This window comes from Hippocampus bargibanti, linkage group LG10 (assembly GCF_051943395.1).
Source record: "Hippocampus bargibanti isolate YZ-2025 linkage group LG10, ASM5194339v1, whole genome shotgun sequence".
NCBI lineage: Eukaryota > Metazoa > Chordata > Actinopteri > Syngnathiformes > Syngnathidae > Hippocampus > Hippocampus bargibanti.
Window position 1 is genome coordinate 20654116 of NC_142743.1, and position 72089 is coordinate 20726204.

The following is a 72089-nucleotide window of genomic DNA, read 5'->3' on the forward strand; positions in this document are numbered from 1 at the left end:
TTACGTCATGAAAGGACCCCCCCGCGACCGACAAAAAGACACATTGTAGCAGTCCTTCCATCACGTCAATGCATTTGGCTGTACTTGGCTAGTTTGAAAACTTCGTGTAGCACCTAAAAAGAGGCAGAAGAGGGCGACAAAGCTCCATGTAAGGAATTAATCAGCCTGTGGAAACGGGCTGATTAATTCCTTACAGGAGCTTTGTCGCCATTTTCTGCCTCTTTTTGTGGTACATTTCCCGCCCCCAGATACCTCAAAATGGAATGGAATAAATTATTTAATCAATTGCAAACATGTATGCTTTCCTCTTCAGAACTATTTGAATCATATTCATAACTGGATGTGTAACTAGAAAGCATATTCTCCGAATCTGAAGCCATTGTTTTGATTCTCCAGCAAGGCAAGACGTCTTGGCGTGACGTCACGAACTGGAGGCGGGACCTTCTGAAACTGGCCACTTCCGGGTTCATTTTTTTTGCAGATTTTGGACACTTTACGTCATTTTTATTGGTGTTTTGCATTTGACTAAAAATATCATACGGCGTGTTTTGGGTATTTTAGATGCTACAAAATGTTTTTCTGATGTCAGTTAAGAAACAAAAAACTAACGTCGGTTGTCCTTTAAAGTAGAGTACATGAATATAACACAGATATATTCGACAACTGGATACGTCGACTATAGATTTGTAACTATATTTTTTTTAATTTGATTGTGCTGCACTTTCCACTATCGTGTGGGATGGTTTTCCCCATTGAAGGAAACTGTGAAGTTGTATGTGGTCATAAATTGAGCAGGTAGAAAAGCAATGGCCTGAATTGAGACAAGTGAAGACCCAGAAGGTGAAATCAGTTTGAAGAAGGAAAAACAAAATCATATGTTCATATGCAATATGATGTCTGTGCTCAGCAAAACTAGTGAATAAAAAGCAAAACAGGAAGTGTATAGTGCTGATACGGCTAACATCTGCAGTCACCAGCTGATATCAGAATACAGGAGTATTAGGGCCAAAATTTTGTGTGTGGGGGTGAGGGCAATATTAGCAGATAAAAATGTTGACTGGAAGAAAACCGTATCCTATTTACTGGAATTTCCATGTTAATATAAGTGCAGTGATTCTGTGGGAGTATTAAGTGATTTAACAAACATTTCAGGTTAGATTTCAATCTTTTTTTCCCAACACCTCAATTTTCACCGTATTTCATCATCTTAGGTTATTATTTCAAAATTAAATACATACATCTAATTGTACAACTGTATTCTTCCATCCATCCATTTTCCGTACCGCTTATTCCTCATTAAGGTCGCGGTGGGTGCTGGAGCCTATCTCAGCTGTCTTCGGGCACGAGGCGGGGGACACCCTGAATTGGTTGCCAACCAATCGCAGGGCACACAAAGACGTAAAACAGTCACTCTCACACTCACACCTAGGGACAATTTGGAGTGGTCAATCTGCCTGCCATGCATGTTTTTGGAGTGTCGGAGGAAACCGGAGGACCCGGTGAAAACCCACTGTATTCTTGTAACGTAAAAAAAAAAAAAATTGGGTCATATTGAAACTATTCACATAATATTACTACACGTAACATTTCAACTTCCATTTACTTGATGTTTTTTTTTTTTTTTACAAAATTAACTGTCCTCATACAGTCAAACCTAGGTTTTCGAACGTCTCGGTTCTTATCCCATTTGGTTTTCAACCAAAAATGTCATTTTTTTTTATGCCCCGGTATACAACCGAAATTTGGTTCTCAACCAAACTGAGTGCATCTGAATGCATCACTCGACTACCCTCCGCTTCCTTATACGTCACTTCCTTATATGTCACGTCTTCCTCATTGTGACCGACGCATTAATATTGCTGTTGTTTTATTTTTGCGAAAATGCAGACGTATTTGGTTAAGATCTCCTGAATAGTATGATTTTAAAGCAAGCAGAGGATGGTTTGAAAAGTTAGTGTGCCCTGTGTTTGCCCAAAGACAGCTGGGATAGGTGCCAACACGCCCCGTGGCAGAAAGAAAATTAGTGAAAATAAAAGTTTGTTTTTATAGAATTTTACACTAGTTTTTATCCAGTTTATGCGATGAAATAGTTAAAAAGTTGTTTTCTAGACTTTGAACGGATTAAGATTTTTTACATTGATTTTAATGGAAAGTGCTGTTTCGGTTTTTGAACAGATCGGTTTTCGAACAGATTTCTGAAACGGATTATGGTCGAAAACCGAAGTATCACTGTATATTGATTTTATTCTTGTATCATAAGAGTACAGTATTTTGAATATTTTTTTATCTAGATACGTAGTTCCTCCTCCACTTTTCAGTCTGGCCCTCATACTCCAGTGTAGCGAATGAAGTATGAAGCAGGGATGACTTTTGTACAGTATTGCTCTATGTGCGGAACCAGTGTGTGATTTTAAAGCCATAATGTATTGTTTTGAGACAAGGGGTTGTGATCCAAAGTGTGGCTTCACTGACCCTGACGGAACCTCTTGTTTAATCCCCTTTATGAATACATGGCCCCTATAGGCTCTGCTTCACTCCTTCATAACTTTTCACGTGCACATTCAATCCCTCTCTCAGCCCGTTTCACCTCGTGCAACGTTTTTTGGCAAATGTGATATCTGTCAGATGCGCTGTAGTTGATCCGTACTCCCTCGTTCCCCGTGGTGGGACGCACCATGTACCAAGATTAAAGCCAAGCAGCGCAAAACGGTAAATCTGGATGCTGGGCTGTATTTTTGGTTGTGTCCGTCACTTGATTTTGACCAGCAGCTGGCTGGAGTGCAGACAGTAGATGCACAACAAAATAGCACCATTCGTATGCCGATATTTATTCTTTGTTTGTTAGTTCAGTATTTTGCTCCCAGGTTAACGGGACATGCAGTGCTTCATTTTGACGTTTTTGTTTTATTTGCACCTTTCGCTACTAATGCTTCCTAATTCATGTTTTCTGTTTTAAAAAAAATAGATACATTAAAAAATAAATCAAAGTTTGCTATGGCATGCCAACAGTGAGCCAAGCGACTTTTTGACTTGTGAACACCCTTTTTTATCAATGCTAATCGACAGAGTTGCTTTTAGATTTATCACTAATCAGTGTACATTCACAAATAAACTGTATTTTACCAAAATGAAAGCTCATTTTCATCTCTTTCTGCATCCATGTCACTTAGTTTATTAGTTTTCCACTTAATCCATACTCAATCATGTTCTTTTGCATCACTGTTGTGAAGCAAGCAGTTGAGCGAGATCTCATCCATTGTTAAATCCATCGTGGTTATTCGTGTCCATTTAGCACTAAATACGAGAAATAATTGTTTTGTTTCAGATCAGAATAGACATGCAACCAGTGTGTCTGTTGAATGTTCAATCACATTTATAAACAATGGCGACTTATAACCAACAATAAGAAACTGACAGGCACAGGAAATGTGGACCTTCTTGACAGGAATACCAAAGCCATGAAAAGAGGCCTTGAGAATATTTTGAGAGGAATGCACAAACCTCTATTCAAAATAATGGCATACGTTTTATAATGAACCTAATTAAACCAAATGAAAACGCATTGCTGCTTTGTACCTTTCACGTTTCAGTTTCACAATGACATGCCATAAATATCCTGAGCAGACTCACCACAATTTTAAAGGACAACCGACGTCTCCGGACAAGTTGTGTCCATAATTTGTAAAATGGCTTCAAATGACTTCTACTGAGTGTATTTTACAAAGATTCCATCGCATATAGCTATATTTTACGTTTTAAGACTCGCGCTGAACATTCAGGAAGTCTTGTTTTTGAGTTGGTGACGAGTCCTCACGTTACGTCATGAAAGGACCCCCCCGACCGACAAAAAGACATATTGTAGCAGTCCTTCATCACGTCAATGTATTTTGCTGTACTGTTTATCTGAAAACCTTGATGTTACATCCAAAAGCCGCCAGCAGAGGGAGTGCAAGCTCCGTGAAACGAATCTATCAGCCTGTGGAAACGGGCTGGTTCATTCCTAAACTGGTCGCCATTTTTGGGTGTGACATTCCCCCCTGCCCGTTTGCCTCAAAATAACACGGAATAAATTATTTAATCGATGGCAAACATGTATGCTTTCCTCTTCCGAACTATCTGAATCATATTCATAACTGTATGTGTAACAAGAAAGCATATTCTCCGAAAGTAGTTTTGAACAGAAATCAAAGAAATATGGCAAGCTTTCGCAGACCACTTAAAGTAACCTTAAATTTGACACCTACGGCGACTGAGCTGTTCTTTAGCATAATGTTATACCAAACAATGTATTGAACTTTAAATGTTAAGACTGCAAAGGCTTATTTGCCTTGACTTTGCAGGTTGCGCATAAGAATGCAATGAATAATTAATCATTCTAAACAAGCGTGAGCCATAAAGCTATTCTAAGGATGGCAGTGTGTTGAAAGTTAACATAGGAGCTTAACTCCACTTGCGTCCCCATTAGAAAGGCATCAACTAGGGAATGAGACGACGAAATGGACCAGATCCAATTTCTCCTTGTCACGACTTTGTGGATAATCACGGCTGCAGGCCCGTGTGTATTATTTACAGCCCATTGTGAGCCTGCCAAGTGAATGTGATGGCTCTAGTACAGAACTTGATGTGGCAATGCTCCTGATATAAACAATAAAAAGAGATCCAATGACTCAGCAGTATTTTGTGTATGTCATGACTGCGGCTCGTTGCATCAGCTCGATGGCGACTGCTCATAGTGTCACACACACACACATCCATTACTCTCTCTTCCCATCTAGGTGATTCCAGTGTGTTCAAAGGGCTCTCACCTGATTTGTGATCATTATCTCATGACAGCATATGGAAACACAGCAATAAAAGAGATTAAAGTATGGATCCCCTTTGGAGAAAATTGGTTCCAGATCAATAATGCTTCATTACATTAGTGTGCTGTTGTGGCAGGAAAACATAATTGAAAAGATGGAAAATGGCCATTTATTGTTTTTGCTCCAAAAAAAAACTACAATTGGCCCAGCACAACTCCAATTTCAATCTTGTTCATTATGGTGTACTGTACGCCATTTATTTTGACAAGAGGGCTCATACCAGTCTTTTCAATTTTGAAAGTGTTTTCCTATTAAATCACACTTACACAAAGTACACGTAAGTATGGGTTCACAGTCTAATACAAGGACCCCATACAATATTTAACCTTTACAAAGTTAATAATGCTCACTTTGTCACTGTCTGCAAGGTAATTATCTGCAAGCATACAATATTTATTTGGTTTCCTCAAAATGCGGCTAAGCATTTGAAATAGATCAGAGGAGTGTTTTGTTTGTGTTTTGGGGACATAGGGTCTGCTATGTTTGGAATATCTTTTTGATTGGCATTAAAAATAGTTAAAGGACAACCGACGTCTCCGGACAAGTTGTGTCTATAAATTGTAAAATGGCTTCAAATGACTTCTACTGAGCGTATTTTATAAAGATTACACCGCATATAGCTATATTTTACGTTTTAAGACTCGTGCTGAATATTCCGGAAGTCTTGTTTTTGAGTTGGTGACGAGTCCTCACGTGACGTCACTGAAGGAACGCCCCTGACCGAAAAAAAGGACACATTGTAGCATTCCTTCCATCCCATCAATGCTTGTTTGGTCTGAAAACCTCGTGTTGCACCAGAAAGAGCCAGAAGAGGGCGACGAAGCTCCATGTAAGAAATTAATCAGTCTGTGGAAATGGGTTGATTAATTCCTTACACGGCTTTGTCGGCATTTTCTGCCTTTTTTGGGTGCGACATTTCCCACCCCTGATGCCTCAAAATGACATGGAATAAATTCTTTAATCGATTGCAAAAAAGTATGCTTTCCTCTTCAGAACTATTTGAATCATATTCATAACTGGATGAGTAACAAGAAAGCATATTCTCCGAATCTGAAGCCATTGTTTTGATTGTCCAGCAAGGCAAGATGTCTTGCCGTGACACCACAAACATGGGGGCGGGACCTTCTGAAACCGGCCACTTCCGGTTTCAAATTGAAGTACAGTAAAGTCTCGTTATTGGATTGGATTGGATTGGATATGCCTTTATTAGTCTCACAGTGGAGAAATTTACATTTCACAGCAGCAAAGTGATGAAAGGAATGAAAGTATATATCGATATCGCATATATCGATAGTCCCGGTTATATCGATACTATTTCTATGCACGCACGGAGAAAATTACATGCAAACAGGGTCGGATATATCGATAGTCCCGGTTATATCGATATTTTTTCGGACTCCCTTGAATATCGATATAACGAGACTTTACTGTACTTTTTAGACACTTTAACTCGTTTTTATTGGTGTTTTGTATTTGACTAAAATATCATACTTTTGGGTATTTTAGATGCTATAAAACGTTTTTCTGATGTCAGTTAGGAAAGAAAAAAGTGACGTCGGTTGTCCTTTAAGTTACCCATACTTGTCCCCATCAGTCTTCGCATTCAATCCACTTCGCCGTAATAAATACTGTTGTATAAATAATACAGTAAAAAATGCATTTTTTTTTACCCTTTACCTCCCAACACATACTTATATTTATCTAAAAAATTATGAACAAATGAACTTTAATTCAAGATCTATCCCCTGAATAATCACGGTTTTAAATAAGCATCATATTGAATGTGATTAAGATGGAGATTGTCGTAGTTAGAGGCGGAGGGTAATTTATTTCCCTGCGCTAGACAGCACCATGCTGTGAGTGTCACAACGATGAGCCCGCTCGTGTCCTGATGCATGTGCTGCTGTCGTTAGGTTGTGGAAAACATGTTTGAGCTTTTTTTAGGGCAAACCCCCACCCATGAGCACCCTTGCTTCACTCTAAACATCCCCACACGGACACCATGACATGGCTGCTAGGCTCACAGCTAGCAGACACTGTAGTCATGCCCTGATGCCTTCCCACCTCATTTCCCACCCGTCCGTCCCCCCCGTCCTCCCCAAAAAAACACCACAAGGTGGTCAGTTTGTGTCCACGCCTTGGATCACACACACAGAGGCTTACTTCCTTATGACTGCGTCTGAAATATGACTTCAAAATGTGTTTTTTTATGTATTGTAGTCAAAGTATGCAGAAATGTGCACTGCAGTACAACATGGTGGAAATTAACTATTTTTTTCTACGGATTTTTTTTTTGCGCTGATTAAAGCAGAATTATCATCATCACAGTCATATATATATAATATCATATGTAATATTGATGTTATTAGAAATAGATAGCTACTAGCCATCGTCTGGCTAGCTAGCTTTCTATCTGTTTGTCTTACTATTCTATTTGAGTTCCTTCCGGGTTGAGTGAACGTCGGCGCGCGTGGCTGCCGCTGTTCACCCACAGAAAAACTTATCCAGTGACTGTAAAGTGACCTTGAGAGTTTTGAAAGGCGCTTATAAATGAAAGGTGTTATTATTACAGTAAATGGAACAAACGACTTTATGTTCACACATGAGCTTTCAAATGGTTCAATTACCAAGATGTGTTAAATTAAAAGGAAATCAATTTAAATTGGACTTAAAATGTATCAGTTTTGAGCCGATACTCATGAACTTGGGATTGTTGGGTTCATCACCGATGGTGGCCTTGATGCTCCTGCTGACTTAAGCTGTGGAAGCAGATGGAGAGCAGCTTTATGCTCTCTTACAATCAAGACATCCCTGTGACAAATGCGGCTAGCGCACGGTGGGAATTAGTGACATAGATTGCCGATGGGCCACACAATCGTTTGTCATGACTATCGACTCTCCGCTATGGCTTATATATAGGCCACTCTGTCACACCCTCCTCCCATTGTACAACGAGATTGTAGCTTTTTTTCTATTGGAAATTTCATCGTCCAACCCAGATCAATTGCCTCCTATTTCCTCATCGCTTGTCGAGGACTCAATACAATACTGCCACGGACTCGACTGCTTGTCTACTGAATTCGTTTGACTCGTTCGGACACCAACTCTGCAAACTTTGTTCAAGTTGTGCAAGTTTTGTTTCCTTTGGTGAATGCACGGGGAGAACTAGAATGTCAAAAACGCAATGTTGAACGCACTGTCACACTTTGTTTCAGTCTATGTGATGGCTTGGAAAGGTTGGCAAGTGAAAATGGGGGAGGAGGCTGGACGAAGGTGGGACACAAAAAGTAGCGGCTACTTCATGCTCTCATTGTAACGTTGACCTTCCCTCTGCCCTCGCAGTCACGAATCACACTGACCCCCATTCACTGCATACTAACGAGGATTCTGTCACACCGTGATTACCCACACAGAGCCAGCTGTACCACTTCAACATGCACACACATTCACACGCACACATTCTGGTTCCATTTTCTCTCATTCCAATTACGGGCTCTGTTTCCATGTGGGTTCTATGTAAACAATATCTCTTTTATCATTTTATGACCACAACACACACATGGGGGACACAAACAGAACCACTTTAAGTTGAAAACTATCTTTATATCAACTGAAATATTTGAATGCGTTTGGATTTTAGTAATGTGATGCTTTTAAATGTGCTGTCAACTATGTGTCCATTAGTTTTCTGCCGCCTATCCTGTGGGGTCATGAGAGTGTTGGAGCTATTGGAGCTGTATAATGATACCAAAGTTTTGACACTTTTCTATTTCTAGTATTAAAGCTATGAAAAACAAATGTGGTGCAGTTTTGAAACTCTCAAAAATACATCAAGCATATGTTAAATATGCTTATTTTCAACCGACGTCTCCGGACAGGTTGTGTCCATAATTTGTAAAATGTCTTCAAATGACTTCTACTGAGCGTATTTTACAAAGATTCCACCGCATATAGCTATATTTTACGTTTTAAGATTTGTGCTGAATATTCCGGAAGTCTTGTTTTTGAGTTGGTGACGAGTCCTTACGCGACGTCACTGAAGGAACACCCCTGACTGAAAAAAAAGGACACATTGTAGCAGTCCTTCCATCACGTCAATGCTTGTTTGGTCTGAAAACCTCGTGTTGCACCAGAAAGAGCCAGAAGAGGGCCTCCAAGCTCCATGTACGGAATTTATCAGCCTATGGAAACGGGCTGATTCATTCCTCACAGGAGCTCGGTGGCCATTTTCTGCCTCTTTTTGAGTGAGACATTTCCCCCTAATGTTGCCTCAAAATGACCCGGAAGAACGTCTTTAATCGATTGCAAACATGTATGCTTTCGTCGTCAGAACTATTTGAATCATATTCATAACTGGATGTGTTACAAGTAAGCATATTCTCCGAATCTGAGGCCATTGTTTTGATTCTCCAGCAATGCAAGACATCTTGGCGTGATGTCACGAACTGGGGGCGGGACTTTCTGAAAATGCCCAATTCGCAGCTCAATTTTTTTCTGATTTTGTACACTTTAAGTCATTTTTATTGATGTTTTGCATTTGAATAAAAATATAATACGTGTTTTGGGTATTTTAGATGCTATAAAACTTTATTCTGATGTCAGTTAGTAAACAAAAAATTGATGTCAGTTGTCCTTTAAACAATGATTCACAATGATGGATTTATTTGGGTAGTCATCAATTTTTTTTCATCAATTGTTGCTTGTCAGTGAATTCACGGGTTAAATAATAGAAATTATGTCTTATAAAATGCATAAATGTAGGCTAGGGAAACTTCAAAGTGTGTTTCTGTCATAAGGATCTGGAGACGAGTACATTGAACAAACTAAAATAAAAATAAAAAACATTTAGATGCTATAAAACGTTTTTCTGACGTCAGTTAGGACGTCAGTCGGTTGTCGGTTAATTCACTCCTAATTTTTTTCAAGGTAAAGTTTGATCCATGAGGCACATGGAAATGAATGTTCAATGGGAATGTGCATGCTTTCTCTCACCTCAGTTTTATATATAATCTCTCATATAGGCCATGCATAGTGTGTCTACCTATGCACTATACAGGCACACCCAGCTTTTAGACTGCATTGAACATCCTTGTGCACACATACTGTATGGAGACATGCGCAAATGCCCAAAGGGAGGAAATATTTTCAGCATTACCCACTCCTTTTTGCTGTTGAAAAATAGATTCCACCCCCTTTACTGACTTGATCATAAGCACACTAAGAATCGCGAACAGCACTCCGTTATTTTCTTTCTCAACCAGCTCACACACACACACATGCGCGCTTTATACATTCTGTACAGTGTAAGGGACATCTGCCAGAGTGCCTACGTACGTCCCCACCGCCCATTATAATGCACACATTGTAGTGAAATCCCTGTGGACGTGAAGTGGGCTGACAAGCGCCTCTCTGTGCCCGAGGTCCCGCCTCATAAGCCATTGTAAGCCTTTCCATATCACAATCCACCCCTCACCCCCCGCCCCCATCTACATGGCAAGATATGGGTTAATGGGTCAAAGGGACAGAGCGCTGCTGTGCATTACATCGGAATTATGACTCGGCCTCCTCTCATCTTGCATATTTGCCGTAATCACCTGCAGATTATCCAACGTTGAACGCCGGCCTTAATCAAAGTAAGCTTAGGGAGAGTAGACAAGACATGTTGACATGTTATGGTGGAGCCTAAACATGGCTGGGATGAGCTCAACGCTAATCACACACATGCAAACACTGTGACCGTGCTATCTGAGCGTGCCTCTTCAAACAAGGGTGAGCCATCTGAAAACAAATCGAGCAGCTACTCTGGATTGTCATTTAAGACCAGCAGAACAGTCCAGCTGCGATTGATTCTATTCCCTTAGATTAAAATGACCTGGGTGAATGAGAATATTTACAGGCATCACCCCGTGGAGTTGCGCAAGGATGGTTATTTCACTGAAATCATCCAGACAAGCTTGTATGTGCGAGCAGGTGACAGAAACATATGAAATCCATCAGCCTTTTCCTAACCAATTATCAATTATGATGAATAATAACAACATCCAGTCTGCAGCTGGATGGATGCATGGCTTGAAGAGCCCGCAATGAGAAGAAAGTAGCGTCAGCGCAGAGCGCCGATGCATATGTGGAAATGTCGCGGCTTGGAATTAAAGCGGATTTATGTTGGAAATGAGATGTGAGCCAGTCTCTTTTTGGCAATGGATTCTACAGCTTTGTGTTTGCTTTCAACATTGAACTTATAACATACGTGCACTACAGCTTTGTGTTTGCTTTCAACATTGAACTTATAACATACGTGCACATTTCACCGTGATCCAATGGTGAAAATGATGCTTTGATCCTCTCCTCTTTGATCTACAACTGCTTCATACAACAAAGAGGGTGCAGAAAATGCTTAAGATTGAATGACTGTGTCTTTGGGTTGTCATATTATTTTGTTATTTTTTTTTTTTGTTCTTTTGATTTCAAGATGTCGCCGCAAGAGTGGCTGCCTTTACAGCAGCTCCTGTATTTTGCTTTTCGACTACTTCCTTCCATAACTTTGCTGCTGTGAAATGTAAATTTCTCCATTGCGAGAATAATAAAGCCAATTCAATCTAATCTATTCCAATAATAATGATAATGATAATGATAATAATAATGATGATAATGATGATAATGATGATAATGATATAACTGAAATGAAAATCTCATTATATCAACAAAAATGTTTGTTCTGTGTGTGTGTGTGCATGTGTGTGTGCGTGCGCGCAGTTAATTTCTGTAATGGCGTTTCTTGCAATTTCTGTGTTTGAAAAGCCTGTTTATTTCCCTTTTAAATTATACCCCTGTGATTTCATGGCAACCATGCTGCCTCTCCCTCAGTCATCCGGGACCGGCTCCAGCTCACCCCTGACGCTAATGAAGCTTAAGGCTTAAGCAGTATAGTAGAAAAGGAACATGTGCATTATACCTCATTTGTCAGGCCTATAGAAGGATTTGCATTGTAGTATTCCATATAAGATGTGCCAAAAATTGACTACCAATACCGAACAGATTATTCTGATGTTGCTATTCTTCTCTGTTGGTAGTTCTTTGGTGGTTTGGAGCACAGTAACCACAAGTTTATCAGTAACAAAGACAAAACAAACTAGACATTGCAATTATTTTCGACAAATTAAAATAAAAACGCAAAGCCATTTCGGCGTGCTTGTCACTAGCATGCACATACAATGTTGTGGGATGGCATTCAAATTATAACCAAGAGATGTCGCAAGTCACTTAAGCCTGACAAAAAACCCACAAGTTTTCAGTTTAATGTTTAGATGAAAGAAAGTGGATAATAGTGGTATTTCCTCCTTTTCATATATATATATATATATATATATATATATATATATATATATATATATTTTAGTTTAGCTAGTATTAAAAAGTGTTTTATAATGCACACCAATTGTCTTTGGATAAAGGCTCTAAAGGCTTACCAGATAAAACCATATTGGATATAAGAGCAATAGTTTTTTTGTCATTTGAGGTCAGCGTAATCATATCTACCGTATGGCTTGTTTGTTTTGTTTTGATTTTAATTTTGTCATGCCCTTGTCAAAATCAAAATCGTGTGGAGTGATGCTTTGTATCATGTCATGTAAATTACAATTTTATTCCTGTTTGATCAAGCGAACTAGATGTTTATGAGAATTACCTTAAAGGACAACCGATATCACTTTTTTGTTTCCTAATTGATATCAGAAAAACGTTTTATAGCATCTAAAATACACAAAACACGCAGTATGATATTTTTAATCAAATGCAAAACACCAACAAAAATGACTTAAAGCGTCCAAAATCTGTAAAAAAAATTGCGAATTGGGCATTTACAGAAAGTCCCGCCCCCAGTTCGTGACGTCACGCCAAGACGTCTTGCATTGCTGGAGAATCAAAACAATGGCTTCAGATTCGGAGAATATGCTTTCTTGTTCCACATCCAGTGATGAATATGATTCAAATAGTTCTGAAGAGGAAAGCATACATGTTTGCAATCGATTAAAGAATTTATTCTGTGCCATTTTGAGGCAACATTGGGGGGAAATGTATCACCAAAAAAGAGGCAGAAAATGGCGGCCAAGCTCCGTGTGAGGAATTAATCAGCCCGTTTCCACAGGCTGATAAATTCCTTACATGGAGCTTGGTCGCCCTCTTCTGGCTGTTTTTGGTGCAACATGACGTTTTCAGACCAAACAAGTACAGCAAAATATATTGACGTGATGGAAGGACTGCTACAATGTGTCCTTTTTTCGGTCAGGTGCGTTCCTTCAGTGACGTCACATACGGACTCGTCACCAACTCAAAAACAAGACTTCCGGAATATTCAGCTCGAGTCTTAAAACGTAAAATATAGCTATATGCGGTGGAATCTAAAATACGCTCAGTAGAAGTCATTTTACAAATTATGGACACAACTTATCCGAGGACGACGGTTGTCCTTTAAATACTTTTAAACAACAGTTTTAGTGATGCAACCCCCCTGCATTTTTTTCACCTTCGTAACTGTGCATGTGACCTGGTGAAGAGCTAAGGGTCATGGGCCAGTCTTGTGGGGGTGAATGTGGGATATAGGGTGCGGGGCATAAGCTTTAAGCCTTTCTTGATGTGTGCGGAGCCCCCCAGTCCACCATCTCTTTCTTTGGGCAGCTGAAATGAACTCCATGGGAGGGCACAATATAACATCGCCGGCGTCTGCTTCGCACCACCCCACCCAAAGACAAGGCGGGCCAGCCATCTGCACCCTTTGTCTAAGGAGGGGCAGAGCGCACCCTATTTGCTATCCCTGTACCCCAACACACATACACACAGAGTGATAGGATATTTCTCAAGGAAAAAAAGTCTGTTGAGCCAGGGCCCCTCCTCTCATTTATTCTCTCCCTCCCTCAGTATGGAATATCAACGTTGCGTCGTCGTCTTTTTTCTTTCCCGTCACACATTGGGGCACACAATGAGTGGCTGTGTTTGCTTGGGCGTTGCCGAGTGACTTGCCGAAATTGTTCACATAGCTCATTGTGTCTGTCCAGACGTTTATGTTTTCAAGACAGAGGGGGAGGACCAGACGGCCTCCCTGAAGGATCACACTTTGATAAATTAGCGGACTGATAACTTCTTACCAAAGTCACACTCACTATAATCGTGGAATCGTTATATACTAAACGTGATCAGGGGAAAATTATTAATGACTCATGTAAGTGTGACTTATATTTAAATGTATTTGAATTAGTGTTTTGTGAAAGAAATCACATTCTTGACATTTTACATGGAACCGGATTTGGAAATTGTCACAGAGCAGGGACCATATCCAGGAGGCATGAGTAAAAAAAAAAAAATCAACAAAAAATACATTGAGGGGCTATAAACGTTTGTGACTAGAAAATAGATCTTGGCATTGGATAGAACACAGACGAATTTGGAGGACATTCCCGAATGATCCTCATCTCCCTCTGGCTTTTTTTTGTACAGAAATGAGTTGAGAATATTGAGCATGTTATCATTTCAGCCCCATTGTCTGTGAAGGATGGCTTAGTGAATGGAAGACCTAGTTTAGAGCTGCGGAGGTCTAGAGGACCCTCTTTGCCACTCTCTCCCATTGGCCCCTATTGTTTGGCTGGGCCTCTACCTCGCTTGAGGCCCATCCCAGACCTACTTACCCACCAACAGCAAACTGCTGAGTTATCCACTCAAGGTCAATGGCAGGATGGAGACTCGGGTGGTTTTTGCCACGCATGTGAGTTTTCAATGTGAACCAACCTTGCTCATAGTTGGCTATTCACTGAAACAATGTCGCATGGTTAAGGACTCACTATTTAGTTCAGGTTTTGGAAGCTGAAAGCATTTGAATCAAAGTAATTAATATATTTTTATTTTATTCTCCCAGACAATAGTTTACAGCAGGGGTGTCAAAGTCATTTTTTGCCGCGGGCCACATTGTGATTATGGTTTCCTCTCGAGGGCCGTTATGAATGTTTAATCCCCTCCACATATTACATATAGAGCGCAAAACAAATTGATGAATAACTAGTTTTCAAATCTGAAGTCAAGAATAATGACTGTTATTGTGGTTTACATCCAAAAATATGAAATCTTGGTTAGGGCTGATGTGGAATATGTGGCGGATGTGGAATATCCGAATTTGATTATGACACAAGCAGACAGATTCTGCCCTGATGTATGATGCATTTCATTTAAAAAAATAGAACGGCACACAGATGGGTGAGTGATGAGTGTCACACAGAAATGTAATGGGTTTGAAGGTACCTAGCCTCCAATTGCCCACTGATCGACTGAACACATTCCCTAAGTGAAGATCTTCTAGCAGTTCCTTGTGAACATACCACTTTATGCATGCCAATTTCCTGCATGGAGACCAGCAAGCCTGGAATGCTTTTACCATGTAGATTGACTGTGTGCCTCAACTTCACTGAATTCAAAGGGAATGAGATTTGAATCACGTTAACTGCGTTCACTTCTAAAAAAAAGTACTAATGTATATTTCTAAATGTGTCCATATACGAAAATACTAAAACAATGACAAAAGAAACCTCCACCCATGTGCACAGATAAGACTGAACTTTGCGCTCGACTTGCGCTGAGCATGAAAACAAGGCCCTTGATGCTAATCAGGTCGTTACCAAGGGGATAACAAACAGCATGACGCTGTCTACTATCTTTACTCAGCACTTTCTGGCAGACGCCTCTTCTCCATCCTATTTGGATAGTCTTTCCGACTCATCGTTTTGGAACGCAAACACTATCGATACAATCCATTTCCTGCCATCATAACATGCTTGACCCAGACATGCTGCAAATCAGTGTGCCTGACAGGAATGTGCATTATTTTGCTGACAGAAATATGGAAGCATTAGACGTATAAGGATTTAGAAAATGCAGTCATTAGGGGCAGGGAACAGACAGTGCCCAAGACCATCAAAGTGTTTAATGGCTTTCTAGAATTTGACATAGACTGGTATGTTTGTTTGCCCATGTGCAAAAAGATCTCTATGAACACTGGTCCAAGATGTGGTGGCTACTAAAACTGAAATGCCATATGCCGCTAATTACGTCAGCAATATTGTACCAAACTCATTCAAGGACGAATTAGATGTAGCATTTGAATGAATATACACCGTGAGCAAGAGTCTTAGCATACCACAAAGTTGCCCATGGATTTCTATTCTTCATATAAACAATTTCACGCTTTCAACTATGAGTAGGATTCTTTGGAAAGATCTTGCGTTATGGAAAGAAATACTCCCAAATGCTTGTAAGATGTGTTTGGTGTTGAAGAGGCCAATCCCATAGAACACCTACAGCGATAATTCGAGCAAGGATTGTGAACTTCAAGCAGGTCCCGTAACTCTTGGCTCAGAAAATGTTGTTCTGGATGAATTAACCAGATAAAAAAACACTGTTTTAAGGAATAAATCAAATCTTGTGATTTTAAAATCTGTACACGCATTTGATAATACGGATCCACATGTGATGAGCCCGTCATTGTCCGCCATTATCAGTCTGTCATTATTTCTGCCCCGCCCAGTCCATCAGTAGGTCAATCCGTCATCATTATTTCGATCACACTTCCTTCATCAATAAATTAAATTATGTCATTGCTATTTTGGGACGAGGAATAAGCAGAACGGAAAATGGATGGATTGATGGATATTTTAGGACGATCCATTTAAAAAAAAAGTGTGACAGCACACAATTTTACTTCTCCTCCTACTGCTTTACATCCCCAGAGTGCCCTAAAGATTTGCTTTTCAAGGTCATTGTGATTTGAGGGACAGTTGAAAATCGCTATAGTCTGCTCTTCCTCCATCAATGTTTCAGAGTTACCATTTTTTTGTCAGTCTGATTAAGTACCAGTTAAAATGGTAGTTTATCAGACTTTTCATCAGTACAGACGGACAATAGTAAATTCCCATCTCAGAGATCCATCCAGTACCACTCTTGAAAAATGTACAGTACAGTTGTCTTATGTCAAACTCAATAAACCCGGAATTGTTTGCTGACACACTTTTTTGTCAACACGATCAACATTGTGCTGGAGTTATGCGCTGGACTAAATGGCATTCTCGTTAAATCTCTATGTTTACCTCACAAAGAGTCTTTGACTGAGATGAGCCGATTGGTTTGTTTTGAGATGGCTCCAGTCTGACTGCCGTCACTTCAGCCTCTTAAAGCATCAAGTGATGTTCCAACCACTGTACTGACTGCCAATACCTCACAGTTAAATGGAAAACAAGGTCTCCACAGCACTAGTGGGTCTAAATAACCTGCACTGCTGTTCGAACTCCACTGGTAAGACCCGTAGGAGGTTAATGGGAGGAGCTATGCTGGTAATTACATGATGTCAAAGAATTAATTGTAATGATAACACCATCTTGGGCAGTTTGCAGTATTTAAACACCCATGTGGGAGGTGCAGGTGTGTGGGAGCTCCTTTCAAACATGAGTCATTGCATTACTCAGAATACACATCATGAAAAAATATGTATGATCTGAATAGAACATGCTTCATCCTCTACACCACATGCACACTGCTAAGCAATTTGTATGTGTCGTTTTTCATCAAAACTGAACGAAACATTTAGATGGATAGTAGTCGTCAACATCTGATTTCGGTTTTTCAGTTATTTATTTTTTTCAGGCCAAAATCTCAAGTTGTGTATTGAAAATGACAGCACTTACGCCACTGGTAGAGCCAATTTGAAATGTTTTTAAAACAATAGTACATTAATTGTTTAAAATTACCCTTGCATTTGAATGGACTAACAATGCTTGCTTTGCTTACTCATGATCAGAAGGTGTAACGACACCAGTGGTCATTTTACAAGATTTTTTTAATATTATTTTCTGTCAGTGACATACCTTTAACCCGATAAGGTTGCAATGTGTTGTATTGAGGTAATGCACTCCTCAAATTGTGAAATTGTTTCTTTAATAAGCATTCATTACTTTATATGAGGATCCTCAACTAAAACATTTGCATTATAACATGATTTTCAGTGAAAATAGGAACACGGTTGAACAAGCCAAACTAAGACATTTGGAATTTGAACCCCTGACCATCTGGGTAAGTAGAGCCAAGACACACACACACACACACACACACACACACACACACACACACACACACACACACACACAAAACATCGATAGACATGGGAAGACGGCTCCTCCCGCTGTGCACCGTCTAATACTAATGGGATTTCCACGGTGGAAGTATCCCAATAATGCAAATAATTAAATCAGCAAGAATTCAAAGAAAGGTTTGTGGTTCTCTTGCAGGGAGTATCCCCGGCCAGACGGAACCCTCTGGCCCCCACTACTGCCTCCCACCTCAGAGCACTGATAGAAAAGCACGGGGTGGGTGACGCCGGTAGGTGGTGGTTAGGAGATTTGTGAACAGACCCCAAGGGGAGGAAGGTGCGAGAGTTGGAAAAGAAGAAGTAAGCGACAAAACAAAGAGCATGAGAGATGAGAGGCTCGATATGATCAATTGGTTATTCTTCATGATCACAGACGACCCAAACAGTTGTCTAGCAGAAAATCACAATAGATACAGTTAAAAACAACAACATACACTAGTGATACAAGACCGAGTGCTTTAACTCGTGGGTTTTTTTTCGGTAGGATTTTTTGGAGGAGCTTTAAGAACTTTTGCCAGGTCAGACACTGATTATAGATTTGTCCAAATGCCCTTTATAAATTGAAGGATTAAAACTTTACGACGCTTGACCAGACTTTGGTTGATTAAGAAATGTGCCAAATACAGAATGAGCTGTGACAACTCGGAGGTAGTAAAGACGCAGAAATTCTCATTACTCCTTCTATATTCTTTTGTCATTGTTTTTTTTTTTCCTCACCAACTTCCTCTTCATCCTCTCTATGCAAACTTTAGCCATTAATTTTTACCATTTCTTATACTCAGCAAGCCAAAAGTACCACACGTTTTCTAATTGCATGTATATTGCCAGGATGTTTAAATGAAGTGTGTCATGGCACTCTTTAGTTTGACCAAGCCAACCAGACAACCATGATCTCACGTCTCTTTTCTTATCCCGTTTCTTCATCTCGCCATTAAAGCCCCCCCCCCCCCCCCACCTCCTCCCGACATGACCCCCATTACTTTTCCCCTCCCACAGAGGTCCTTTGAACCTGCACTCTCTTTCTCTCACTGTTCATCCCACACACGCCCTCCATCCCCGCTCTTCATCTGCTCCATCTCCTCTGTAATTTGCAGAATAGGCATACAGGCCCAAGGCCCCTTAGCTAATGCGGCAGCGTCCTACATCAGACTCGGGTGGGTGGGGGAGTTGTTTTTACAGTTTTAGGGAAGTGAGATGAGTTTGTCTGAGACAGTTTGTCTGAAGCTCGTGAAAATAAATGACAGGCTAGTAAGACAAGAAGCAAATCATAGTCACATTACGATGTGTGTGACAGAAGAAGAACACTGTGAACTTTCTTGCTTAGTAACTCACCATTTACTGTTGTCTGTGGTTTTAATGGCAAGTCCACATTTACAAAGAGTGTTTAAAAAATGGCATACTGTACATTATTTCCACATAAAATCAGGAGGCTGGGATTTATTTACTCATCTCCAGAGAAGATCAGGCCTCTGTCACGGCTCGGGAGTTTATTAAGGAGAGGCTTTTGTTTATAGAATACATCTCTTTTTTTGTAAACATTATGTTCTTTTGTCTTTGAAAAATGAAATATTGTGGGGACCATTTCTTTGGCGGAATCCATGTTGCTGTTTTGGTGAGCAACAGAGTTAACATTATATTTCAAATGGCTTCAACATTAAATGCTTTCAATTGTGGCTATGAAATGGGGTACTGTCCATAGAGAGCACCTACTACTTTAAAACACATTGAGCAGCAACTTTCATAACTTTGCTGCTGGGAAATGTAAATTTCTTCACTGCGAGACTAATAAAGGCAAATCCAAATCCATACAAGCAGAGCCTTCTTGACAGGATTATATATCTGCTCTGCTCTGTGGGAGCAACGGTGGTTTCCCTGCCTCTACTTCTGGCTTTTCATTAGGTTTCATCTACATCCAGTAGGGCTCAGAGCTTCCCAGCATGTTACAAGTTTGCAACCATTGTGGTAACTTACAATAAAAAAATGCACAACTCAAACTCTTTCCTGAATACTACAATACACCGTAATGTTCTTGTCACCAAGCTACTCCAATCCAATGGTTTACATGTGTGCATGCCTTCCAAGGATTGTTTGTGCAATCATTGGTGGTGTCTGCCACCTTTTCCTTTGTCCATTTGAGCACATTTCTGCATGTGTGCGGTTGCAGCCTCTTTTTCCTCTTTCCCGCTGTGTCCATTGTCACCAGATGTCACTGCCTGGGAACAGATGAAAACAATAGTCACACAGTGCCAAAGGGCAATTGCTTGGGGGGGAGATGACAATAGTCTGCCATCTCCCAGGTTCATACTTGACCAGTTTGGCAGGTACAACGGTGTTTGTGAGTAAGTTGGTACTGTTTCAACGGTCTGCGATTACATTTAAACTGAACTCTATCAAAATGGAGCATTTATGAATTGGTAATGTGCAAAACTGGTGTGACATCAGCAGCATTTGGTTGAGGATTAGGGCGGAGTTCAGCTGTCTAATGTGTTGTTTTGATACAGTATCTCAAGGAAGGGCTGAGAATATCCTGAAATGAAGATAATACCCAGGAAGTCTTTCCTCAGCGGCCACTTGGTTTGAAGCAAACAAAAGCAAAACCTGCCTGGGATCTTGATGGAAGACAGATAAGTATCTTCATTAGAAAACCCTGACAAAGCAGAGACCCATACAGATTACGGCTCCTGGGAAAAAGAAACGGGACGGAGTGTCAGTAGTGGTGTCAGTGTGAGGTCAGTTAAAGAGGCTGACACTTTTTTTTTTTGTCACCCTCACCTTGTCATTTTCCTTGAATAAGCCTCCACTCAGCCGATCCACTGCGTTTGGAGCGCAACACACTAGCACCTGTGCTTGCTCACAGTCTGTTTGCACAACGTCAATATAATGTAAGTAAAAGACAGCAGCATCTATTGTGCTGCAGCTGGGGGCAATTTCGCCTCCGGATCTGCGAGTGTAAACTGCAGAGCGCCACCCTGACTAGGTTGGTGATGAGCCAAAGAATTACATAATTGCCCTGTAGAGGGAACAACAGCAGGACTGACATGTATTCAATGTTTGTGTGTTTAGGCTTGACCCCCCACCAGGAATCAGCACGGCATGAGAAAGATGAGGACAGGAGCAAGAGGTTAAGGATGAGACTTGCTTGTTAGCCACACCGCGCAGTCGCATAGGAGAGAGGTCAAAAACAAAGAGGGTGATTTAGAGCTTTCAGGCGCCACCTATACCCTTTGGGAAATACGATGAAGAAAATCACATTTACATCAGTATAGTATTTGGGGGGCCTGTTTTATTGACGACGCACTTCACACTGCTGATTGGAATAAAATGAGAAAATAATTTCATTGTTGATTCCACAAAATCCCTGGATCCACTCTGGAGGTGGGGGAGGAGATTTATAAGAGAATGCTAAAAACAAAGGGTGCTTATTTTAGTTTGAATAGCACAGCGCACTGCAAAACATAGCTGTCAAAAGTTTTATGACTGACCACTTTAGAAATCCCGAATAGGACAAGTGTGTCGCTTTGGAGTGCTGTATTGTGAAGGACTCTTTGCTAACATATTGCTGTCAATGTTTTTTCTATTTTGCATTGCCTCTCATTCTAGTTCAATGATGGTGGAGGAGCCATGATGAATGTTGACTAATAACCCAGAAAACCACTGGCTTAAATGCTCTTGGAGAATGATGTAAGTCATTGACATTTATAAAAACGTGCCAATTCACAGAGAGCAATAAAAGGCTAGGAGGGAGAAAAGATCCTTTGTAGTGCATCGTTTTATGAAGTCAATTTGTCTTCCATTCTGATGATGCACAATAGCTGAGGGTCTCATTTAGTAGGAGCACTCGATCTTGAATCTGTAGAGATTGCATGGATGACGCAAATTGGCTGGAGCAAAACATCAGTTTTTTTTTTTTCAAAACCTCCAAAAGGTTTAAAAAAAGATACACAATTACCTCACACTACCCGCGTGTTTGTTTTGTAAAACATTTCAAAATTAGCATCACAAGTAGACAGTTGTGTTTAACAGAAAAAATGGATGTTGAAGCATGCGATAGTAACTTCAGGAATACTATGTTATAAAAAAGTGGGATTGTTAACATTTCCTTTTTATGTTTTTTTTTTGTTTTTCATTCCTCATTGTAAGGCATTAAACCTTTTCTTTCCATGAATGTCCTGATGTCTGAGCTCTTTGTGTCTGCAAAATTATTAACACCTGGTTAACATGGCTTTATGCAGGTTTACACTACACGTGACACCAGACTTGCAGTGGTCACGGAAATAGAGTGCTAGAGTTTGGCAAACCTTCTTTTAGGAATGCTCTGTTGATCAGTATAGTTCTACCAGTTGAAGGTTTTACTTTTCTGTAGATGGGTTACTGAACATAGAGTATACAATTCAAATGTGCTGCTATGCTGTGATTCGGGTTAGGAAAAGCTTTTACATGCTTGACTGTCAAATGTGATGCTTTTCAATATTGACATTAGAAATGTGTCATTTACAAATCTGTGAGACCTCTTTGGTCTCACAGAAAAAAAATATCTTGCTCGCCAAGAGGATCAATGCTCAAAATTTCCACCTTGACAAAAGGTGGAGTAAGGACCTTCAAAGATGCCCCTGAGTGTTGCACTTAAACATTTCTGTCTGTGTGAACTTTACATCAAACGAACACGGGCTGCTACCGGCACTTTGAAGTAGCAAAGGTGGGGATGGGGGTGGTAATAGACCTGCCTTGACATGCTTATGGTTAAAAATGGACTCAGCCGGATCATAAAAATGACTTGGTTAAAGGTCTTGTGACAGTGGTTCAAGATCAAGGCGCAGAACATAACTGTGCTTATCATGTCTGTCACATACAGCTTGACAAGTGGTGTATTTACACAATGAACCAGTGACTTTCTCTCCCCAGGCTGTAAATCCTCCCAAAAATATGTATGAAATAATAGTTGTTTGCAATAAGAAATGGTTTTTAAAAGGAGGTGCAATTTAAGAAACTGGCACAAACTTGTACGGGGGAGATATTTATTTGCCAATGTCTTGCACGGACCCCATCGAGTGTACTTCTGTTTCCGTAATGTGAAGCATGGAGGACTTAGACGGAGTGTGTTTAAACTGCCCTGGTTCTGATGCAAATAAGGGATGAAGCTAGGATGAGTCTGGAATCATTAATTTCTATTACACAACACCACAAACACTTGGGGTATGCTCAATTCTACCTATTTAAAGTTTAGTTAAAAAAAGAGAGAGAAAAAACGGCATCATTCCTCAGACTTAGACTGTGAAGAATGGTGGTTGCGCAGTGTTCATACCCATGTTCCTATGCGTGGCGTGTTTTTTTCCCTGGCACTCAGGTTAATTTTATGTATTCAGTTATTTTTTGAATTGTTTTAATACATTTACATGACATACAGACATAGTCAAATGTGTAAATTGGAGGCTAAGTTATTGTCAATATATAGTTACAGCAAAATATTTCACATGGGTAGGCAACGTATGTTGACGTTTTCTGGGAGGGACACTACCTTAACATACGATTTCAGCTTAGTGCGAAAAACTGGCATTAGACTTACTGTACTCAATTTGGCCTGATAAATGTTACTATCACTGGTCATGATTGTGTACAGGTGACTCAGCCTATCGCATGAGTCAGTCTTTTTTGCCATCCCTTAGGAAGAAGAAAGCTCTCTGTCACAACTGTTTAAATTGTATAAATATAAATTGTTTTAAGTACACTTCTACGGGGTTGGTAATGATCCTTGTGCACTCTGACAACGAGAGCACCACTTCCAAACACTGTAGTATATGTCTTTATTATATTAAGAAAAAAATCCTGGAGGTCGCTCACACACCTGTTTGAGGACTGGCCAAACACAATAACGACCGTACTTTAATTACAACAATCAAAATAAATGCAAAAATTAGACGCGCACATAGACCCTGAAGACTCGACATAGACCAATAAGCTCGACTGGAGGGGGCGGGTTTAAATTTTCTTACTGACCAGCATCCACTGACATTGGCTGCTGCTCCACATTAAACAGCCCACATTCATTAAAAAAAGGAAAAAAAGATCGGCATCTGTCTGCCACGAACAGCTTCCCCAGTCACAAGTTTCAACAGTTTCTCCTAAGAAGCCACGCAAGCCCATTGGGGGAAAATGGCCAAAAGTGAGAGTCAACGAAGAAGTTTGATGAGCGAGGAATTCCTTTTTGATTCCGACGCGTCTGTCTTGGATCAGCAAGACTTGGAGATGCCCGATTGTCCTTTCAATGACGCATATAACCCCAAAGACTCCCACATGGACCAGATCAACACTTTTCTGAAAAATGTGCAAGTGTTGCTGGAGGCTGCTCGCTTTCTCGAGAGCTCCGAGAGGAAAGACGGAAGTGAGTTGACGTTTGCTGTGCGATGTCGATCTGTATTTGGCTAACACATTTCTGCGCGCAGACAACAAAGAACTGGGTTAATTCAACTCAGTACATTGTTGACTACGAGCACTGTTCACGCCTGGTCTCCACCACCTTCACAAGATTAATTTTCCTTGCAAAAATGTTACGCCGTCGTTATAACATGGTTCGTATGTACATTACATGCACGCGATCCACACTGGTACGTGCACGTATTCACGCAGTACAGGATCTATCACTTATCTACGTACAGTTGAAAATAGCAAACTGCAACATTGATTGTTTGAGTGGGTGTGCTTGCTCGCTCCGACTCCGATGCAATATATCTGACCACATTGCAGCGTGTTGCAAGTCATTTCTTGGATGATGTCATCGTGGCCCCGCAGAATGTCATAAAAAGCCTCTAACTCCCACGAGCAGACGTGTACTATAATGTGTGATTCTTAAAAAGGTGTAATTAGAAAAATAGCTTTTTGCAAAAGTAGCACGTACTATATTTGTTGTTCTGCTGAATGTGTTTTACATCTGATTTATTACGCACTACTATTTCTCTATAACGAAACAAAGATGCAGCCCTTTAAATTACACTGTTTAGGGTAAATGACTGGAAGATTTTCTCATACAGTTGCAGCATAACCACTCGATTGTTTGCTTCCTGCTATTTGTGGGCGTGTGGTGCTGGGTTGCACATGGCGCAAAGTTGTTCTATCATTGGATGTAGGCGAGCTCAACCCTCGACGTCTGTCAAACATATGTGCCAATCAAAGGCCTCTATAGCAGCTATGTCACGTGTTGCTGGGCCTGGCTTTGAGTGTTAACCACTCCCTTTGCTTGTGGTGTCTCGTGGGACTTGTATGCCATATTGTGGAGGATGTCAGCAGCAGTTTGCCAGTAAGGAATACTGTAACTGTACATGTACTATATTGCTCAGACTCGCTCTCTCTCTCTCTCTCTCATTCTTTCTCTCTGTGGCTCAGAATACTTCACAATCAACTCATATTCGTTCTATATAAGAGCTAAGCCAGTTCCCCAGAGGGTTTCTTCATGACCAAACTTGCTTCACAAGTTCTTACTAAAATAGCAGTAGCATGGACTGTACTGCCAAAAGCTGCTCTTAAGCATTGCATGTTTTCTTTGTGTCACCTCGTCATTTGAAGCACTGTGTTGACAGTAGGATGCGATATACAAGAAGAAAATACACAGTTTCCCAGAATGCCCCTCGTTGATTGAGTATCCTCCCCCTTCATGTCCCCGCCTTCGAGCTGTACTGTTATGGAAAGCAAACAGGAGAGAGGAAGCGATCAGCGACAGGCACTTGCTGGCTTGTGTTACCTTCTGGGAATTTTTAATTCGTTTTCTGTTTGATTTTGTAGCAAATTAACTGCGTGTTTATTTGAACGTTTTAATATTTTAATTTGCTGATTTTGCCATTTTCTATAAACGTGGCAAACAATTTGCAGTAGCCTGCTAGCTTGTCAACACTGGAAACACGATTCTCCTCTCAAAATATCCCAAATAACATTGCGAAACGAAGTTTTTAAAAAAATATATATATTTATTGAATTTGTTTCATTGATAACACAGGCACTGTCGTTCGTGTACACGTGTATGTTTTATCGTTGTATTACTTCTGTCAATGTTAAACGCTATAAGATATAGCTCGCCATTAGGTGAATAATAGGGAGGCTCAGAAAAGAATGACGGCTATTCAGCTAATGAATATCCAGCGACTATTGGAAGCGGCGGAATATCTCGAAAGAAGAGAAAGAGGTAATTGCATCATGTGATAGTGTCAACAGGAACCTATTGAAATGTAGCAAGGGAAGTTCCTAGCGCAGAGGAGTATTTACCTGCAGCGTGTTTACATCATGTTAATGTTTATATCTTGAAATAGTCATGGCTAAATGCTAATCAAATATTTTCTTCTTACAACAGAGTGTGAACACGGATATGCTTCGACGTTTCCTTCAAATCAAGACACAAGTTACCAGAGGCAAAGGAAATTCCGAAATAAGAAATTCAGCAGTAACCACAACAGGTAAGAGAACTCCTGTTCTCGTAACGGGCCCGCACTGTTACTGGACAGTGACAGTGGGAGGTCACTTGTTTTGTGCTTAATTAGAATGAATCGAGTGGTCGATGGAAACGAACTTAATGTCCACCCGTATAACTGCCCGTTTTGAGGCCGTAGGGTTCTGTGGTGGCTTTTCACCAGCTGATTGTCGAAGAGACATAAGTGCCTCAGGCTAGAAACCGTGTTAAAAGTGAAGACTTTAAAAACAAAAACGTCCTTACTGTTTTTTAAACATGAGTCACCTGGAATTGTTTTGATCGTTAACATGGTGGCTTTGGCCTGAAGCACGACATGCAATTGGTGGTGGTGGTAGTGGTGGAGAATCATTACCTCAGGCTGAAACTATACAACGCCACGAGTGTTTGTATTTACCCAACCATAAATATCTCAAAACCTTCTAAGAGCTACGTAACCACAACATTTGTTAGTTACACCTGCCAGAACTAATTAACCCACATACAAGACATTCACTCAACAACTATTATTTTGGCCAATGACGATGACAATAATAAATTATGAGTCAACAACAAGTAGCGCAGTGAACACGTAATTAGCATGGCTGCTTGACATGTTCAAATCTGAGGTTTGGTCTTCCTGGAGTTTGCACGTTCTCTCGATGCTTGCAATTTTTTTTTACCTGCATGCTCAGGCTTCCTCCCACATTGAATCAACATGTGAAGTCGAGCGAATTGAAAATTCTAAATTGCCCATCGGTATTCATGTGAATGGCTGTTTTTCAATAGATGCCCTGAGATCATTGACTCCTCCACTTAGGTGCTCCATAGCTCTTCCTCAACTCAGCTGGTATAGGCTCCAGCTCACCTACGACCCCAATAAGGCCAATAAGGTCAAGCTGTATTAAATATTGATTGCATGAACAACTATCCAACAATACGTTGCACTGTGTTTTCTGAGTGGCGTCTCTTTGTAATTCCCCCCTCTTGTGTTACTAAATTCGGTCATCAAGATGGTCGTATTGCATCTCATTAGTTTGTGGAACTGTTCCTAATGAAGTTTCTGGTGCATGCATACATTCAGGGGGAAAACGTGCAGAAAGGATACATCCGCTCACCTAAATTTTTGTGTCTTCCTTCATGCCATAGATGCATTGACGGGATGGTGACATTATGTTTATCTAGGATTGATTTTCATGCATGACTTTTATGCCAGAGAATTATCTTTTGATTAATGCAACTTGAAATTTGGAGGTGAAGGAAATCTCCTAAAATGAAGACCCATTGTCATTGTGCTCTCTTTGGTGCAGGGCTGCTTACGTAAATCGTCTGATCGGCGTATATCAAACGAAAGCCCCACTCTCTTGCTAAGAACGCTTTAATATTAATGTGAGAGAGAGCAGCAAACAGGAACTGCGCTTTACTCATCATCAGCACAGAACGCTGCCTACTGCATAGCAACAGTCAGGATCATAATTAATTTGAGGTTCTTACTCATAACGATTTCCGTGAGGTGGAAATTTGCTTTTGACTGCTAATTATGTGAATACATACGAAAATTAAAAATGCCTTTTTCGTTACTTTTAAGTTAGCTTGTATTTGTCACCATAGTTCCCGTCAAGGGAAAGTTGTCAATCAATAGTTTGGTCTCAGTTTCGCTTAGCCCAAACTTATTCTCAACTAGGTCAATAAAGTAATACAATTTTCAACTAATTAATTTCTGCAGTATGCAAAACAGATATACATACATAGAGGGCTCTCACAGTTACATATTGACAAGTCTAACAATTAATCAAATATGGTAATTGGCTAACCTATTATTCACAAAAGATAACAAGTGCGTTCAGAAAGGCCTACAGAAATTGCCTTGTTAGACTGAAAATGGGATTCGGATAATTATAAATTAACAATGGCACTAATAGATTACTCGGTGATTAAAATTGGTGTTGATTAATTTGATAACAGATACATGGACACTTGCATACATGCACATTTAAACCACTCTAGTATCGATCCTTTTGATAAATTGTGATGTCACAATGTCAATGTAGTCAAATTATAACTGCTGCTACCACATTGAGAATATGATGCGGCTGCGTGTCATCTACTGTTTGTAAATGAATAAAATGATAATGTTGAGGTAATACAAGCCCATTTATGGAAAGTGAGAATTTTCATCATAATTTGGAAATGAATTAATCGAAGCAGCACCTTTTTGGTCCTGACTTAGTGCCTTCTCTGTAAAATGTCAAGGCTTAAAGTGATGGGTTTATCTGACTGTCCTCACTTGCCTACCATTTATAGCAGGGGGTGCTTTATCTCTTTGACCCACTCTGTGTCTGTGGTTGCATGCACATGATCGTATACACACACACACGCACACACACACTTATGTGCATGCACAAATAATGTCTTCCCCTTTAGTGAAGTAAACATATTTCAGTTGTGTATGGCCCGGAGCCAGTTCATTATCTCGTTTGCAGGATTGTCAAGCTGCAGACATGTCACTATGTGATTCAGGAGTCTTTGTGATGATAAAGTGCGATAGGACAGCAAGCTGACTTAGATTGATCTCTGTGAATATGTGGCTATATCAAGGATATAGAGTGCCAGCCTCATGGCTCCGCTGTGTCACAGCAATGGACACTGGAAGTGACATCAATGTTGCCCCATTTATTTTTTTCCCACTTGTCGTTTGGATTTCACACTTGGTGATTTGTACTAATCCCAAATTGGACCTTCCCTCTTTTGCTTCGTTTTGTTGAAGGCTGAACAAAATGGACTTTTACTGCACACAGCATTATAAGATGAAAACAATGCTGTTCAAAGCAACCCTGACACATGATGAGCCCAATTGCAGGTGGCTGTGAATCTTGCAGCTGCATCGATTGAACTGGTGCCATTTGGAAGGAACACCATCATGCTTAATTTTGTTTCAACTCAACCCAAATTAGGAATTATTTTTAATCCCTCCTTTGTGTTCGAACATGGAAAAAAAACGTAACTGTATTGTCCCAACCATAAAATGCATATAAAAGTATTTATTTCCAAAATGGAGTGGGCGCTTAATAATGCTGGTCGCCTTGTGTATACAGCAACTTCCAAATTTGTGAATGCTGTCGCGTAAATTTGTAAACAGGCCTGGTCCACTTGACGTTGTGTCGACACATTGCTTATATGAAAGAAAATCGAATGCAACCATGGACAGCATGAGAATGTTTGAAATGAGATGGGTGAGTGTGAAAGAGGATACTGAACCCCTCCATTACATGCCGGGTTGTGCATTGTGCAAAACAACATCTTGAAAACAACAATCCATGCCACCCACACACTTCACAGAAGCATACTTAGAAGTGCACAGCTTTACCATCACTGCAATATATTTAATCAAATGTGTTAATTTGGCTTGATGGCAGGCAAGTCTAGTCCCCTTTCAAACCAGGAAATCTATATTTAGCGTGGGTGGACGAGGTCATTACTCTGGTGCGCGTGAACTGCTGCATTTCGGTGAGCCATGGAGAAGCACCAAATCCTGAGTCCCTGCACATTCACAAGTCAAAAAGAATTTGGAAACCGAAACATGGTATTGTTTTGATTTTAATTTTGCTTAGCATTATCGACCCCAATTAGGATACTCAAAGAAAAGTCTTCAGTAGCCATTCTTAGCACGGGTGCACTCCCACAATGCCAACATCCACATAACATGAACTACACCAAACATGAATTGTTACAGCTTTGCTCAAAAATGGCATATACAGTAAAGTCTCGTTATATCGATATTCAAGGGAGTCCGAAAAAATATCGATATAACCGGGACTATCGATATATCCGACCCTGTTTGCATGTAATTTTCTCCATGCGTGCATAGTAATAGTATCGATATAACCGGGACTATCGATATATCCGATATCGAAATAACGAGACTTTACTGTATGTTCAATGATAAATAAAAAAGTTTACAGAATTTTGATTTGTCAGTATCTCACATACAAACCAATCCCACCTACCTCCATTAATCTGGGGAACACTGAAATTCAGAACTCACCGGTTGTTAATAGTTTACCGTATAGTCCCGAAAAGGTGGATTTTGTTCAAAATGCTTAGCTGAGTTAGATCAAATACGCTAGTGTGTGACATCCACTGGGCTGCTGATTGCATCGCCTCCTCTATGGGCCAGACCTCATGTTTTAGCAGCCAGTTTGTCATTGGTAGACTTGTCTTCAAGAATCAGACAGACGGTGTTTAAATTTGTCAACTATTTATCTGAGAAAGATGATTTCTTCCAGGGCAATCTCACTCAAGAATTGCACTTTCCCCTTTCTCAATGCATGTCACAAAGATAATGAGGGTTGTGTATCGACAAAATACTGCAACCTGTGTATATGCCTGAGGGGCAAATTATAGATGTCACCCTTCCTCAAAATTAACACTTTGAGCTGAGATGGAGTGCAGTTTGATTGAACAGAAACCTAGCCGTTTAGGCATGTGGAGGGTGTTTTGTCTCCTCTCAGAATGTTGCCCCACAAAGGCAGTGTTAGGGTCCATCTCATTCACATTACATTACTAACGATGCATTGAACACTGGTTGTTTCTTGCGCAGGGCAGGCACATGTTCCTCACACTCTCCCCAGCAGTACATGCATGCATACACATCCCCAAAACACACTCATGTGGAGTGTCAATTTAAGTGAATGCCGAGTAGTGTTGTGTATTATTGAGGAGGAGATGATAGTGCTCTCCTGCCTGTCACATTGATGTTTGATGATGCAAAGGATTCAGAGAGCTCTGCTTGACCTTTGTTGGAGAGTTTCTCCTTAATGATGACTATCTTTTCCAGCAATTGCTCTACATACTCTCTTGCTATTATAGTTTACAGCCTGATGGGCCATTCAAGACATCATGCAGAGATTACTTTTCACAAGTACTATCAAACCTACAAGACAATTCAGCGCTCCTTTTAACCTGACTTATTATTGTAGACAGTTTGAGGGGACCGCATAAACAGAATATACTTGAATGTTCTACGATGACAGTGGAGTCTGTGAAAACAGTCAATCAAGTTGGTTATGTTGACCACAAAAATTTGCAAAAGTGTATGGGCAAAAGTTATTACATACATCATCAGGTTCATTCAAATGACTAATTTGATACCAATTATTATATTTATTTTCATTCAGGTTCTTTTCTAACTTACCTAGAGCAATGGTTCGGTCTAAGCACGGTTCGAAATCATTAAAATGTATCTGATCTAAGCAGTCGGTGTAACCGTGTGCTATATGAATTATATACAGGTTATGTATGTTTGTATTGTATATGCTTCGCACAGACTTCTATTTGTTTCAAATACAGTTCTTGCTTCTTACATGTAGCAAAATAAGGATTACAATGTATCTCCATCATTTTCAAATTTTAAGGATTCTCCGAGAAACAGTGTGATATCACCAGTTCAGAATCAGAATCATCTTTATTGCCATGTATGTAGAACACACAAGGAATTTGTGTCGGGTGGAACATGCTGCACTAGTATCATCTTTAAAAAATTGCAAAGGGGCTATATACAGTTATATTTGGTTTACTATTTATAGCATTAATGGCTTGGGGGAAGAAGCTGTTTAAATGAAGCCCACCTGATTCTTGATTCTCTATTCCCTACCTTAGATAACATTGAGGCTAAGGAACAACTATATACTATGTCAAGACATATGTTGTCATTGTAATTTAAAAATAACTCTATCTTGGTATAAAATTGTCCATATCGCATGAGCACGAGTGCAGAGCATAATCACCATCAACCAACATGATTAATGATTCAGTTAATCACGTGTCTTTTTTAGGTCACACCGCCTTGGCTTTTTTTAATACAGTATAGGAAACATTCGTCCTGCTGAAACAAAGGACTTTGAAAATCCTCACTTAATTTGCAAAATATACTGTCTAAGTGTACGACGTGTATTGCTTTCCTTCTGAATAATGTGTCTGAAGATCAATTTGTGTTTTGTATATTTGCAGGTCCACACACAACGAGTTGGAGAAGAATAGGTGAGTGAACCCTCTTCTCCCATCATTTCACAGCACCCCTATCACTTGTCAAAATACTTTCTTTTTTCCTTTTGTTAACTGCCTTTACTCCTTCACTATCCCCATAATCAAAATGAACGCAGGGTTCCTTATTTATACTCAAGCATATTTGCAATGCACAACATTTTTAACCAAGTTGTTTCAACACGTGTGAAACCTTGAAATTGGGTACATACGATGTGCACAGATTTCACAGTTGAATGATTGAATATTTTTTTTCTGTTGGGACATGACAGTGTCAGTCCATATACAAATCATACAAGTGTCATTTACAAGCCTGAGGATGCCTTCATGCGTCCTGTGACACGTTCTCATGTAAGATGGTTGACAATGTGGAAAATGTGGTGGTTTCATGTGAACATCTGATTTCAGTTCACCAACCACTCAGGGCTGCTCACTGGTGTTTACCATATGATCGCAGACTGCAAGAGTCAATCTCAAAAGAGCTTTTTGTGACACAGCGGCTAGGTCTTGCACGATTTATGGTATATGGGAGAGAATAGCGTGTCTTTCATTTAATTATTTCTGTAGGTACATTGAAAGGATGCGGGAGGTTTGTATCCATTCACTGAAATCACATATCAGCCTGGTCTGTTGTTCTCACCATCTTCCCTGGCAGACTTCACTCAAACGTTGGGAACATTAGATTCAGTTTGTTAAATATAGACGGATGGATGTGTCACCGTGGTTCTCTCATGTGATGCAGCACATGGCAAGGCAGTTGGTTGGCTAGTTGCTCTGGCAGACTGTAGCTCCCATACCGGTTTTATTTTTTTTCCCCTCCTATTTCAACCTCAAAGCGTGTTTCATTGTTCACACAACACAGGATGAGTCTATCCACATTTTTGCTTTTGTTCCTTGAAGTCTTTTCCTTCACCTGCTCCCTGTCCTGCTTGTCCTTTGCTGATCCAGGCAGTCCTGTAACCAACCACACTGAAATTGATCATGAATCTTTAATGTATCCTTACATTTTTCCTTCTTCTTAGAGTAATAAAAATATTTCTGTTACCAAAGAAAGTGAGTAGGATTGATGTCATAATCCCTCTTTTGAAAGCGCACTTGTCAGAATAATTTATAATCCCTCATTTTTGCCAGCAGTTAATCCAATTCCCTTTCGGGACATGCCCCACTGTAAACTATATGTATCTGCCAAAGTTGTTCACCCGAGTGTATCGGTCTTAAACCATGATTCTGCAAAGGCAGACAAGTTGTGGAAAAAGTTCCAGTCAAGCTGAACCAAGATGAAACTCAAATTTATTTTACTCTAATGAGTCTGGATTTCTTCGGGTTTGTTCTTTCATGCTTGGGTGCCGATAAAGCGCTGGTCATGGCCTCTGGCAATGTTTTTTCTTTTCCCCAAGGGGGTAGTATTTCTATTTTGTCCATGTTAGCACTTTGTTCCAGCTTCGGCTGTTGTTAAAGCGCTATATAAATCAATATGTATGTATTGTATTGTATTGTATTGTATTTTCGACAGCCACACTCAGATACTTCCTGTCCCATATAATTTAGCAATTAACTCTTTATTTCTGATGAAAGAAGAGAGTCGAAGGTTTCTAACGCTGTATTCAATATTTATGTAGTCCTATAACTCAATGTTCTGTAGGTCGTGGAATTCAAGTGAATAATGCCAAAAACTCTGGCAATGGAGTGGACACATTTTGGCAAATGTCTGGCAGTGAATGAGTTAAATTTGTCAAAGAGTGACACACAGAGACAACAGAGAAATTCAAAACACTTTTAAACACTGGCAAGTGCTGAGGAAAATGCAACGTTTTGCTAAACATCTTTCCATCATGTTATTCCGGTTTTTGACGCTTACCATGTGATATGGTCATGAACAGGTTTCGGGGTTGCTGTTTAATGGTTATGGCTAATGTGTAATTTTCTGTTGCAGTTCTTGAACATATCATTTTGCCCGCGAGTATGGAAACGAGTGAAAATGTAAGAGCTAACTATAAAAAGCAGCGTGTATGCTGCTTGTGAACTACTTGTTTCGGCGTCAGCCATGGCGGAAGAATACCTCTGTGTTTTGTTGTCAATAAACTTTGGTTTACTGACTAAAGTCACCTGTGATCTTTGGAAAACGTTTGAATATATTGTTTACAAAATATCATCCGGTATAGCCAGGCAACTTCCTATATTGCAAGCTTCGAAAGTAGATACTAGTTAACCCATGCTGCCTTAGTAAACTCCAAATATTGAGAAGCACTGCATTACGTTAGTTTACAAACTTGACAGGTGATTAGAACATTTTAACAGGGTTGCACATGTTGCAGTTTAACATGAAGTGGCTTGCATCTCAATCCACCCCACAACCGAGGCCACCCCACAACCAGTTTCTGACATTCTAATTTTCTCTGTCACCAAAGTGTCTGCCTTCACAGACAACGTTAATAGGTCTGTCATTGAATCTCTTTTGAAAACTCTGTGTCAAACCAGGTGGCTCATTTGTGACTCAACTCAATACAATAAAAAAGTATGACTCAACACTTCAGTAGAAGTAATGATTTCTTGTACATACCTTGCTCAAGCTTTTGTAAGAGTGGGAACTGAACTGAGCTTTGTTGTGAGAGGCCTCGGGGTTGGATGAGCCGTTAAGCATGAAAAAGCCCAGGCGAGATTTTCTGTGGCTGTTTTAAAGCTTGATGTTTTCTGCGCAGTGAGTGCAGCCTATTCTCGGGCCTTGCTGCGAGCCCTGGAACTGGGACCGTTTGTCCCGACCAACGTGACGACTTGTAAGCTTTTCTTGGCTCCGAAAAGCTGCTTAAGCGGCTTGATCTTTGGTCTGGTGAGCCCAGCTAGAGCATGTACACGTGTTGGAGCATGTTCATTACCCCCCCAGCCCCCATCCCCAATCCCGAACCCTGAACAAATGCACGCACACACACATAGAGGCCATCCGTTGCTATTCTTTAATAGTCCCACTTGATGCTGGATTACGAAACGATGTCAGAGGACAAGGAACTAACTGACAAGCTGATGGGATGAGCAGAGAAAGAGTCAAACACACCTGACAACAGAATGATGGAGGACTAACCTCTGCTCCCTTGTGTGCTAGTGTGTGCACAGTGAACATTTACACCGCGTAATTAACGCAAAGAAATAGGAGCCAGTATTAGGTTTGAAGATATGGCTTTGACATGAGCCTTGATGAAATAACACTTGAGGGGTGGTGAAATTGTTGATGATTTGTGTTTAATTTCATCTTGCACTTCTTTTAAGTAAGGGGAAACTTCCAGGAAATCCATTAAATGTGGTTGTTTTCAAAGATTTGACGTGTTGGACCAGTAGATTATCGGAAAAACTTTGTCGAAACAAGGTGTTTGTTGATTGGCTATCAGTTGGCCACTCAATAAACAAAATTTCTTGCCTTTTCATTGCAGGTGTCAATCACATCAATAGGATAGAAAAGGCACAGAGTAAGAAGTCTGTCAAGTCTGTTAATATACTAACCTACCTGAATGTCTTATAATAAAAATAAATTGGTTCACACGGTAATGCATCAATGTAAACAAACCCTTTTAATAAAGTGGCTAATAAATCTGAACATCATTCGACATTCTCTTTTGTGAAACAAAAAAAAAAGCAGGTACTCATATAATTTCAGATTAAATGAACCAGCTGCTGTATTTAGCAGAAAACAATTTTGCCAAAGGATTACATATTTTCAAAAATATCAACTCATCAATATGGTTTGAAATAAGTTCTCTCTGCATGCTCTCAATGAACCTTGTTTTCTCATGGTGCTTGAGCACCAATCTGAAATTGCTCATATGAGTGAAAAATGAATAACAGTTTATTATAATAACATTCGGATTTTAATAAAAAAGAAAAGTGTATTGGGAATTTTTAGTGTAAAATAATTGTGTTAATTATATTGATTATACAGTGATGACCAATAAAAAAGGTGTTTTCAATGTCAAGTAGCCCAGTTATGATCAAGGGAGCTGCATTGTATAGCAGTCCCTTTGATACATCGAAAAAAATATTTGTGACGCTCCGCACAGTTATTTAATGGCCAGTTTTACTGCAATATAAATTTTCTTGTCTGTCAAATTGTAGGTTGTGCACCATAAACCATGAAAACCATTTCGTCTGGGTGACTGATAATGAACAAAGTTGCTGTTACATCCTGGGGTGTACAAATGTTTTTCAATCCCCCTTCCTTGTCACGGTTTCTGCCGAGCTAACTAAACCTTGTTGGGCAGTTCGGGGGACAGAAAAATAAACAAAGGCAAGGAAGGAAAATAGGATGCTTGCCGAAGAAACAAGATTCACAGTAAGACTAAATCTGATTCTAGCTTCTATTTTTAGCGCTACAGCTGAGGCAGCAGGGAGAAAACACCACTGCTTTCTGACCAATCACATGGGTTAGCTGTGCACCAATGAGAGCCTTGCGGTGAAAAAGGCTGTCACTCCTTATTCCTATGAAACTACTTCCACGTGCTCCCATAGATAATTGCTGCAATATTGGAAAAATGGTTTCATACCAATAAAGTGACATATGTTTACAGTTAAAGCAGGCAGTCTCCTCATAGTCTGAATAGGTAAACTAGGATAACTGAAACAGTGTACCTTTATGGAAGATGGGCTTCTCTCCGGAAGCGAAGGGTGGCGTGACCATGTACAATAAAGGAAATTCATAAATGTGCTGACAAATGAGATATTCTGAAGTAACTGTGTGGACAGGTGATCTGATGACACTAAAGACAATTTGAAGTTTAGGGAAGGAATTGTCCTGCGATGAGGAACATATCTTTTAATGTTTCAATCCCAAATATCATATGGCATAGTTTATAGAATGGATCAAAATACACTTCCACATGACTTGGTGCGACCGTTCCAGAAAAATGGGGCAGTGGAAAAAAAATAAAACTGCCCAAATAAACGTTTGTATTTGCACTTTAGTGCTTACGTTTGGATTACAAACATTCCTTGCGACCACCGTTGAACATGATAAAATACATCCACGTGTATTACGCTACCATCCCCCACAGCCAACATCTGGCCAAATCTCCCATTTTTTTCCCCTCTCCATCAGACTCATTTTAGAAGCCCATCCATATTAGTGCTCTAATCCAAAGCTCCTGCCCTTTTCTCCTCAGGTCAGGTCACAGTGGGCTGGAGAGGAAAGTTTGTGTTCATCTCTGGTATTGGGAGGCTTGAATTAAATCATAGTGGAAGACCAAAGGACATGCTATATTTAATATATTGCTTATTCAAGTCAAATGTTGCACATTCAAGCACAGAGATACAAGGATTAGGGGTGAGTGCATTTCAAATCACAAGATCTGTATGTGTGATGATGAAAGGAGATTTGGGTGCTCTACGGAATTATTTTCACAACACGCTTGTTTGTTGTAGTTTATAAGATTAAAAATATGTGTCTGGCTTTTCTTAGTTATTTCCCTCCTTCGTTTGTTTCTCATTGGAGCAAATGAAAAGGCAATGCGCACGTGTGAACTAATCCATGAGTTAGTGATGGGTTTCAGCCCCAGCGAGCACATTCCCCTGCGTGCGTGTGTTTAAGCTCATGTTTTGCCTGTAAGCGATGGTTGAGGAAGGTCAATTGCTGCTCTGTTGTTTTATTCTGACATTACTTTTTTTCCTCCCATACATCTGCCCATTAATCCTTTATCACTGTTGTGCACTGCTGCTATGCGTCATGTTGCATACTCTTTGTGGCTCGTGGTGAGTGTGAGTGTGACAACAGAATTCATCTGCTCAGTGATGAACCGAGGTCTCACTGTATTTACGACCAGTGGTCATTGCAGGGCGGGAAGTTGAACATTTTATACATCCCAATTTGTAGTGTTGTGCTGAGTACAAGTGTATGCATTTTGCTAAGGTTTTTCACGCTCGCTCAAACTGTTGGTCCACGCAATAAATCTCCATTCAGGGATTGAGGTCACAGCTGCGTGCTCACAGCTATCCATGTTGTATTCCCACTCACACACACAAATGCAACATAAATGTAACTCCTCTACATTTCCTTCATGTTTGCTGTCATGTAAGCATCAGAGGTGAGCGCTTCAGTAAATTTCACTGGTCCACATCGTTCGTCTTTGACCAACAGCCACTGATTTACCGACTGTCACTGACAGTCCATTGTGATTTTAACCCGGCCCAGTCCACCAGTCCTTCCGTCATCAGCCCCTCACTCAATCATCTTAATTTTAACTGTGCTTCTGTCATTGTTTAATTACTTTATGTCACAATTTAGTTTTACTTCTTTGCTCATTTTGACGTGGTAGGATGTAAGTGAACTTTTGGCATTGGTGCGGCGGTGAGATCTAATCAGCTTTAAGAACATACTATGTCACATGCAGCCAAACAGACGAAATCATGAATTCACGGCATGGCAAGTGTTGAAATAAAACGTCATTGAGGTATGTGGGAGCGAAATGTACAAAATATAAAACTCAGCCAGCTTCTTTGACCAACTGAGACAACCTAAAAACAGGGCACGCATAGGGAATGTGAACTGAGATTTGGCAGCCGACATAAGGTCAGGTGACCGGATTGAACAGCAATGTTCAAATTATTATTTGTTAGTTTTACTTCTGATCTGCTCTCAGCTACCCAGGTGCAGTGATTCCCGTGAACAAATACAAGCGAGATGTGATGTATGTTGTCTGCAAAGGACTGATAGACCTTCCGTCAGTACTGACGCACTGCCCACTACCGGGGTGAGTGACAGTTCGGGTGATGGCTGAAAAAAGCAGTTCCGTCGGCACCACGTGCATCAATGTTTCAAAGTTTTTGTCAGTTCGCCAGCCAAGCAGGAGTTAAAATTCTTCTTTATACATTTAAAGCTATCCATAACCTTGCCCCTCATATGTATCTGACCTTCTTCAAATTTCTATTCCCTCTCGTTCCCTAAGATCCTCTTCCTCCCTCCGCCTCCGTGTGCCCCCCCCCCCCCCCCTGGCTGCCTCAGCACGATGGGTGACAGAGCTTTCAGCCCCAAACTTTGGAACTCACTTCCTCCCAACATTCGTAAAATCGATTCTCTTCACACCTTCAAGTCCCATCTCAAAACCCACCTATTCAAAATTGCATTTTCTGTGTAGTTCTCTTTCGTTTCTATTCCTAATTTTATTTTATTTATTGCATTCTATTTGTGATTGTATTTTATTTATTATAGTACCGATGCTTGTCTGTGACTGTAAAGCGTCCTTGAGAGCTTTGAAAGGCGCTTAAAATGTTATTGTTATTATTATTATTATTGTTGTTGTTTTTTATCAGTGACAGACAATCACTGGTAAGCACATAATATACATGAAACTGGTAAACATCACATTTCTCATGATATCCCTTCACTTATCAAAATTATTTTCCTCCAGTGATTTTTAGCCTTGCTGTGTGTGAGAGAGAGGAACAAGAACAGACACCTTTTCATACTGAATGATACTCGGTTTGCCCCTTCAGTTCGGACATCAACTTCCAGTTATTGTAGTTTTCCCATTTCAAACTAAAAATATGAATTTATCATCACAGATACACAGTAATGATGGGACTATTTTAAAATGTTCATCTTAGAAACTTACGATCCTTACAAGTATAACTATGCTAATGGCTGACTATGGCAAACTCCAAATCTTTCCCACCCCCTTTTTTATGGCACCCAGCCTTACTAAACCAAAATTTACCGGTAGTTCTGACTGGTTACAGTTTGGTGCCCACGGCCAGTTTCTGGGCAGATTACACACACACACACACACACACACACACACACACGTACACGCCTACACACGCACTCGCACAAACAGCACAGCACCCCTCTCCTCCCCCACCCTCTACATCTCTCACCCGCTCTTTCTCGCTCCAACTCTTGTTGTAACTCGCCAATCTGTCCCTATTTTATAAAAGAGAACAAGACCGTTTCAGTCAGACCAACGAGAAGAGTCTGCGATTGCTGTAGGAAATAATGCATTCATCACGGAGACGTAATGGACTGACTTTTGTTAACAGATAACAAAAGAGAACTGAATGCAATATTGAACAAAAACATTGTCCAAAACGGTACACCTCACACACGCATAAACACGCAGTCACATATACTGTACACACACACACACACACACACACACACACACACACACACACACACACACACACACACACACACACAGTTTTTTCCATATAGTTTAGTCACCCCTCTATGAGAGCCATTTAGTGACCTTTAAATGTATGATTCACATAATAATGCTGTGGGTTGAACCATTTATGGTGGCTCCAAATTTAGCGGCCAGGCTCGTCCCGTTCTCATGGCTTTTCCAGTAGTAGTGAGTGGTAGATTAACATGAACAGCGTACTCAGTCAGGTGGTATGGGTTGTATAGGAGAACATGTGACGATGTGCGCTCATGTGAGTTAGAAAGGGAGAGAAGGATGCCTTACTCCATGAAACACAGGCATAGAAAGAGGATTTTTTTCCCCATTTATGAATTCCATTTCCAAACCAAGACCATCACTTCACGTCATCCTTGAATTGCAGAGGTCCAGGAGGTGCTGCAAGACATGTTGAGGAACCGTATGAAATTAACTTGGTAAAGCACCGATGAAGTGCTATTTTGATTATTCAGTGCATACAGTGATGTGCCCTCGGTGGAGTGTGGAAGCTCTCAGGGACCAGCATCAGTCAGTCAGAAAGACTGCAAAGGATGATGGGGGATGGACATACAGTATGAATTGCCACGTGAGCCAAGCCCTTCTCCTCACTGTGTATATTGCATGTTACCATCTGCACGTTGGCATCATGTGTCACACATTTACATATATTTTCTTTGTGTGTTATTGTTGGAAGAAATGGTCTGACATGAGGTTGGCATTTCATGGCCACACCAAAGTAAACAAATACAGAATGTGCATACTTCGACTGCGTTTCATTTAATTGCAATTTGCCTTTGTAATGTGAGATAATTTGACATTTACCCACAGGACAATGGTTGGATTGGTTTTAATGAGGCTTTGGATGACACGTGTTCCTCTAAGCTTTGTCATCGCCTTCCATTAGATTTTTGGGCTGCTTCAAACGTTCCTTGACCATAAATAAGTTGCAACGAGGGAAAGTTGAACTCCCGTGCATTGTTGTTTCTTTTCTTTTCCAGGAGCATCACCCTTTGTCATGATTAGGATTCCCTATTTAAATCAAATTGGGAGATTTACCTTTGAGAGGGATGGCGGTCTGTGATGTGCAATAGGTGTAATAACTGGGTGAAGGGTCCATTTTTCACTCCTCGAGATGAAATCGAATTGGGTCAAAGTGTGTGTTGGGATTTTGCCATGGAGAATATGTGTATTGACTGTTATCTGGGCTGGAAATGTGACCCTGCCTTTCAGAACACGGCCAGTAATCATGTCAGACATCATGGACTTGAGAAGTTATCTATTATTTATGTATTCACAAGTTTGGAATCTAGGCCAGTCTTTTCCCCCTCTGTCACCAGTGCTTTTGCTTGAAGTATTGCGTTAAGACTGCTTTGAAAGAAAGCAGAAACATGGTTTGGTTTATCTGTGCAGTTTTTCAAAAAAGAGAATTATATTTTTCTTCATGTGCTCTCCTTAGGCTTATTTTTATTGTAACTAATTTATTCAAAGCATGTAAATATTTGCAGAAATAGACCCGCATGTATTATTGTCAAATTTGCTTTCACATTCCCTTTAATCTATCAAAACTAGAACATCTGAGTGATATTAGGCCTAACATTTTGGAAAAGAAAGGAGCACCAATATTTTGGTTTGGAAACGAAATCAGTGGAGGTTTTGTTGTTTTATTAAGGCAGAATAAGCAGCTCATACTTCCTTTATCTTAAAGTTGAAGGTTTGATTATCTTTGTGCAACCAGAGTGAACCGCGCATCTTTTAACGTGCTGGTCAGTTGCTCGTCATATGTATGTATGTTCAGGGATGATGGCAGATTATGGGAGTCGGAGTCATGAAACACACTCTTTCGAGCTGACTAAAGGGGAAAAAGAGAGTGCATGTGCGTTGTTCAGTAAGAGGTGGGCAGCTTTCATATACCAGATGGGCAGAGAATCAAAGCGCTCTGTAAAAATAAAACCCATACCAGAGTCTGTTTTCTCACATTTCAAAGTGAAGCTGCTACCACGCACATTAGTGCTGAATTAATCAGGAAAAAAAAGATTCAATTCACACAGTGCTGCAAATGGAAATGCATTAAAGTTGTCCAATACCAAAGACACTGTGCTCATGTGATCGGCGAGGAGGGGATATGAGGCAGGAGAGGTGCAAGGATGCAGTGACCAATGGTCGGCTACCTCCTCGCTCGCATGTTCAAGCCAAAAAGGCAGAGCTGCCCTCCTGCGTACCGTACCATCTGGAGACCATCAGGAACACGCTCACAAACACAAACATTGAAGACACTGGTGTAAACACGCACACTCAGAGTAGAAGTGCCATATTGCGTAGAAATACATTTTAGGTACACCTGCACGTGATGATGCATTACAAGAATTGCATTCAAAAGATTAAAGAACAGTTCTAAATTGTTCTCTATACTATTGTAGTTTGCAGATGTGGGTACATTTCGGTGACCTATTTTAGCACATGACATAGGTGAACTATCAATATGAAAATAAACATATGGTGGAATCAATACCTTTTCTGATAGTCAATGCACACATTGTTACATAAGTACAGAATCCAAGGCCAGCTATTCACTTATTTCCTATAAATAACTTGTATCGATCCACATGCACAATCCGCATTTCAGTCAGAGAGTATCAGAAATCAAAATAAATCAAATACATGCTTGCCAGGAACAGTCGGTATTGCAATAACCTTCTTCCTGCTCATATATGACCAGCTGAGGGCTTCTTCAATTATCAGTGTTCCTAACAAGAGGCTGGCGTGTGTCCAGACATCAGGACAAAAGTCATGTAGACGATCTGCAATCTTGCCTATCGCCAAGAGACACATTGAGGGTGTTTGACGGCAATGTGCTGCCAATGAGCCACTTGTGTTTCTAAAACAGGAGATCACATGGTACACAAGATAGTGCCAAAGAGAACAGAACCAGAACTCCATGTACTTTGACACTGCACACTGTATCAACAATTGGACATGATGTGCAGGTCTACAAAATAAAGACAACGCAGAGGAAATAGATAGCTCCTTGGGACCAGCATTTGAATCTTTTTAATTATGGTGGAGCCAGCTTTCTCAGAAAGAGATATGAACTGTCAGCTGATAAAGTGATGGTTGGAAGACTGCGGGTGTCCGTGTGAGGCACACAGTCTTTGCGAGGCCCCATCGGTAGAAGATAAGGTGTTGACAAAAGGCCCGAGCCAGACTGATAGATATCACACGAACAGCCAGACGAGAAACATACTTTGCCTGCGTGCGTGCGTGTCTTGTGACCTCCACACTTTGAGCACCACAGATTGCATCATGGTTCCTCCTCTTTCATTCAAAGAGCACTCTGCTTGCTTGGGTGGTGTTTAATCGCACCCACATCCATACTTGCGCTGCTCTAATGGTTTGCACTCTTGTTCTTATCGGCGGCGTCCATGTATACCATACCCCCCCCCCCCATTCACGCACACTGACAGATGGGTATTCTGGTCTATGGTTGTCTCCGCCAGTCTTAGAGCAACAGAAAGTAGTGGCCGTTTTGAACCCTATTTGTTTTCATCTCCTGATTGTGGGTCACAACACTGAGCTCCCCAGACTCCAAATAGCCCTCCACCCAGCCCTTAAGGCTATCTGAAAGGGCGGCTTCTGTTAATGGAGCACTGACTGGGTTATAGGCATAATTATCTCTCTTTATCTCTCAACTCCGGGCCATTAACAGAATGTATGTCACCTCAGGCCATCTCCGAGTCATCCAATAAGGTGCTGTCGAGATGATGGAACGTATGGTCTAAGAGAGACCCAGGAAATGCTATTAGACCTTTTCTCCCTTCGCGGAATCATCCAAAACATATTTGTAATGGAGATGAGTGGGGTAACTGAACCTGGCTAAGAGAAATACCCACAGAGGATCATGTGTTGCCCGAACCTTAAACAAAAAAAGTAACCCACTCAGGCACGATAATTTTGTGCTTATTGGCAATACAGGAAACTGTTCAGGAGCTTTTGCTTTCAAAAAGTATGTCGGAGCGAATTCCATACAATATGTGCTGAGATTACAGAAGACATTTTGCATTAGGGTGCTGGTGTGCAATTGTTTCCCGTATCCTCACTAGCACATGATTGCGAATGGGTTGCTGCCGCAGTGAAATCGGTAACGGTTGACATCTGTGTTTAGCCGTTTGAAAAGATCACTGATTAGCACTGACACAAGACGGGGGCGCAGGATTGCTGTAGAGTGTAGACAGTGGACAATCGAATTTTTGGATTGAATGGACGCAAGGGTGGTAGGTTATAGCTGGAGCTCCATTCAATTGAAGTACTTTTTCATGGTGTAAAAAAAAATGCCCAGTAGATTACAAAATGATGCTAAATATACATAATAAAGATTCACACTGTTATAGAATTTCTAAAGCTTATCCAAACCTAAGCTTATCTGGTGGGAAAGGTTGAAATGAGATCTAGTGAGATACCCTAAATACTCCTGCCTTGCTGCACTGCCCTGGTCGGCTGGTATATTTTTCTCTGATAATTCTACAAGGTTTCGTGTATACGGCTGGCAGATAGTCACCGTAGCCTGGGCCACATTGCGTACAACAGCATGCATTGTATTTCACACTTTCTTCCCAATTGTTCCAAATTTCAATTTCCTCGCCCACATTTTGTCTGCAGACGAGCTCATCTGCGGCTGTGTCTGGAGCGCTTGAAGGCCCTCATTCCACTGGGACCGGACTGTAGCCGACATACCACATTGGGCCTGCTCAACAAAGCCAAAGCACATATAAAGGTGAGCCAGCTATGTTTGGAAAAAAAAAGTCAGATGATCACTTTCCTCATATCCCTCTAAAGAAAAATCACAAAAAATGACCGCTAAAGTAGATGCCGTTCGCTGCTATGCTACTCCCCACACTGCTCTATTCCCCGATATGTTTTTTCTTTGCACTAGTCAAGTATCGGAATTTAAAATGGTTCAGAAATACTTCTTGGAATCTTGGAATACAAAGAAAGACATCTTGGAATTTTGGCCTGCCCAAGGATTTGGATCATGGTTTTAACTGTCAGCCACTGAGCATAAGAGATTTCCCGAATAGGAAAACTTTGAAAAATAATGACGTTTTTCTCTAATTTGAAGTTCATTTATGACCATATTTTCTCAAAGCGACGTCACACAATAACATTCCTCCATTCCCACCCCGATATTCCTTCACCGAAATGTAATTCCGACCCCTTTCTCTCCTGCTTCCAGAAACTTGAAGAAGCGGACAGGAAGAGCCAGTACCAGCTGGAGTCTCTGGAGCGTGAGCAGAGACACCTCCAGCGCCAACTGGAGCTCCTGAGAGGCGGTGGAGGTGCTGCTGTGGAGAGCGAGAGGATACGCATGGACAGTGTGGGCTCCACCCTCGGCTCCGAACGCTCTGACTCAGATCAAGGTCTGGTGTTGTGACTACTACTAACAAAGCAGAGATCATCTTGACGGATTTTGTGAACTTGCTTGAGCCTTGAGTGAATCTGTTGTGCTCTCCGTTTCAAGATAGTAACATAAGATAAAAATTGTGGACACTGTGTCACGAGCAGACTGGGCAAATACTGTATGTGTTTAAGTAAGACAGCATCTGTGCTAGCCAACAAGCTAATGTAACCAAATGCAAATGGTGTGCTCACCACTTACATGGTAGCTAACAGTTAAAACTCAAGCCAATTTTTTTCTGTCAAAAATTCAATTGTTATATTTCAAAAGGTCCTGAACCTTGAAAATGATTAGTGATAAAAGCATATCGTAAATATATATATTGTGCCCCTAAAACTATGCCTTCAGTAGGTAATTGAGGAAACAGTGTAAAGTGCTCTGTAAGCGACAGCCCATAACCATCATTGTTGAAAATATAATTTGGCAAAGACCATTTAATATGTGTCCATCCTAACAGATATACAATGAATATGATATATGAATTTATTTGAATTACACGTGTTGTTCAGTGAAATTTCCAATCTGCGGGATTTTGAAGTGATCTCTCTAAGAATGCAGTCAATTAACACTGCGATAATCAGAGAGGAAAAGAAATCGAAATGGCTGAGTCTGTCCAGCCGACGTGTGTGGCATATCATCAATATACACACGGGAGAATTGGAGCTCCATCCCAGGCATGTAGAAGATGTACATTTCAGGACACACGGTCAAGTCTTTAATCCATGCCGGTGCCGATCAAGCAATTGACATTTTCTCTCTTGTGCATTGGTCTGTCACAGAGGAGATCGAGGTGGATGTGGAGAGCACTGAGTTCTCCCACGGAGAGCTGGACAGTCTGAGCACGGCCAGCACCAGCGACCTGGACGACCACAGCAGCCTGCAGAGCATGGCCAGCGACGAGGGATACTCCTCCTGCAGTGTCAAACTTGCCTTCTCCTCCTAGAAGCTACAAAACTCCGCCGCCAACACCACCGCAAGCACCTCCTCCTCCTCCTGCTGTTACCCGTCCGCCCAGCTGGTGTATTTGTGCACCCGTCCAGCCGTGCCCACAGGCATCTGTTCACCTGCTTACATTGTCCCCATCACAATACAAAAAAGACAGTGTTAGAGCGGAACCTAATATATTGGACAGGGACTTTCATACTTATGGGGTCAGGGGTCATCTACAGGGGAGATATTTTTGTGAGGACCCCCTTCTTAGTACTTATGCCAACTAAACAGATTGTAACACCCCTGTGCGCTAGTCAACCTAAATACAATGTCCCCATCACTTCAATCAAGAAAAACCGTAAGTAATTGACGCGTCCTCTAACAAAAAGCAGTTAGCATTTCTCAGAGATGCCACAAGAAGATTGCTAAGCACTACTTTTGTCTGAACGAAGCTCCCCAATTCACTACAATATACAGTGATACCTCGGCTTACGAACGCTTTAGCTAACGAACTTTTCGCTTTACGAACGTTAAATTCGCGAGAATATAATCGTACTATTTTTTTTGGGAAACACACGGAGCGCCACAAGAAACGATGTGTCATTTGCGAACGAGCCGGTTCTTGGAGCTCCTAAAATGGCAGCCGGCTTTTTTTTCCCCTCCTCTATTCCCCGCCCCCAGTCTTCGGTTAAAGCCGCACGTGATTGGTCAAGATCCGTGGTAGAGGAGTGAGAGGACACATGCATCAGGACACACGCAGCAGTGAGCTGGGGGAGGGGTTACAGTAACAGAAACACACACACACAAAAGTGAAAACAAACAAAAGTGAAATGGTACGAAAATGGATAGAAAACACAGTGACATTTGGACATGTTTCAACTTTATTAATAGTTCAAAGGCATAGTATAGACTGCAAGGTTAAAATATCCCATCAATCAGGCTCCACAAATAACCCGCACAAGCCATCTGTACAATTTGAAGAGAACATACAAGCAAGGTAACCAGCTATTAATGAGGTTTCTAGTGTGTCTGCCTGCGTCTGTTGCTTTTGCAATATCACAACTTCTATGATGTACAACCCAGAGCTCCTTGAGACACTTTATGCAAAAAGCTCATCAAGCCATCAACGAGGTAAATAAAACGACTTTATGATACAGTACAGTTTATTTCTTTAATTACAATACCATAGCACATTTATTATACATAAAATAAGGTATATTGTGTGTCGTTTTAAGGTTTTAAGTTGAAAATTATGTTTTATGGAGACCTGGGAATGGATTATTCTCATTTTAATGGTTTCCTATGAGAAATTAATGTTTGGAATACACACTTTTCACCTTACACACACACCTTCTGGGAACCAATTAAGTTCGTAAGCTATGGTATCACTGTAGTTCCTTAGCACTGAGGGGGCCACAAGACGGCATCGGAATAATAATTGTACTGCTTTCGTCTGAGCACAAAAGGGGAAAAATAATAAAGCAAATAATGAAAGATACATTCCAATAAAATTTCAGTGAATGGCAGATTTGCAGGGAAACAGTACTCAAATATATTTTCTTAGTTCACTGCTTCAGGGTTAGAACCACTTTGGAGTTATACAGATTTATATGATGACTTACAAGTAATTGGTTTAATGGGGAGTCGGTCCCTGTATGTATTCTTGCACCCCCCCCCCCCCTCAAAAAATGAAACCACTTCATTATTTATTGGAAATTATTTCCTAGCTCACAGACCCTGGTTTAAGACCCCTGATCTCGGACCCCAACAATTTTATTTTAGTCATTTTAGAAAGTCAAATAGCAAAATACTCCCAACAAAAACCCCTTGCACACAAGACAACTATGACCCAAAATGCACTTCAAGCCTCTTTCCTATTGAAGTTGTAAACTGATTGGTGCTTGGAAAGCAGACGTGGCAACAACATCACTTGACGCCGCCAAAGACGCCACATCTGTCTCATTTTGGACACTTGGCTCGGTGCTATTGCGGAAGTCCTCCATCAGCTGGGAGAGCAAAAAAACGTCTGCTTCCACACGCTACAGCGGAGCAAGACGGCCACACAAGTCATTCCTGTTGAAGGCGGCGAGCTTTCTCTCACACTCTCTTTCCCTCTTGAGAAGCGACGGGCGATCCTGCACTTAAATACTTTCCAGCTGACGCGGCCCAAACAACAGCGACAAGATATGTTGGGAATAGACGTCCATCTTGTCTCCAGCAGTAACAAGCAATAACTCTTCATCTTTTCTCCCTACGTGACCGTCCAAAACGAAGCTGTCGTTTTACTTTTTTTTTTTCTTTGTACATACAGATAGCTTAATAAATTAATGTTAACGATGGAGAAAAAAAAGGTAGAACTCATGGATAGAACTTTTGCCTCTATTGCTGATTTGTGTTTATTGTGCATTTGAAAGTCCATATTTGGAAGTGCGGTGGGCGTGGCTTGGAAACTTAGTTTTTTGCTGGTTGACAACCTACAATTTAATTGTCGTGTTGCTGCGCAAGATTGCGGGATGGAAGCTGCAGAGTTTAATTTATTTCACGTGATATTCTCTTGGAATATGTGTGCGTGTGTGTGTGTGTGTGTGTGTGTGTGTGTGTGTGCGCGCATGTTGTGCGTATGGCATTCCACTGGTGGTCAGGTGATCCCATGTGTTGGGGAAAAGAAACGGGTTGTCAAAGTTCGCCATCCCAACTCCACTGGCATGAAGAATTGCACTTGGCCTCCCCCCCCCACTTTTCTACCCCATTGATTTTTAACAATACATCTTGTGAATATTTATTTCTCCATCCCTCCATGAACAGATACAACGCGAGGGGGGAAAAGAACTTATTTTCGTCCTGTCTTACTTTGACTTCATTTTCAATGCGTAGTCCTCATTCCTTATTTGAAAAATAATGTATTTTATGTTTTATTGGTCTTTTGGGGAATATGGGAGGGTACCATAATGTAGCCTTTTTTTTTTTTTTTTTTGCTTTTTAGTCGATGGACACTTGAAATGTAAGCGACCCCAAGCTGCTCTTAGTTGCTGAGCCTATGTTGAGTCACCTGCCTAGTTTGGAGGTTGACCCCCACTCACCTAAACCCTATGCCAGCTCCATACTCCATACTCGGTCCACATGATCTATAACAGAATTGGCTGCCCTCCAATCATGGCCTGCCAATGGAGTGGACAGAATTTTGTGTGTGAAGGCTAAGGGTATGGGTCATGACAACTGGCATATGCTGGGCCGGCTACTACCCAAACTGGGGTTTTCCTAAACGCCACTTTCCTCTTCGGGTTGTACACTCTTGACTAGATTTGTCCTTTTAGTAGACAACGCGTGTCTTATACTTAAAACACCCCCATAAGGGGGTTCAACAGAAAAACAGTGGATTTTGAGCTTGTTAGTCTTGTTGGCACTGATTTAGAAAGTGACCACTGGTGCTTGATCCTCCTAACAGAAATGCCAAAACCACATCTGAACACTTCGGTGTCCTCTCTCTTTTTCTCTCTGCCTCTCTGCCTGAGGGACAGTTTACATTGATTCTGGCCCTCTGTAACTTTTTAACCACTTTTGTTTCCATTTCCTCCATGTTGCTTTGGCACAACTATGCTGTGTCACATCACCTTGGACGCTGACTGTCTGAATGCTACAAGGTGTGTCAGAAAGGTTCCAGGACTTAGTGTCACAAAGGATTTGAGCATTTCAATGTGAGTTAAACAAGACAACCAGCACATCTATCAAGAGATGCTGCAGCCTTCACTTCCTTCGATGTGTGGACTATGTACAGTTCTTTTTCTGAAACATTATTGTGCAGTTGTACAGTTCAGTCTTCTGACAGTTTTTTTTGTACATGCAATACTTTTCCTTTTTGACCTAGTACCACACTCCTTTCAATTCTGCTGCTGTAGATTGCACATTTACCCATTGGGGCATTATTAAAGGCTTTCTGATTCAGATTCTGTGAGAAGAGGCAAGTGTCCTGAACATCAGAAATGTCATGGCTGAAAAGAACCTTGCCTTGCTCTAGGAAGCTCCCTACTCACCTGACCTTGGTCTTTAATACCAACACACACATACACACACTGTCTTAAGCTCAAGGAGACCCTCGAGGAAACCTGTACTCCAGGTGTCACAACACCAAGATGGCAGACATCAGAGAAGTGGAGGAGCCTGTGGCACTAAAAGCAAGCAAACTGTGTTCAATTTTAGGCCATTAGTTATGCAGGGAAAATGTACAGTTTGGATTAAAATTGCAGTATTTTGTGACACAAGTCCTTGAACTTTTTTGACAAATGCTTAAAGGACAACCGACGTCTCCGGACAAGTTGTGTCCATAATTTGTAAAATGGCTTCAAATGACTTCTACTGAGCGTATTTTACAAAGATTCCACCGCATATAGCCATATTTTACATTTTAAGACTCGCGCTGAATATTCAGGAAGTCTTGTTTTTGAGTTGGTGACGAGTCCGTATGTGACGTCACTGAAGGAACGCCCCTGACCGAAAAAAAGACACATTGTAGCAGTCCTTCCATCACGTCAATTTATTTTGCTGTACTTGTTTGGTCTGAAAACCTTGTGTTGCACCAAAAGGCCGCCATAAGAGGGCGACCAAGCTCCATGGAAGGAATTTATCAGCCTGTGGAAACGGGCTGGTTAATTCCTCACAGAAGCTTGGACACCATATTCTGCCTCTTTTTTGGTGATCCATTTCCCCCCAATGTTGCCTCAAAATGGCACGGAATAAATTCTTTAATTGATTGCAAACATGTATGCTTTCCTCTTCAGAACTATTTGAATCATATTCATAACTGGATGTGTAACAAGAAAGCATATTCTCCGAATCTTAAGCCATTGTTTTGATTCTCCAGCAATGCAAGACGTCTTGGTGTGACGTCACAAACTGGGGGCGGGACTTTCTGAAAATGGCCAATTAGCAGCTCAATTTTTTGCAGATTTTGGACACTTTAAGTCATTTTTATTGGTGTTTTGCATTTGAATAAAAATATCATACTGCGTGTTTTGGGTATTTTAGATGCTATAAAACGTTTTTCTGATGTCAGTTAAGAAACAAAAAAGTGACATCGGTTGTCCTTTAATTGTTACCTCTGCAGAGGTTCTGCTTTCAAACAAGTAATCTTGAGTGTGTGGTTAACTTTGCAGGCGGGCTCTGCTCTGCTTTTATTTGTCCAAGCAGCCCATAAAAAGTTGGGTGTTGTAGTGTTTTTTGTTTTGTTTTGGTGAACCACACTCCATTCCAGTGTTGGTGAGGAAAACGGGTCCATGAGGTGAAGTTAAGGCAACGAGACGTGTCCCTTGTGGGGAGTCGTCCTGTTGTTCTCAACCTGTCCTTTGTAGAACATGCACTCTGATGAACGTGTTTTATTGCAAAGTTGGAAAATGCAATACTTACAATAAAAAACGAGATTTTCAAAACAACCCCAGACTCAACCTTGATTTAAATGGAAATTCATTGTCATCTGTGCTTATCTGGTGCGGTTTAATTGAATTTTTACATGTATTGTGAATTATAGCTTTTTCATGCACAGTAAATAACTTGTTCTAACTCCAAATCTAAACGAATTAGTTAGTTTTAATAGTTTACAGTCAAAACTGTATCACACAGACCATATGCATGCATCTCTCTTCCTATGTTTGGTTCGAGCAAAGGTGTGAAACTCATTTGTTGCCGCAGGCCACATTGTAGTTATGGTTTCCTCTCAAGGGACGTTATGAATTTGGGAAAGCATGAGAAAATTGAATCCCCCACATATTACATAAAGAGCACACAACATATTAAAAAAAATACATACATAATTATTTGCGAGGTATTAGCTATCTATTCACTAGCTATTCGCTATCTATTCGCTACTGATTAGCTATATATTCGCTAGCTATTAGCTATCTATTCGCTAGCTAGCTTGCTATCTATTTGAGTTACTTTCGGGTTGATCCTGTGACTGTAAAGTGACCTTGAGAGTTTTGAAAGGCAAATGAAATTGAAATAGAAAAACATAGAAAAGATTTTGGTATGGATTACAGCCCTAACCTTGAAGAGCTCCGGAAAATGGATGGATGCAGGATGTCTCCAGTCCCACCCAGCCAGCACATCTGTCAAAGACCGATAGTTTCTTTTGACGCCTTACGCGCAATAACACGCTTCGTGATTGAACCTTCAAAGCTATCTGTATGCCAATGGCGGCGACCTTTTTATTTCTGACTTTAACACACCACGGGGACATTCAACACAGCGTGTAATGCCACCCACCCCCCTTGCCTCCCAAATGTTCACGGCTTGTGAAATGTGCTTTGACGGCGGCACGACCTCCCGTGTTGAACAAAGGCGCCGTGACACTGCGTGGAGACTGGAGAGAGTCCTTTCAAAGATGATGTCAATGTCAACAAGTTCCTCCTGGATCTCAAACAAAAGAAAATCCACTTGAGAGTGCAACTGCAACAGGTCAATATATGCCGACTAATGATACTCACCCAAGACAAATATTTTTTTAAGTAGATCTTAAAATACTGTACATCATTTATTTCAATCGACATTTTTATTGCGGGTGCAGTGTACAATGTTGGCGAACATGAAAATATCTTTCAAATGTTTTAATGTTTTACCCCCACCCCATTTTGTTTTTCGATAGGATGGCCAACATGCAAACGATACGTTTGATCTTGATTATTTTTGTAAGAGCAAAATATTTGACAGCGCTAATACGTACACGATAAACGAACAGTGAGCAGGTGTTGTAATTAAGAAGCGACGTTATGTGGCACCACAATGCACGGTCAGTTACCGCAAGTGTTATTATTTATGTCTTTATATTCATGACCTGGAAGTGTCGTTCACGTAAGGATTTGTATTGTAATTATTACTTCGTTAGCGTCTACCGGCGTTAGTTGAGGGGTTAGCCGACCAGAGTTTTATCCAGAGTCCGTCGTAAATTGAGGACGCCACAAAAGTACATTCTCACAACGATGCCAGCATCTCAAAGGGGTGATATGCGGCCACCTGTTGGATCAAATGACCTTTGCCTGATGAACAAGTATCTTTTTTTGTTTAGAAGTGGACAAGAATTTCGGTAGTGAACGGTTGTAGCTTTCTAACATAAAGCCGCGCTCTTGTTTTTTAGTCGAAAGTGAAAGTACACGTGTTACGAAAAAGGTAATGACGATAAAATTCGTAATGGCCATGATTTGATAGTTTCAGAGCAATGAGTATTTTACTCCTCCTTGGTAGTTTCACCACCGACCATGTTGTTTAAATTGCAGTAATACCCGTAACGCCACAAGGTGACAGTGCCGCACTGCAAACGTCTGGCTCTTCTATCTCCGTGACCTGTCTGTCAATCTTCAAATGTAAGTAAATTGACTTTGGATACTGTTGTTTACAATTCGGTGCTTAAACTTTAAATTTTTGGCGCACTACTTAGCCAACTGGCACACACTTCTATTTCACATCAAGCCCATTACATGTAATGTTGTCATGTCATGTTTATTTCGAACATGGAAATGAGGTACCCCATATTCATGAACAAGTAGCCACAAAGGGACATAAGTCTTCTTGTGCCGGTCCCAAGCCCGGATAAATACAGAGGGTTGTGTCAGGAAGGGCATCCGACGTAAAAGCTTGGCCAAAACAAAAATGCGGATCAAACCTCTAAAAATGGAGGACACTGATTTTCTGTGGCGACCCCTTGAAGGGAAAAGCCGAAAGGAAAAGAAGATATTCATGAACAAGCAAACAATAATCATACGAAATATACAACACAAAGACAAAAAAACTGCAGATATACCACCGATATGTCTGAAAAGTGGTGCGAAAAAATACAATCTACTTAATCCCACAACCTCTCAATTAATATTAATCGGCCATTTAGCTCCCTCACCATTTAATTTGACTATTTTCTTATTTATGCTGCACATAACTTCACCATGTGCATATGTATTCACATACATATTTTATATATCTCCTGTATGTACACACGCACATCTTCATGTAAAAGTATACATGCAGCATTCATAAAAATATATTATTTATAATTGTGCTTATAAGTATTCATCCGCAAAGGGAAAGGTCACATAAACATGTACAGTACCTGTATATTAAAGAAACAAATGCTGGCAATCAATAAAACCCCTTGCTGCATATTGCAATTGTTTTTCCTAATTCAATAAAATAAAACACATCAGACAAAAATGTGGTTCAGTTGATTAATTCATGTAAAACTCAAACACAAACTGTGAGTGGCGGGCTGATTTTACCTGCAAACAAAGCTTTAAAAAAATGGACTTTGCTGCCAAATGAAAACATTTAACTCGTTCACTGCCATTCACAAATTTATTCGGGAATTGAAAAGTGTGACGTGGAGTGCCATTCCCGAATTTGTTCGTGTTTTTGGTTTTCTTGTGTGTGTGGGGGGGAGGGTTGATAAAGCGCTGGTCAGACCTCTAGCAATGTTTTTTTCACTTCCACGAGGAGGCAGCATTTGCCTTTTGTCCATTTTAGTGCTTTGCTACCGCTTCAGCTATTGTTAAAGCGCTATGTAAATCAGTATGTACATGTATTATATTGTATTTTTTACAGCCATCCTCATTTCAATATCAGATACCTCCAGACCGTATAACTTAGGAATTCCCTCTTTTTTTATTTCTGATGAAAGAAGAGAGTCTAAGGTTTCCAATACATGTACTGTATTAAATGTTTATGTCGCCCTTAAACTCAATATTCTGTGGGTCCTGCAATTTTAATGAAAATGACAAAAACACTGCCACTGGAGTGGACACATTTTTGCACACCGCCTGGAAGTGAATGGGTTAATCTACACTTTGTATTTGCTGGAATAAAATAAGAGCGAGTGAGGGTTGGCACGTTGTAACAGCACAAACGGGGGTGGATAGTGGGCTCCCGCCACCCCCTACTCTTCCGCCTTCACTCCCATCATGACTCATCCTCTGGAGCTTATCTTGTCGTTGTTTTCCATCCCCGTCCTCTTGCCTCACTGGAGAACATGCCACCAATTACGCTGCTGAAAGTCCTCAGTGGGATACCATGGGGAATTGCCAGGAGGTAAAATAATGGAGGCCAGCGGGGCAGTGTGATAGAAAGGGGAGGTGGCTATGGGGTAACTCCACTGACAAGCATGAGTCATTGTCCCCAAGGCGACTGGTTCTCTCTCTCTCTCTCTCTCACAATCTCCACCCCCCTAACCAACTCCCTCCCCGACCTCCCTCTGTGAGACCTCAGTGCTACATACTAAGCACCAGCTAGGTATTGGACTTCGGCTAGTTAATTGCAGCTAATTAAGTTGTAGAGTCCGTAATCATTGCATCCAGGACAACGAACGAGCTACCATTCTGAAGATAACCTAAGATTGGAACGTAACCATTGAACACTGGAATTACAGAAAATGCTTGGGTGATTCACTACAGTTTTTGGGGGGCTTGAACCGCTTTAAAGCATACGCCCCCCCCCCCCCCATAAAAATACACCCATGGAGCTGCCAATGTGGAGCAAAAACATTTTGAATGGCAAATATGTTCAAACGGACTCACAAATACGTTCAAACATACTTGCAAATACATACGAATGTCGTAGGCTGAATGCTGCCCATGGAGCATTCAAACGTACTTGCTACTACTTTGGAACATATTTAAATACATTCAAATGTACTCGCAAGTACGTTGGAACATATTTGCCTGTGATGGCCAATTATTGATGATGAGACAGCTAACAGAAGTAACAAGATCAATCGTGAAGTATTTCGTTCTAAACAGTCCAGTGATCGTCATCTACAAAGTAAAAGACTAAAATAAAAAGTCAAGGACATTTATATTCAAGTCACGGCGGATCTCAACCTCAGAGAGCGTGCTTATAAATTGCTGAATACAAAACTAGACTGAGAAATAAGCGGCAACTGAAGGTGTTTTCAGTCAAGGCTTCCTGTCTGTAGCAATCCGCCCGCCTACACTACCTTCCTGTGTCCCATGCATTGTGACAGCTGGCTCGTCATGCATAGTTCAGTAACAAGGTCTCGGTCTGCTCACACCCCCCGTTTTACTGTCCTTCAGACGGATTGTTGCTGAATGGGAAGTAGCACTTTGCTGATGAGTGACATGTCATTTCTCGCAAACGTGTGCGCGCACGGACACACACAAGCACACACATATGGCGGCATACTTCCCCCTTTAACCTTGTTTAACACTCAAGGTGAATGTTGTTAAGATTTGCTCTTCCTCCACACTGAATTATTCGCTCAGTACTCGGCATCTATGCACAGTGTGCCAACCAGAGGCTTGTTCGCTACCTCTTAAGAGGTGACGACTATTCAGCTGTTAGATGAGGGCCTCGGGCTGCCTTCGTTCTCAAGACTGTATTCACAAACTTGTCTTCTTTGCACTCTTTGCTCCTGTTCACACTTCACGGCTCTCTGACAACGAAGCATGCGTCATTTGTGCGCATAACCAATCCAATGGGGCTCCCACCTTATTTGTTGAAGCAATGTGTGTGACTTGAAAAACAGAGGGACATCTAGAAATTGGATTCACCGGGCATATCACATATTTTTTGGGGGGTAGCTTGAACAGCGAATCCTCTAATTTGATTGTATTTGAACATAATGGCGGTTCTACAATTATAATTCATAAAACCATCATTCAATACTCAAAGATGTAACGCACACACTAAGTCAGGGATTGACTAGTAGGACTGGTTCCAGTGACTTTAACATGATGCTAGTTTTTGTGTGAGGATTTTCCTCATTTGAATTATGAGGTTCTAAGCCAAGGGTTGGGAATTTATCGCTCGCGAGCTATATATGGCTCTTTTGATGATTACATCTGGCTCACCGATAAAACTAAATACATATTCTCGCTTTTCCACTGTTCATTTCCTGTTTGGGAGGCCGTTGGCGAAAAGCGCAATTTTGATTGGATCGTACTGACCTAGGTTGGCGGAAAGCGCAATTTTGATTGGAGGATAGTGGCTGTTCATGTTGAAACAGTTAAACGCCCCTTTTAAATAAGAACGACGAGTAAAAAAATTACGAGTATCAGACACTTCAGGTTGAATGGACCAAAGGATTTGTCTTTGTGGAGAGAAAAGGTTCTGATTCTAATTTGCAATGAAACAATACCATCAATGAAACAGTCGAATGTCAGTGGCACTTTGACAAGCCCCATGCTAACGTTAGCATTAATACACTTCTGCGAGATACAGCAGAAAGCAAGTGTGGAATCTAATGAGCCATGTGTAGGCTAGCTCGCAGTAATTTCGCATATGAGCCCGGCAAGTTGACTTTCATTCCGATCATTTGACTGGATTTTTACCAATCGTTAGAAACGGAAAACCATCCATGTTAATAGTGAGTACTATCACAAAGTTAAATAATACATTCTGACATTTTGTTGAAAAGTGGCCGCGAGTGTGTGCGTATTTGTGTGTGTGTGTGTGTGTGTCTCTCTCACTGAAAAAACATTTCTAAATATTTATTTTTATGGCTCTATTAGTCAAAAAGGTTTCCCGTCCCCTGTTCTAAGCTGTTAGATTGCCTCTCGCTAGTTTGCTTCGTGTTGATGCTCTCCAATGATGTGTCTGCACTTCCCGTTTTTCTCCAATGAGAGTTTGCACTTTTTGTTTCTGCAAATTGTGTTAGCGCAGAAAAGAAGTGACGGATGGCACGGCAGTTGCAGCAGCTGCCCAAGTGATGTGTCAGATGACTTTCATCCACACCCGTGTTGTTGACTCACTCACTCTTGCAAGCCTTGGCAGGTGATGTGTGCCGCCGCAAGATGAGCACGATCTGTCAAAAACGAGATCGCAGTAGAGTTCTCGTAAATGAACTTTGTGCGCAGAAGGATGTCAATTCAAATAATGCTAACACATGAATAATTCATCAGAATCAACTGATGACTAAGAAAATATAGATGATATCGATACGATTTAGAGACAACTCAATTGTCTTGAATTTTGGAACGGAGATGTGCTTAGGTTTGACTTGACACCATGTCTGACTGTGTAGGCAGGACGGTGATAACTATGTCACATATATCTAGTGGGGTACACAGATGCCATCAATGTGGTTTGATTTGAGCATTTTTCATCAGTCAAAAACAGGCAAATACCCCAAGTAATAACATCCAACTTTCTTGTCCTTGATACTAGTCTCGTGTGTATTAAGTGCAAAAAAAAAAGCTATCATAGACATTAGAAGAGCAAAAGGCACAATGTTTCAATCGTCAAGATGAGACATAATAAATCAGATCAGATCAGAAAACCATTATTTGTTGTTGTTATTATTTAATGTGATGATGATTTCTTTTTTCCAACTGTATTTGAATGAAATAATTGTTGAAATTAAAAAAAAAATGGAGTCTGATTCACCATGCAGATAAGCAGCTGGTTTGTTTTTATGAATGTAGCTGTTTGTCTGATAGAATGAGGGCATGACCGTAGTGACAAATGTGGCAGTGATGCGACGTGGGCGCATCCTAGTGCAAATCAACCACAAGCATGTGACTTTTGGCATTCTTTGTAAAGACCTTTCAGTCAAAAATGTCCTCCGTGGGATTCAATAGACATAAATCGGTTGCATTTTTGACACTGCCGATGACATGTATACTCGTCTGTGTTTTTGTTTTTTTTCATTAGGAATGTGTCTGAGGCTTCCCACTTTAAATTTTAAATTTAGAAACAACTACACTGATGCATACCCACCAGATGATGACACCGAGGCCCCATTTTCAATATGAGATGAATATAGTTTGCTCAACGGCATTTTGTCCGACCTACATCTCTTCTGCTGGTATTCGTCAAAGAACAGAAAAACACAAAAACAAACGTTTGTGGGATGTTGAATGCAGAGAGTCTATTCCTTCATTTGGTAGCTTAGTGTGTATATCACCATTGACCAAAACATGCTGTGGGTCATGAAAATGACAACATGCACGAAAATGGCTGACAGTGAAGCGTAAAAGGAGTATAATTGTAGAAAAGTATTGGTTGTGACATAGAAGGGATGGGGGGGGGGGGTGAAGAGTCACTCGTGTTGCTGGTGTGTCTGTCACAAGCTGCAGCATCAGCCTCAGGATTTCTCCAGTTCTTCGAGTTTTGTGTGCCTGTGTTTGCATTCCATTGTTTGAGGTACAGTAAATGCCTTGAATATAATCAAAGGTCTGAATCACAATAGCCAGAACAATGCTTTGATGGCACTGCAACAACAAAATGTTGTGTCGACAAAATGAGAATAATTTCCAATATCTCAATATTTTTTTTTTTTTTTTTTTTAAGTAGTGTAAGTGGAGTTGCTTGTTGAAAATGATCAGGTGTGAGTGCGGGCAGTGCAAAGAACATGCCAGTATGAAACACAAAACATCCTCCGAATATTGTCACAGACCAGGTTGATGTTTTGCAGTTGTAATTATGGGTTGCTGAATGTTCAAGGGTGTAATTATTAACCAAACATGAAGCAGCATGTCTGAGCAGCACTCAGACATGATACAACAGGAACAACATGAACCATGAAGCATTCATCCATTTTCTCCATCGTTTCTCCTGTTTTGACTTTGGGCATCAGGGCAAGACAAAGCAAGGCAGCTTTACTTATATACAGTGATACCTCCGCTGGCGAACGCTTTCGCTTCCGAACTTTTCGCCTTAAAGATTATAATCTTGGCATACGAACTAGTTTTCAGGAAAAACACGGAGCGCCACAATGGCTGGTGGACTAGTTTTTGGCGGAAGACCACCCAAAAAGCGCCACAGTGGCTGGCAGATGTGTTTTCCACATCCACTTTTTTTGAGTGCACACAGTGCAGTCGTGGTTTGAGTATAGTACTTTTGCTTTTTTTAGGACCGAAAAAGACCCCACCACAGGCTAGTATTAAACCGAAGAGGACACAAATGAAAATTATTATTATTATTTAGAAGAAAATTATTCTTATGGGGACCTGGGATTGGATTATTCTCATTTTAATGGTTTCTTATGGGAAATTAATGTTTAGAAGACAAACCTTTCGCCTTACACACTTAACCTGAGGTATCACTGTATCTTACTTCATTTTGGCAATTTTTTCTTTCAACTTCAAATTATTACAAACCAGGGATTTTATGTGCCCACCCAGAAAAAAAATGACAAACTGAACTGTCAAAAAATAAATACATATGTGGGATGCCTTTAATCAAAATACTTCCTTTGGTCTGTAAGATTGTGTCCCACGAAAGCCCAAGACACATCAACACAGCCCACTGGATTATTCTTCCACCACTGTTGTGCCTTCATGAGAAACTTCCCTTCCTGCAAATGTGCATTGTGACTTTCCATTGACTTCTTCACAGCAAAGAGTGTGTGTCGCAACAAAGGCATGGCCACACATGTACGAGGACAGCTGCTGACGTTTTCTTCTGTATGATCAACCCTCCGGGATATTGTTGTCGCACTTGATTATCAGAATCACTATAACTACGTCAAGCACCAGCAGGAGCTCACCTCATCCTCTCTATTGTAGAGGATGTGAGTGAAATTCAAATGCTCACAGTGAAAGTGTGTGAGTGTGTGTGTTTGTGTGAGCGTGCGTGCCGAAGTGCGGTCTTAATACCTCGGTGAGAGTATGTGCGTAGCTGTTTTGGAGCAACAATGGCTAGTAGAGTCTCTCAGACCTGCCATTGTTATTTCATTCCGACTTCAACGGACAGTTAGGACGGCGGAAAAAAAAAAATCATTGGCACCCTCCGCACCCTGCCCACCACCTTTTCCAGCTACTCCCGTCAGGCAGGCGCGACCGATCCATGCACACCAAATCCAGCACACATTTAATCAGCTTCTTCCCCAAAGCAATTAACTCTTTAAACAATAACCCAAATAGAACTGTATAGTGCCTCCATTTTCTCAATTTTTTTGATGATAGTAGTGCAGCGTGTTCTACCGGAGACAAATTCCTTGTGTGTTCTACATACTTGGCGATAAAGATGATTCTGATACTTCTTTGTCTCCAAGCAGCCTTCAAGCAGCAGCAACGGCCTTTGCAACAATAACTTACCTCAAGTAAGAAACGGCCCGATACGATGCGAAACTGTGTGCAAATTGCCAATATAGGACCATGTTCGCCTGAGACGTAACGTCATTCTCACCGAATCGCGCCGGCATACAGCCGCTAATGAGACTTCGCTGGTGTGATACGGTTTCAAGAGTTAGCTTGTGTTTGTGTAGTCCAAAGGAAATGAAATGAATCATGTCGTATACATCTTAATAATGCCTTCTCTGCATGGCCATTGTTCAGCAATGACTGGGATGAATGCTCACACACACACACACACACACACACACACACACACACACACACACACACACACACACACACACACACACACACACACACAAGCACACACACACACACACACACACACACACACACACACACACACACACACACACACACACACACACACACACACACACACACACACACACGCACACACTCACACACAAACACACAGGAGCTCTACAAGACAATCATGATCACATTGTGCAAATTTCCCCATTGTGGGACTATTAAAGGCTTTCTGATTCTGATATTATGCTTGAAGTGTTAATCAAACCAAGCAACTTTGTTGGGGACTGCGGATTTTATTTTTAAAAGCATTATACGCCACAAGTCTGTATGTGTGTATTTTCATATATTGAGACCTACAATTTCACCAAAGTCCTCAACTGAAATAAAAGGTGAATCACAAACACGCTGCTTTAGAGGCAAATGGGGAAAAAAATACTGGGTGGGAAAAGATTGATTTTTATTGCATTGGAGGAGTGACACAATTCCTATTTTTTGGCACTCGAGTGACACAATTCCGATATGCGTCACGGCAGCGTATAACAGGGAGGGTTCGGGGGAGCAGGTGGAATTCTCACAATCAGATATTCAGAGATCAGAATCTGGCCTGACAAGTCTCACATGTCTGCAAGTAAATTGAAGTGGCAATAATAACATTTTGAATTGGTGGGAAATTTCATTTGCGTAATCTGTGACGCAATTGTGACAAGTTGAAATGACAGATATTCATCTCTGTTTTAGCTGTAGTCAAAAGTGAACTATAGAAATCTGAAACTTTCCAGTGTTCCACCTAGAATACTTTTGCCATTCATACTCCATACATTTTGTATGGAGTTTCTCATACCAGATATTGACGATTCATTTGCTGATATAGAATTGGGAATGTCTGCCGTTACAGATATCTTCAATATTATTTTAATTATCCATCCATCAACCATTATCTTAACTGTTTTATTTGCATGAGCATCACAGACATGCCGAAGCCTATCTCATGTGATATTGCGGATCAATAAAAAAGAAATAAATAAAATCCAAAACATCGACAACAGTTGCCACCAGAGTCATGTGGAATTGTAGATATTTAAAATCAATGGGACAAAAGGTCAGACCAGGCCAAATTAACAGGATGTCACATATGGTATATATTGATGCCATTATTGTCTTCCTCGTTTTGTCACTTCATAGTGTAATTATTTAAAGTGCAATTTGGCCATCCAGGCTGTTTCCTGTGTTCCGGAAAAGTAAACACACTCATGTCAAATGCACAGCAGACGACTTAGTCTTGTCTGTCATTTGACGGCCAATTGGGTGACTCCTAACAAGAGGACCAGGTTCTGGTTCCGTGGACTTAAACCGCACATGACAATCTTTGAAGCAAAACTCAATAGATTACACTCTGAGAGATCTTTCATTTTCTCTATAATCTGATCGAAAAGAGGATATTTCGGATGGGCGTCTCTGCGTGCGCGCGTGACATCCATGTTAATGTTTTGACAAAAGATGAGTCATCGCATCATTATATATCAGGGCGTGCACGCTTTTTTTTCTCTCGTGCTTGCTCTTGCACCCCCTCGCCCCATCTTGCATGATCTCTGTGGTAATATATGAGAATGCCCCAGGCGATGCGTGGTTCAGAAAAAAAAACAATCCAATATTTCTCGTCACTCCAATACATTAACTGTTTCAAATAGAAATCACCATCTTCACAGAAATCATCACGAACTCAATCCGCCCCAAACCAGAAACACCGCAGTGTCATTTTTTTCCCCCCTTCCTTGTCTTCATTCATGCAAAATTCATAACCGATTTAAGAATCCCTTCCTCTCTGATACACATACATGCGCAAAACAAAAACGACACAACCTGACGTCAGACCTTTCAGGGTTTTTTTTTCTTGAACCAATTAAATGATGAAAGAAAAAAAACTAAATTGGAATTGGGTTTTTCACACACACACACACACACACACACCCACACACACACACGAGTGTGTATACATGTGACACCAGCATGTAGGAGGATCACTTTGCACCCTCCCATGATGTTACTTAGTCATGTGCGTCAGACAGAAGGCAAAAGCAGACAAAGAGAAGGGGTTTGTTCCATTGTCTGAGGTGTTGTGACATTGGTTGTTTATCTACAGTAAAGTCTCGTTATATCGATATTCAAGGGAGTCCGAAAAATATCGATATAACCGGGACTATCGATATATCCGACCCTGTTTGCATGTAATTGTCTCCGTGCGTGCATAGAAATAGTATCGATATAACCGGGACTATCGATATATCCGATATCGATATAACGAGACTTTACTGTATTTTATTAATCTGCCATCAAATATTTCTTCTTCTTTTCCTTTCGGCTTTTCCCTTCACAGCAAATCAGTGTCCTCCATCTCACCCGATTTTGTGCATCCTCTTCTCTCACACTTCTTCTTCTTTAACAACATCCATAAACCTCCTCTTTGGTCTTCTTCTCGGGTTCCTGCCTCGCAGTTCAAGGCTCAGCATCCTCCTCCCGATATAGTCACTCTCTCCTCTGGACATGTCCAAACCATCTCAGTGTGCCCTCTCTGACTTTCTCTCCAAAGCTTCTAATATGAGTTCTCCCTCTAATGTACTCATTCCTGATCCTATCCAACCTGGTCACTCCCAAAGAAAACCTCAACATCTTCATCTCTGCTACCTCCAGCTCTCCTACCTGTCTTTTCTTCAGTGGCACTGTCTGCAGTCCAAACATCATTGCTGGTCTCACCACCGTTTTATACACCTTTCTTTCATCCTAGCTGAAACCCTTATATTACACATCACACCTGACATTTTTCTCCAGCCGTTCCAGCCTCCCTGGACCCGCTTCTTCACCTCTTTTCCACACTCTCCATTGCTCCGGACGTTTGAAGCCAAGTACTTAGAATTCTCCACCTTCTTTATCTCTTCTCCCTGGAGCATCACACTTGTAATCAATTTAAAGCGAAAATAAACATACGCCCCCATACGATACAGATTGTAAGAAGACAAATTAACACCCTTCTCTTTCCGACTTCACACGTCGTGTCACCAACGTCACATTTGGCTGACCCGTGAGGGCATAAGATAATAGATGATTGATGTTACCTTTTAGCGCGTAAGGGGACGAGGCTGAGTTGGAACCAATTTGAGTCATCTCAAGGCCAAAGGGAGAAGGCTAGTGCCTTCAGACGTCAAGGGGGCTTTTAGGCACGGCCGAAAATTGCTCCCATCGGCAACAAGAATAGCATCAACGTCCATGTGACTGTGTGACACATAATAGCTGGTGTTTTTCTTTGAGCATAGTCAATATGACTAAGGCTACTTCAGTGAGTGATATTGATTCTAATACTCTGCTGAGAAAAAGAGATGATTATTCAAATAATACAGAAAATGCCTTTCATCTTGTACTTCCACCCTCCCATTCATTTTGTTTAGCGTTGTCCTCAATCAGGTTACAGGTGGGGTGGAGCCTGTCCCCGCCTACTTTGTGAGGGATGTGCAATAGGACCTCAACGGGTGGGCAATCGCAATTTTCTAATTTGAAACAAAGACTTGCTAGATTACAATAACACCCATATTAGCCGAGGAAATTTGTGCCAATTTCCTGAAGCTATTTTGGTAGGAGTTAATTGCGGCACCTATTATATGATTTTCTTTTTTTACCTTGGGCGGAAAGGCTGACGCTTTCTCACGTGGTCGGTGTCAAAACACTTTCATCACACTCTCCAGGGACTGGCATGTGACACAAACGTGGCTAATATATCCAAAGCAACACAAACAGGTTATTCACATGGAAGGCACGAGCATACACATCACCGGGGGTGCGTTTGTCTTTCTGTGCACACACATCAGACATGCTAATGAAGACAAAGTGCACCTTTAATTGTTTATGTAAACACTTGTGTTTTCTACATATGCGTCATTATGTTAATGGCAATGCTGGAACCTTGACTGGTTGGTTTACGACTAATCCGAAAATCTTGTTTTAGGTTGAGTCAATTCCTGTCACGCCTTTGTTGGTCATAGTGGTGTCATCACTTCCACCCATGTCAAACTCAAGTTGCATACTACCACCACCTATGTGCTTTCGGTCATCTGCAAAATGAGAAGCACCATGGCATTTATGACAGGAACTGTAGGAAATACCTTTGCTCATTGTCTGACAAACAGTCAGAAAATAGGATCACAATACATTTCACTGTGTTATTTCCCCTGTTTTCCCCAGTATTTCTAAAATCAGATAAAAGTAATTTCCAAAGGAGTGTTCAGGCTAACCACATTTTTTCACTCACTCACACACTTACTAAAATCAGCCTAAAATCAGGAATTTAGATGTTTTTTTTTTTATTCAGCAATGTCAATTAATCTAAAATAAAGTGTCCTTGAGAGTTTTGAAAGGCATAGATTCTTGTGGTCTCCAAAATTTCAGATACGTCAATGATGACGTGTTGCACATTCCCCATTGGAAAGGCTTTTTCGGATCACCACATGGTTAAATGCATTATAACGTTCATGTACCACGACTTCAACATATTTTATTACTGTTCAAACACAAAGCAATTATTCAGCCGTGCTTCCAGGTGTACTTTAGCAGTATAGCTAATCCAGGTCAGATTATTCCTGTCCCTCGGTTTTGGATGTTACAGTATTATACTGCCCTCCATCTTTTTCTCCCGATCGCTGAACTGAAGTGTAAAACCGACAAGTCAAAACGGAAGTGTTTGGAAAGCCAACATTGAGTCTGGGAAAAAATGCATTATGGTACATTCTCGTGACAATGACAAAGTAAGAACGTCCAATTGATGAACTGTCTCTCATGCCGCTTTTGGTTATTGGTTCTATGATGTCACTCAATTGAAAACCTCCACATCACTTTCCATTCCTTTTGTTTGGCTATTTTGAAATTATTTCCACTTTTATTTTTAACCGTTCTTAAATTTCTTCTTTGCATGTTGGCTGTGTCAGATGAGAAGTGACACTTCTGCTATTGAAAAATGTCTCACCACAAACTTTACTGATAAACATGTTTTTTTTTTTTTTGTTCTTTGACGAGAACGGAACTAATGTGGCTTTCGGTGGAACTAAATCAACAGGGAAGCAACACAGTTGAGCCAATAATTTGAGTAAACATTCATTGTCAGTGTGCCCAGCGAGAAGCGCAAACAATGAGTTGGGTTATCTCAACGATTCCTTCCTTTCCTTCCTTTTGATGTATGCTGTCTCTGAGAACATTCTGACCACTGATCGTCACTCGACTGTCATTTAACTTTTGACATTTTGCAAATGTATGCTATTTAACTCTGGATCAGCAGCAAAGGCATTAAAATGCCAATGTGAATATGAGGCAAAATTGGCCAAATGAGCAGAACAGTGCCTTTTTATTAGTTTGGTCCAGTATGGAATTGTGAGAGAATGGTCGGTTGGTGGTTCAATCCCTGGCCAATACCACCATGTCAAAGTGTCCTTACTAATACTAATCCCCCTCGTAACAACATCAGGAACAACTCAGGCCAGGTTGCTCCTGATACTGCATCATGAGTAGGTGAACAAGGTAACAGTGTAAAGTTCTATGTGTACCAGAGGCAGAAAAACACTCTTTAACTGACATCCCACTGACCAGCGTACAATCTCTTGCCAATGATTGGATTGGATTGGATTTGCCTTTATTAGTCTCGTAGTGGAGGAATTTACATTTCACAGCAGCAAAGTGATGAAAGGAATGAAAGTAGAAAAACAAAATACATGAACTGCTGGAAAAAACGTTCACCCTGGTTAGCATAACATAGCAATCATCTGTGCAGTTGGTGAGGGCAGACCAAGTTTTGCCATTCCACGGGTCCCCCGACGAACAAGCAAGTCCACTTCCTGTTTAGGAAATGCACGACTGACTGTGTGTTGTTCTGCATCGTGGGCCAGGAAGTGTACGCCGGCCAACAGGAATTTGTTTCTTTAAGCATGCCAAACAATGTGCAGTCGCGTTGTTTACATGACCTTTTTAATCAGTTGTAGTCATCCAAAATGCAGTTGTGTTACCCGCACGGGGCACAAACTTGTAAAGCCTGTTTCAAGGTAATTGGAGACAGTCATAAGAAAATATTTTCACAGGGACTCATGTTTAAAGACTATAAAGAACTGAATGACTAAAAGATCCGCTTGAAAGTGTAATTTCATGATCAGCGTTATCGCTCTATGCGTATGAGTTTCATTTAAATGCAAATAAGAAACGAGCTGCTGTCTATGATGAAGTCAAAATGAGCTAGCAGTTATACATGTCATTTTCATCGCAATAACCAGTAATGGAAAGTAGATTGTGTGACCGATTATTGCTTTGTGGAAAAAAAACGTTTAAGTGTAAATCTTGATTGAAAATATTAAAGAGCCACTTTGAATTTTATGTCAGCATCATAGTTTAGATGCAAATTGCACTCTGTCCTAATTACAATGCTGTTAATGTCCGGTAAAGGGCCAAACAGCGGTTGTGTAGGAAACAGGAAATCTACCTTATTTGTATTCTTTACCTTCCTCCTTTTATGTGCGTCTACATCTACAACATTGTCAATTTGCTTGCTCTTTCCTTTGTGATCAGTGATAATATAAGTTACCTAAAAAAATTCAGGTTCTAATAAAATTAGACAACTAAAAAACTGCTTGCACATTTGCTTTTACAGTAAACCACCAAGGGGCTATGATTCAAATATGTGTTGGAAATGTATGCCTCATTAATGCAGAAAGACATTCTTCCACATGCCGTCTCACCATCGACATCGTCAACCGTTACCACCTCGTTAATATTCAAAAGGGTCACACTAGAAACACAGAAATCACCCTCGAAATCAGCAATCAGCATGACCTCGGTCGGTCGGTCGTCACCTATCGTCAACAGCATCATTAGCATGCCGCCAATGGCAGCTGCAAATACGACTGCAAACTCACATGGCGGTGAGTCACCGGGTGAAGCCCTACTCCTGTGGCCAGGCCGAATGAAAATCCGGTTTGAGTGAAAATAGATACAGTATAGCCATTTGTAATGAGGTGGATAATTGCCTTCATGAGTGCAGTTACTTCAGTGCGTCACTGGTTCCTATTGATTCATATGATCGAATTAATTACATGTGGAAGAGTGCACATCAGGTGGCGATGACTTTGGGACATGAGAGGGGTTGTTCGTGGAGACGAAGGCGATTTGAAGTGACATTTTTCAAGTTTTCGGGGTGGCTGAACACAGCATATGACATGGCAGAATGAGTCGAAAGGCAAGGTAAATGTCATTAAACGTAAGGAAATAAGACACACTCGTTGGGCACCAGTGGGGAGAGATGGTCATTTCTCAGATTGAAGCATTGTCCCCTTGGGAGCAACTGTTTTCTCATATTTGTGGCAAGATTCCAACAATTCAGAGGGAAATTATCTTTATAATTTACTTTAGAGGTGTGTTAATTTCTGCCATTTTACCATCTCAGTATCCCATGCGTCAGTGGCCAAAGCCTGATGCATGGTTCAGGTCTACTATACCAAAATGAGTCACTTAGTATACCAAAAGGAGTCAATAAAGCTATACCTATTATGGCACACAGGAGTCTTATCAAGTGATTTCTTAACAAAAAGGAACCTTTCCTTTGTGGATGTTTGTACTTTCAAAAGAATATACCTGTAGATGGAAGATAGTAGATATTCTTTGAAACTCATCCATCATTCTACACCCACTACCCATACATAATGATCGGCAATCCATTAATAAATATATCAATGCAGGGGTCCAATCAACTGTGACAATTCATTATGAGCGCGAAAATGGTCAATATACCAGATGTTCTACTGAATGGATAATGTAATATATTCACAACCCGGATCGAACGCACTGTTTTACTCTCGGAATTCCGTTTGTCAACAAATCCTGTCCGTCCTCTGCATCTATAACCCCACCCGACTCCTGTTCCCTGGAGGACGTCTGCCTGCCACTTTCATCAGAGAAAGAGCTCATGATAACAGGCTTCAACTCCATCACTGATTGGATTCAGGTAGAGGGCCTCATTGGCAGCCATTTATCGCTTCCTCAATGAGCAGACGCCGCGGAGCCTTTTGCATTAAGTCATGTCCATTTTATTTCGTAGTGGCAAATCCGACCAGAAGTTATCTCTAGGACACACGTTCAAGACTCCAGTCTTTACAGACTACAGAGCAAGTCAAATCAACAAAGGCGAGAGAAAAACAGGTTTACGGTCATCTCAGGGGAAAGATTGTTTCAAAAGGTCACTTCCTTGTCTTAGAGGAGATCATAATTTACTTTTTCAAATTTATTCGACCTTGTAGCTTAGCATTCGAGGCTAACAAACGTGATAGTTGACATTTCACGTACATTCTCGTTCACGTGTACATTGAAAGTTATGTAGGTTTTATCGTTGGGAGTTATTTTGAGTACTTTTCATGCTTTTTTGTGTATTGTTTTTCTGATGACTGTTTAAAATTTTGTGAAGCACTTTGTGGTTTTACCTGTGAAAAGTGCTATATAAATAAATGTTACTTTTTTTTAGATGTAAAATTGCTTTTTTGAAGATTCATCAAATTATGATTGGTCTGTAGCTAGAGGGAACATTGGCGCAGCACTTGAAAAAAACAAACCACTTTCAAGCAATTCAGAGAACACAAAATGAGACTTGAGTGGCATCGCATGTCCTTTGCACTCAAACTGTTGTAACATAAGAGAGACAAAAAAAGGGACAGTCAGGAGAAACATAAACTACACTGTGAATAAATACATGTCCTGTACATAAATGATTAACAATAGAAAACAAATGCAAAATGTCCTTGTTGCTATTCAGTACATAACAAGATTTCATTTCCATTATGGCAGGGTGCTGTTTGCGACCATGATAATACTGATGTCAGATCACACGAATGTAGCCGAAATTTAAAAGACACATTTAGGTTCTGCGCTGTTATTGCTTGTTGCGAGAGGAAGTGAACAGGCCGCTGCTCTCCTGCCCCCATGATGACTATGTGGGGCGTTCCCCTGGGGGCCTGATGTCCTCCTTTTATATATTTCAGCTTGACCACTCAATTGGAGCTAGTTTGTTGCACGTCATATCTCTCATTGTTGACTCAAGAGTGAGATTTGCTTTCTCTCATGCTGAGTCATTGAGTGTCTTTTGAATATCATCTCAAATCACATATAAGCCGGTCAAAAAAATAAAAACAAAACTGCAAGTCTGTTTCTTGGATACTTTGTATGGGGCCAATTATTTTGCTATCATCTGCTTCAGCTTATTGAAAATGGTTCTGTCTGCCATTTAAACTCAGTTTCATTTATGACAATGGTAGGTGACTATTGATAACTTGTTAAAATTCGCCAAAGTGGCATTAGGATGACGTCAAAGGGGGCTGAAAGACATGTGCCAAGTGCCCTTGCAAGCAAATGTAGTCATTCTACATATGGTCACTGGCTTTGACATCTCAATCAGTAACAGGCAACACAAATTAGTCAGTAGTTTTGTCCCCCATTTTTGCCATAGGAGACTTCATGCCAATCATGATAACAATCAATACGGATTATTCAAACATGTCTCAGTTTTTTATATCATTGGTTTGTCGACAAACATTTTACAAAAGCCGCTTCGGGAAGAAGAAAAATGAACAGTTTTGCATAGCGTTGTTGTCTTTCACCCTTGTTTCCTGCCAGCCATGCTTACACAAATATAACAAGTCGTCAATGCTAACAGTGACTCA

At 40.8% G+C, this 72089-nt stretch overlaps 2 protein-coding genes across 5 annotated transcripts in view; both read left to right on the plus strand.

Moving 5' to 3' along the window:
• add3a (adducin 3 (gamma) a) overlaps positions 1 to 3012 on the plus strand; it is a 53693-nt gene extending 50681 nt beyond the window's left edge. For all 3 annotated transcript variants that reach the window (XM_089005834.1, XM_089005836.1, XM_089005835.1), the window contains one exon: positions 1 to 3012. This exon is cut by the window's left edge and continues 1249 nt beyond it. The gene's annotated coding sequence lies outside the window, so the exon portion shown is untranslated.
• A 21068-nt stretch (positions 3013 to 24080) lies between these two features.
• On the plus strand, positions 24081 to 52465 carry mxi1 (max interactor 1, dimerization protein). 2 transcript variants are annotated; one of them, XM_089006619.1, is made up of 6 exons: positions 24081 to 24418; positions 26375 to 26477; positions 32477 to 32506; positions 45316 to 45430; positions 45890 to 46073; positions 46891 to 52465. In XM_089006619.1, the coding sequence occupies exons 1-6, from the start codon at positions 24190 to 24192 to the stop codon at positions 47052 to 47054; spliced, it is 825 nt and encodes a 274-aa protein (XP_088862745.1). In that variant the 5' UTR covers positions 24081 to 24189; the 3' UTR covers positions 47055 to 52465. The 2 variants fall into 2 exon arrangements, with proteins under 2 accessions (XP_088862745.1, XP_088862746.1); XM_089006620.1 differs by lacking the exon at positions 24081 to 24418 and adding an exon at positions 25734 to 26209.
• Positions 52466 to 72089: the final 19624 nt, after the last annotated feature.

Coding starts and splice junctions, on each gene's coding strand:
- mxi1 (XM_089006619.1), top strand. CDS start 24,190: ATGGCCAAAAGTGAGAGTCAACGAAGAAGTTTGATGAGCGAGGAATTC. Junction 45,431..45,889: donor AAGCCAAAGCACATATAAAG/GTGAGCCAGCTA, acceptor TCCTGCTTCCAG/AAACTTGAAGAAGCGGACAG. Junction 46,074..46,890: donor ACGCTCTGACTCAGATCAAG/GTCTGGTGTTGT, acceptor GGTCTGTCACAG/AGGAGATCGAGGTGGATGTG.